General features: G+C 37.4%; 1 protein-coding gene across 2 annotated transcripts; it reads left to right on the forward strand.

The window, feature by feature from the left end:
* The first annotated feature begins 28,070 nt into the window (after positions 1-28,070).
* On the forward strand, positions 28,071-29,693 carry LOC5567334 (odorant receptor Or2). Of its 2 annotated transcripts, none has more exons than XM_001651705.2 (6): positions 28,071-28,417; positions 28,481-28,884; positions 28,974-29,073; positions 29,185-29,286; positions 29,355-29,465; positions 29,527-29,693. In XM_001651705.2, exons 1-6 carry the CDS (start codon positions 28,106-28,108, stop codon positions 29,626-29,628), a joined length of 1,131 nt encoding a protein of 376 aa, XP_001651755.1. In that variant the 5' UTR covers positions 28,071-28,105; the 3' UTR covers positions 29,629-29,693. The 2 variants fall into 2 exon arrangements, with proteins under 2 accessions (XP_001651755.1, XP_021698580.1); XM_021842888.1 differs by having other exon boundaries at positions 29,185-29,274.
* Positions 29,694-72,089: the final 42,396 nt, after the last annotated feature.

Genomic DNA, 72,089 nt, shown 5'->3' on the forward strand with positions numbered 1-72,089 from the left:
GAACTGGTACAAATTGCACTTTGATTTAAAATAAAAAGGAATTGGACTTTCTACTTATCTTTATAGTGCACGTTTTAACAATTTCCATATTCTGGATCAATAACAGGGCCGTCAGTTTTTTAGGATTAGCGTTGGGCAAACTTAACCTGAACATCGATATTGCTGAATAGATTCTAATTTGATATGTCGAATCGATTCACCGATTTGATCGATGTTTTTGATTCGACTCAATTTTCAAGCTCATATGAAAATTAACAAAAAAAGCTCCCAAAATAAGACCAAATGATATTGAAATTTGATTATTTAATATCTACGAACGAATAACGTTTGAAAATAAAAATTATACATTCAATGCTTCAGAACTAGGTTTAGGATTCATCAATTCATTAAAAAATTCTAATCAATTTCATACTTTTGAATCAAAACAAAAAATCTAATGAAGAAAATCGATTCACTCGATTTTGAATATAGGATATGAATATACGATTCAAAAAAACGATAATCGAAACGAAAAAATCGATGTTCGGAACATCGATTTCTAAATCGCCAGCGCTTGTGAGGATAGGAAGAGAATGAAAGTGTGTAGTGATTGTTGCTACTAGAGATCGAGAATACCTCTGCATATCTTCAAACAATTTAAACGAGAAGGAAAAGATATGGGAATCGCTTTTGCTGGCTAATACAGTCCATGGATGAAGGAGAACTCGATTGGCGGTACAAACTCTACACCGAACACGAATGATACTTGTTTGTCGCTCATTTCACACATGAATACGCAATGGGCAATGGGTCCTCAAGCCTTAAAAAACTTAATTTTGCCGGTTTTTTCAAGCTGTGTAGCCCAGGATCAAACATATAGTTGATAAAAATAGAAATAAAACAATTTACTTTGAAGAAAAACATTTGAAAAGGACAGAACGGCGTTCAAAAACTTGAACGGTTTTAAAATTTCTTTAGGAAGGTAAAAAGATGCAAAAGTATTTCATAAAACAAATGTTTAGTGCACTTAAGAAAGTTTCAAAATTCAAGCCATTCCAAAACTAACCTTTGTACCGAAACCAAATACATGGTTCCATCGTTGAAGTGCATGTTACAGTTTAATCAATTTTTTGGGCATTTTCCTCTTCTTTATTTAAAGTCGTTGGCCACGGAAACCTCGTTTCGAACGATTCTTTTCTACACGTGTGGATCCAGAGCAAACATATTCCCTCTGAAAGGGAACCTAGAATGTCTATTGGGAAAGTGCCAATAACAGACGAACTCTACCATCAATAGCAATCCGTGCATGCACATTACATTCCCACAGCCACCACTTTGTGCCACAATTGATGTGACTTTTACACTTCCTTTGCGCTCACACTCCATGTCCTGAATAATATGAGCAAAATGCACTTCAAATCGAGGCAGCTAGTAATCCGATTTCTAACTCGTAGCAATTTGCAGTGATTCCCAGCATGACACCCAATACTGTAAGTCAGTGGGATGTAAACGATGCGCATTTTTTTTTTCTCCATTCCGAGTTCCGATCCGATTGTTCGTTTATTTGACCCGGTTTGATTCGGATTGATGTCAGGACTGGGGAGATAAATTACCAAGTTCGGTACGCGGAATGTTTGTTCTGCCAGATCTTTGCTATTATTGCGCTCTTTGGCTTGATTTTTGTATTGTTGGAACAGTTATATTCTCAAGTCGCCAAAGGGGATGATGTTTTTCTTAGCAATTTGTTAGTCTTTCATGCTATGTTTCCTTTTGCATACCATCTGATTTTTTGTAGCCAATTACAATATTTTCTTATTCTTAGAAGTAATATGCAATCTCTAGAGTCTAGACCAACATTTGAATACACCGTAGGTATTGAGAACTATTTATTACGCTCATAGTTGAGTTCGATTAGCAAAAATAAGGTATAAAGTTAGAGCTCCCCGTTCATAAATTTTGTTACTTAGACCGTTTTCGAATGTTGGCCTATCACTGAGAAAAAAATGATTTCAATCTAGTGTTCTAGGAAAACATTCTTCTTAAACAACGCCCAGATTCATGGGCAGGAAAGGAGAGCAGAGATGTTCTCGAACTTAAACTCCGAAGACTCAATGTATGAATAATTATAAAATTGTTTGTGTTCATGCCATAGATGATGATTGATCAAATTGACTGCCACTTCTGAAAAGATCATTGTGGTCCTAAAGGAGTAAGCTTTCGAAAAAAATCAATATGTTTTAGGATTCAATTGACTGAGAAAACCAATAAACTGCAAAGGAACACAAGCAAACAATGCAAATTCCTATCGTCACTGTGCACTTGTTCGTCCCAAGATGGCAATCTTTCGCATAGCTTATCAAAAGTTATTTGCATTTCTGGATCAGTAGCCTTTTTCTGCTGCATTGAACAGCTCAAGTCAAACGCCATATGACTGCTCATTGTTGAATCCACACTCGAATACTATGGCTGACTGGTGTCGAGTAGCAGATTGCGTACAATCCAACGAACAATTTTCGAAACAAATGCTGGAATTTTGCAGCATTCGATCCTTGAGCCAGTCGGTCTCATCTCTATCTCACTAAGCTCTCATGTGTGGGAGCAGCAAATTGCCTCCTGTTGCTCTGGGATGTTGACAATTTGTCCTCACAGCAGTGTGACACAATTATGATCTGCCTATAGTGCGGAAGTAATCCGATTAAAACAGGAGCTTCTCGATATCTGACGCATAGACGGTGAAAAAAAGAAACTGAGGTTAGCAGTACTATATCTTTTTTTTTCAGCTGACCAATTTATATCATGGGAGTAACCAAGGAGGGATGAACGCAAATGGATGCCCATTGACAATACCATTTATATGAAATACTTTGTCATTAACAATATTATAAAACATTTAACATTTATAATAAGAAAGTGTGTAAAAGACCCAAGCAGCACATATTGTTACAAGTAGCTTACAGTAACGGCTACTTAATATATTCAATAGTTACAATATGATACATTTGCAACATGGAAAAATACTGCTATGTAACCGAAAAAGCGCAAAAAGTCGAGCCTTGTGTAACTTGTTTGTTCGTTACATAAGAAGTTTACAAGCGACTGCTATGCAATTTGTTGATTATGCATGGGTTTTCCTGTGACAAAATAAATGGAAAGGCGTTGAAGTTGTTACTTTCGGACAGTTTTTGAACCGAACAACCATTTCAGAATTGAATGTCAATTAAGTAATACGTATGATTTTCGAATGCGTAATTATTCACTAGCACATAATAGATTTAACATGCCGATTTGAATTTGTGGTGAAATCAATCATTTTACTTGCTCAAAATTGACGCGCTCATAAAATAGATAATAGTTTTATATTGAAACACATGACACCTGGATTGTTGAGATATTATTCCATTAGAACTGACACAAAAAAATAGAAATTGACGCTGTTACTCAAATTAGCAGTGTTTTTGATTTTATTTTAATTGTTTTGAAGATTGTGATTCCAAAATCACGTTGTTTCGTGTCCCGCAGTTGGATTTTCTAAGCTGCCTATCATAAATCGCCATTTAATTTCATCTTGCTGCAGATACACTTCCGAATAACTGTTTGAGGACAGCCAATATAAAATGATGAAAACTATTAAAAAGCTGTTAGAGGGGCTGCAAATTGTAAATTCAACAATTTTAATTAATCACTGGAAAAATATCTATGAAAACAATAACTAGTCATAAAATAGTAAAGTTCTTATATCAAAATTCACAATACGTATGAAAACTTTTGACATGTAGTGTTGACCACTGTCAGCAAGTTACTCGTTTGTTACACATTAGTTACCCAGAAATCTTAGGTTATTTTGAAACTGATGTGTAACTATACTGAAACTGCCAATAAATTACACTGCTGTCAATAGGGGAAGGGGTATTAAAATTAACACCTAAACGATATCGTCTTGCTTTTAATGGGAAAAACGATGAATTTGCGATAAATCATCAAATAATGTGCAAAAATCCCCTAAACCAATTGACTGGAACTTTACAAAAGTATGAATATTAAATGCTCCGTCCAAGAAAGCACATGGTTTGTGACGTGCTCAAATGGCTCAAATAGGTCGAAAAAAGGCAAATTCAAGCTTGTGCTATAATAAGGGCGCAAGTCGCATGATCGTTTTCTCTTTATCGATCCTCTCTTCTGTGAATAAAGGTGACAAAATTGGGTTTGTTAACAATTTTTCACTACAAGACGCTAGGAAGCAATGCAATCTTGCACCCTGAGGTTAAACAACGAATTGAATTTAGCAATTGATCAATTTGTGCCAATATTAAGGACTGAGGGTAATATGCCCATGATAAGGAAAATAGCGATTTAGATGTGAAAAATATGCTTTTTTTATTATAATCGGATATACAAATATCCCAGACAACCAGAAATCGCATGAAAGTTCACGTTACAACTCATTTATTCATACTAATTACATCCAACCCGCAAAACACTGTGGATAAACTCGTCAGATTGATAAGTTTCATCGCATAAAACACTCCTTTTCTGAGTTCATTTGTACATTTTGTTTCGTCTCATACACTCACACAAAGTAAGTCGGATCAATCCGTAGCAGCTGTAAAATTAACATTTGTTATCATAAGTTAAGTCGCATAAGATCACAGGTTAGTTCGGTAGAATATTTATACACTCGCATTGTATGTTATTACCTACTCATCACATAATATATGCACGCATATCGCCTCCTCTTTTGTACGTAGATGGCCTTTTCGCGACATCTTATAAGTGAAATTTTGCACATATAAAGCCTCCAGGAGATTTCGTTATACGTACATTTTGGTTGTCTGGGATGTTCTCTATCAAATAGTAGAAACAACATCGATCCATTTGAGTATTTCTAGGGTTAATAAATCAATTAAAAAAATGCGTGCTTATGGGTCATCCATAAACCACGTAGGCATTTATTGGGGGAGGGGAGAGATTCTGCCCAATGACTACGGTCCATACAAATTGTAAATTTTGTGTATGGACAAATGACTACTAGAGGGAAGGTGGGTCTAAAATTTGGAAAAAATAATCGCGTTGTTAATGGTAGCCCCTTGTGCATTTCTATGCTGTCACTTCAATAGGGCCTAACTAACATAAGTGATTTCTCTTCATCGATTCTGCATATATAATGCATACCTACAGGCGTTTGTTCTGATGTTATTGTTCAATAATGAACTAATTTACAATGACGTCACGCTGCTTCTTCCACCGGGAAGAACACCTTTTACTGCGGGCCGTGTTTACAAAAAATGAACAATTTCGTTGTGCATTCATCCACTTCATGTTCATCAGGTGAACATTCGTCGTCCGGATGTTAGTCCGGATGTCATTTTATGTAAACATTGCCCGCATTTAGAGCAGAAAAGAAAAAGAAAGTTGATGATAAAAGAAGACCGTGGATAAGTCCATAGGGCGGCGTCCATTTATTACGTAACGCTAAAATTGGAAATTTTTGACCCCCTCCCCCCCCCCCTCCGTAACGCTTTTTGTATGAAAAATTTTAAATTTTTGTATGAGCCGTAACGCTTGAGCCTACTCCCCCCCTCCCCCTAGAGCGTTACGTAATTTGTGGATGCCGCCTAGATACACGCTGATGCGAAAAATTTACATTTGTAAGGTTCTAATTTGCGCGTTACTTCAGCGTGGCATTACGTTTGGTAGAATTTGAATTCAACAGCTGTTTTAGTGTTATGAAATAGGGGGGTAGGGGTTTTGCCCCCACGAGTTGATTAAAGTTTAGGTCCTTCGAGAAGTTTTTCAAGGACAAATTTAACATATTTATTGCACCTAATACAAACTATGACAGTGCATAAGTGGACCCTGTGGGAGTTGAAATCCCAGAACAAATTTCAACAAAGAAGACAGCCCCTGACTGCTCTCGTCTAAAAGTAATTAGGCTTAACAAAACACAATCATTTACTGGATTGACTGTTTAACGAGAAACTTGCGACGATCGACGCGCCACAATAATTCGTGGGCGGAGGGTATTAGAACTAAGTCCAACCGCCATTTTTCTGTTCAAAACTGAAATTTACTCGTCGAAAATGTGTTCACTGTGTTTCGGTTGGAGAATAAATACAGTGAACACATGAATATATACATGATTTTGAACGAAAAAACTGCTCATGAAAATTATCGAGTTGATGACGAATCCTGCCCCCTTAAACGAATTCTCGTCATTCCGTGTCATCGGCTCAAAGATTGGCGTTCCCCAAAAAAGTAGTATAAAGAACATTACAAATGTAACTCGATGTTCTGTGATGTCCAGGCATTGCAGAATTCGCTCTCATTTGAGTATGAAGCACGATCAAAGCAAGCAAAGAAAAACATCCCATCTGTTGCGGTCCACGATCGTCATTGTATCGCAAGGTGTAACAAGTCTGATAAATGGAAGCAGCGAGCGAGACCCCCAAAGAGAGAGCGATGATAAAATCCATTTTTATCGCTAGTTTACCGTTGAGGATAGGTGTTTTTCTTTACTGGCTCGATAAACAATCCAAGAACTTCCAATAGTAATAGTGTCCCCCAGGCTTGGAGCATGTTTAGAGGGGTTTTATCATGCACAACTATCCCCCCAATCTGATCAAAGTTGTAGCAGTATACGATAAACAGTCTCTCATAATGTGCAGCGTGTTATGATAGTTACAGAGAGCGATACGTGAGAGATTCTCTCAATTTTCGCAGGATTCAATCCCTGGTGATGTCTTATCGCAGAATTTGTCCTTCATATATCAATTATAACGAGTTCTATCGCTCAACATCAAAAATAGAGATGTTAATTAACGCAGCGACACGAATTAAGACTAAGACAGCTAAATTTTCACATACTTTCATCGTCATTAAAATATTATGGAAATGTTTATTTTATGTTGGTGGTAAAACACACCAGCAAAACAAACATTTTTGAAGTTTTTTTATCACAGTCCTAAAAAAACATCTATGAATGATTATAATTCCTTTGAAAACAGTTCTAAAGGTTTCTGCTTCGACATTATTACAATATTCACCTCATTGAAAAACCTCAACATCTCCGTGCCTTAAATTACATCAGTTTTAATTTCTGAACGTGGTTCTGACTTCAATTTATCTCCGTATCAACAAAAACACTTGTATTTATGCTCTAAATCATCCGTGCGTAATAAAAATTATTGAAATTTGTCGTTCATGCGTAACAAGTTCGGTGTTCATTTTTTCACCCCTTCCCCTATGACAAATGGTAAACAAACTTCATGCTGTCACACACATGTGACTTGGAAACCTGTATGTAACCTAGCGTGTTATTTGTTTCTTTGCAACCACAGATTCAATTTCAATGTAACTTATTCATTTTGACAGCTCTAGGTTAAGCTACATGCAAGTTAAAATGCAACACCTATGTAATGTAAACAAAACGCAAGTTACAATGTAATAGTTTAGTAACCAAAATTAAAAATCATCAATAAGATATGCTACAAATTATCTGAAATGCAACGGCAATGTAATTTGTTTTATTTTTCTAAAATATTGCATTTGTTACTAGTGCTACTTGGTGAAGAAAAAGTTCAAATTGAAAATGAGAAAAAACGTACATTTTTTTCAAAAAATCTCAAAGAGTTTCAAACATTGTCAAAGGTTAATAAAAAGGTCTCCAAAGAGATGCTCACAGAATTTTCTTAAAGGTCTTCGAAACCGAACCCACAGAAGACTCTCCAGGAATCTTACAGGAAATTTTTACAGATGTCTTCACAGACGTTTAAATTGAGGACACTAGTATTTATTTGGGCAATCAGTATTAGCAAAATATATACCTAGACTTGAACATATTTAATTCAAATTTCGACGTTGCTATGGGGTTTGAAAACTCTTTATTTTTTACCATGAAACTGGAATCAACTACCTCAACCCCACCCATTATTATTTATTTACTTGGTGTAACATTACTTTGATAGAACCTCGTTAACCAATTTACTCGGTCCATGGATGTGTCAACTTCGATTTTGACCCACGCTCTCCAGATCTTGTTGCATCTGGTCAAGCCATCTCGCTCGTTGTGCTCCCCGTATCAGGTATCAGAAGGCCGGCTCCAAAGGCACGTTCCCCACCAGTTGGGAGATTTGTGCCATCGCCATATTTGAGCCTATTTCATCATCTACCCGATGGGAGAGGAAAGGGAAGGGAAAGATGGGAGGAAATAGGAGTGGGGTACCTTGAAGAGGGAAGATCGCATAAGCGAAATGAGAGCATGTAGCTCCATACCACAATGGGTTCGAACAGCGCCCTAAAAAGGGCACTGCAAAACGCATGAGCGTAAAGAGAGCCTATAGCTCATTACCACAGCGGGTTAAGAATAACAGGATGTCCTGAAGATTCAGGCTTCTGTATTCAGTTTCACTTAATAAGTGTTTACCAAGTAATTGGAATCGCATTTGCGCAAAAACTGGACAGTTACATATCAGGTGATACGAAGTTCCATAATCGGAGTCACAACTATCACACACAAATGAGTCAGCACGCTGAATATTTGCCATGTGATAGTTGAGCCGGCAGTGGCCTGTCAACGCTCTGATCAAGAGACTGCAATTCTGCTTTGACAGATTTGTTAAATACTTCGCCACCTTTGGAGATGGCTCAGTAATATACAATTTTGTTTGACGACATGACTCCAAACTATTCCAATATTGCTTGTGCTGAGTTGCCGCCCAAGAATTTATCTGAAGCTTCACCCAGCACTTCGAAATTGGAATAGCCGGCTCAGGGCCAATGAAGTCATGCGATGCTCCATCGCGAGCTAGCTCATCAGCCAATTCATTTCCAACGATGAAAGAATGGCCAGGTACCCATACAAGGTTTACAGAGTTGACTGAATTCAGTTCCTCAATTTGAGTTCGACATGCGATAACAAGCTTCGACCTTGAGTTGGCCGAAGCGAGAGCTTTTATAGCAGCTTGACTATCTGAACAGAAGTATATGACTTTACCCATTACGCGCTGTTGATGTGCTGATTGCACTCCACACATAAGAGCAAATATTTCCGCCTGAAAAACGGTGCAGTTTCTACCAAGTGAGTAAAACTGATTCAGCCTTAGCTCACGAGAATATACTCCTGCACCAGCTCTACCTTCAAGAAGGGAGCCATCAGTGTAACATACTATATTGTTTGATATACTTCTTTCCAAATAGCCAGACGTCCACTCTTCCCGTGAAGGGAATTGTGTGGCAAATGTCCTGTAAGGAAAGTGACAAGCAAATGTGAGATCACTTGGAGCAAGGACCATTTTGTCCCAATTCACCAAAAGTGGAAACAACGAAGTGTGTGTAGATCTACGATTCACTGGATTTTTCTCCAGTAGATCCAGTACCCATGAGTCTAGTCAGATCGGAATTCCACCATGGGGTCCCTCTTGTAGTCTTTACAGACCGCTGAGGACATGCTTCTTCAAAAGCTTCCATAATGTAGGATGTTGTAGTATCAACGGCATCATCCAGATCACTTGGATTTTCAATGGACGGAGAATATCCATGAAATTTGGTCGCAACCAATTCAATATAGAGTTCCCAGTTGGTTGATCGGGGATTCCTAAAACGCCAAGTCTGCGCAGTTACATTTGAATGTTCAAAGAAGATGTAGCGATGATCAGATAATGATTCCTCATCTGATACATGCCAATTCGTCAACTCGTGACTGATTCTATTCGAGCAGAGCGTTATGTCTAACACTTCTTCTCTATTAGAAACCATGAAGGTTGGGCGATTGCCTATGTTAAGTAATCCAAGGTCTGTACTACTTAAGTATTCCATCAGACTGGAGCCTCTCAAATTGATATCTGAGCTGCCCCAGATGATGTGATGAGCATTGGCATCACTGTCCACAATCAGCGGAAGGCCTTTTGTTACGCAGTGTACGACAACTCGTTTGAAGTCATCCGTTGGGGATGGTTCATCATGTGGTAAATATACCGAACAATAGACGTATTTCCTGTTGAGGTCACCAACAGAAACATCAATTGTGACAGCACATACATCTCTGGTAGTTAACTCAGAAATGAGTGTAGCAACGATTGCTTTATTAACGAGCACGCATGCGCGGGGCATGGAGCGCGAGTTTGCCATTTCAAGTTTGCTAAAAGTAGCAAAAACTGGGTCCACAAGGTTACCTAGATAGAAGTTCCCTCTATGAAAGTAGGGTTCTTGACTAGCGCCACTTGGGCTGCACCATTTTGCATGAGTCTGCAAAGATTGATCGTTGCTGTTCTTTTATGCTGAAGATTGATCTGAGCTAACCTAACCGTAGCCACTACCCAAACTAGGCAGGATTAAGCTTTTTGCAATCTCAGCACGAAAAAGACCAGCAACGAAAAAACCAGATCGGTATCTATTTAAAGTCGCCAAAGGCGAAAGAGCACAGAACACACTGTGTAAAACGCATAATGCAAATCCATATAGGTGATAATTTAAATTAAATGTCAACATATTCATAATCCCACCCTTATTAAGCCTCAGGATAGAGACTGAAGAAGGGCAGCCGATTATCTCGGAGAAACACAAGGTCACCTGCACCATTGCTCCGGGTAGCACAGGAAGGACTCAATACTGTGGAGGGCGCCCTGGTACCCCACAGGCTCCGTTAGCGGTTAGGTTTTATTTAGACCCCCCTAACCATTCATTCCTAGGCACGGTACGCATCACACCATAAATTAGGGGTCACCTGTGAGGTGGACTTTTACCACCGGAACAGGCAGTCCGTAGTGTTAATTCTTAGCCAGTTGAAACAACCGCTACCGACACTACGCGGCTATCTAGGCTGCTCGGGAAAAGGAGGTTAATATTGATGATAAACTCCTGACGTGCCCAAGCAGCCGGGTTATGATGTGTCAACTTCGATTTTGACCCACGCTCTCCAGATCTTGTTGCATCTGGTGAAGCCATGTCGCTCGTTGTGCTCCCTGTGCTTCTTGTACCAACCAGATTCGACGCAAACACCATCTTTGCAAGGTTGTTGTCCGGTAGTCCCAACACACCCTTCCGGCTTTCGCAACCTTCTGGATATTGGGTTCACCGTAGAGCCTAGCGTGCTCGAGGTTCATTCTCCGCCGCCAAACACCGTTCTCCTACACACCGCCAAAGATGGTCCTAAGCACCCTTCGTTCGAACACTCCAAGTGCTTGCAGATCCTCTTCCAGCATGGTCCATGCTTCATGTCCATAGAAGACCACCGGTCTTATAAGCGTTTTGTACATGGTACATTTGGTGCTGGGGTGAATCTTTCTCGACCGCAGCTTCTTCTGGAGCCCATAGTAGGCACGACTTCCGCTGATGATGCGTCTCCGTATTTCACGGCTAACGTTGTTATCAACCGTTAGCAAGGATCCGAGGTAGACGAACTCATCAACCACCTCAAAAATATCTCCGTCTAGTGTAACACTGCTTCCTAGGCGCGCTCTGTCGCACTCGGTTCCGTCTATGACCAATTCTCGCTGAAACCAGGCCGCCATCGGCACCCATAATTTTATGTCTTGATCGCTAGATTTCGATAAAACTTAAGGGTGGTCCTTTCGGGTTTCTCAAATTGGTGGACCCCTCGTACGCCAGTTGGCTAAACAGTTTGCGAAAAAGCCCATTTTTTGATAAATATAGGGTATTTCTTCACTTGATATGTCTCATATTTCGCTTGGAACACATAGCAAACTTAGTGGCATCGTATAGAGAAAGGATATAGCTTTCATTTAAAGTTAAAAAAAAATTGGCGGGCATTTTGAATTTGGCCGCCATCTTGAATGTTGTTACAAAAATCGTTTTTTCACGATTAGCGCACCGCTCGTTTTGAATTCTGAGATCACCATCAGAAAGCTGAGGAAAAATTACGTAAAATAGGCTGCAAAAAGTAGGTGAGCAATGGTATTTACCCTATGAATTGAACAATTTTCTAAATCATGTTCAACGATTTTGAGGTATATGGCGAGTGCAATCAATGAAAACATTATCTTTTGTGCAACAAAGAAACAAGTTTTCAATCGTTGGTATTTTATTCGAGTCGAGTGAAGAATAAAAGTATTATTTTGAGTGATAAAATCTGGCGGCCATCTTGAATTTTGACGCCATTTTGGTTTTAAGTAGTAGAATTAATTTTTCACCTAGATAGCACTCAACATGTCGAATTTAGAGGCTATTAAGAAAAACAAGGTTACGTTATCATTCTTAATTTTCCTGACATCACGTCCCTACCGAAACTGAGCCTGATGCTAAGCTTTATTAGTAATAAACTAGTGGTCCCGGCAAACTTCGTCTTGCCATCAAGTAGGCTGTTGAAAAACACTATGCAAGTCCCGTGTAGAAAATGTCAGATTAGTTTACTCCCGTTTTCCCCACTATCCCGAAGACTTTCTTAATTTTTTCTTCGCACAAACACGTCGGAGCCCCGAATTCAACAGTGAAAGAATCATGTAAGTCCAATCACCCGTTCTCAAGTTATTTCGTGACATACAAACATCATTCAATTTTTATTTATATAGATATAGGTTTTTGATTCGGAATTTGCTTTTATAATACCATTTTTGATAACATAATAATTTTTCGACATATCTTTGAATTCAGGAATAATGATTAAACTAATTCAACAAATGAAAACCGTTTTTGATTGAAATAAACAGACTTTTTTTTACCATGTGAATTGTTGTTTATTGCGAGGGGGGCGACACATCCAGATCACTGTTAAGATGCCCTTCTAGATAAAATCCGATTTTTTAGATCAGTGTATTATTCTAGATTTGACGTACTTCATGCGCTGACATCTTCTGCTGAACGATGGGCGTAGATTGATGAGATGCACGAAGATGTGATTGGGTGGAAGGAGAATCAATGATCATGGTGAGCGTAGTGCTACAGTTTTTGTGAACAGTTTTACCTCGGATTTACTGAAGCAAATCCGTCGATCACGATCACGGTACTGGGATTTCGGCTTCCCGAGTGGGTAGGTTAATGTGCATTGTTGTTATATACCATTTTATTCATAACCATTCTAATCTTTAGGGAGCAGTATACAGCAGTATTACAGCTTAATTTCATGTCCTGCCTTACAGTTTCGCCAATGTTATCCCGATGAAATCTACGGAATTCTTAGCTTAAGAAAAGTTAAAAAAGCAATGAGTTTTGTTAATATGCTTTTTGAAAAACCAATAAAATATTTGGAAGTCTCGACGAAGGCGTGTACAGAGAAACCACGGACATTTATTTTATTATTTCACAATAAAAAATCGTTTACATTATTCGTTTTCTCCGAGCTTCTTCCGCTGTTCCTCTCGATTCTATGCCGGCATCAGTTAAATTCCATCAAAATCAATAAACTGGTCAACGAATGCCAACTGTGTGGTCCGCTCATGTCCACCCATGATGCAACTCGATCACCAAAATAATCCAGATCATGTGACCCTCCAGCTACAAGCTTCTACTAGTCATTTCCTGTCGATTTTGCTCGCAACTCTCGGACATGGCGCCGAACATGACGGTTCTTATCGCGAAGGCATTCACCGATTGCCGGATCGGTTTTGCCGGGAAACTTGGCCAGCAAATCTCATGCTCTGCTCTTAACTTCCTGGATAGTCTCATTGCATCGACGATGTTCCCAGCTCGCGTGCTCCGTGCTCTATCCGTTTTCCTCCAGCAACAATCATTTAGAAAGTTAGACTTAGTGACAAAGTGGCTGCTAAATTCATTTTATCACATCACTTAAACTTCTACGTTTCGTTTTTCTTTGTTGCTAATTGCAGACTACTGAGTCAATCCGTTAAAACGCTCATATAAGATGCGGAAAGATGAGCTGGATTTATGAAGATGGAAAAAGATGTTTCATAAGATGCCATAGATGGAACAAGATAATATGCTGCAAGAAAATCAATGGTCATCGCAAAGATTGTTCAAAGATATCCAAGTAATCTAAAATATCTGGATGTGTCGCCCCCTCGGTTCATTGAATGAAGGTTGCGTGTTGTGGTCTTGTGGTAATATCTGTAGTTTTAACGTAAAACATTGCCAAAAGTACATTACTTAAGAATGAAAATCTTAAGTTTTTGAGCAAAAAAAAATCCTTGATTTTCTGAGCCATAAAGAATTGTTTTTACTACTGATTACCCCTCTAATACCTAAATTTTTATTTCCAATATAAATATTTATAGTCATCTAAAATTGTTCTATATACGTTTTGGGCAATGATTTATTTTCATTCGCCAATCTATGAAATTTGGTTTTGATTTTTAAAATTTTTTTTTTTTTGAAAATCCCTATCCTTTTACATTTTTTCTTGAAGCCTCTTCTAGTTACTGATTTTTTACAATAAAAAAAAAATCATGTTTTAACGGTACTTTTAAAAATATTAAATTTTTAATTCTTTTCAGAACTTTTTTTTATTTTCCGTGTAAATAACGGAAAAACAGGTTTGAAATTATTTTAATACCACCAAGCTTTTCTCCTGCGATAGGTTGATCGTAGAAAAATATAAAAGGTACGATTTTTATATTATACATTAAATGAACCCCAGGCATCTGTAGGTTATATAAGAGTACAAATTTTCAAACAATATTCAAAATTACAATAAATTTTCAAAAGTTTAAAAAAAACTTTTTTTACATGCGTGTTATGAGTCAAGGTTTGACTCAAAAATAAAATCATTTCGATTTCCAAGCTACGTACCCCGTATACCGTGTACCCCGTCTAAAAGCGGGGTTATGTATTAGAGGGTTAACATATATGTGAAAAATAGCGGAATTGAAAGATGAAAAGCAGGCTTTGTTCTAATGTGGACGTAATGCCGAAACGCAGATGTATAATTTTGAGGTTGGAAAATCTGGCAGCCATCTTGGTTTTTAGCAGTTGAATAATTTTTACCATCTCAGCGCTCATCATATTGAATTATGAGGCCTCCGTTAAAGAGCAATCAGATTCTTTCTTTCTTTCTTATCTTATCTCAGTTGTTCAACTGATTGTTCATTTCTATCAATGGTTTTTGACCAAATAAATGAAAGAAATGATGCTATTTTTCAACTCGAAGATATGCAGAAGAATCATTCAGGTAGCAAATAAGCGTTAATAAATCCTATTTGATAATTTGTTTTTAAGGGTAGTTAAGCTGAGGGGTTGGCTCTGTTCCAGTAGGGACGTAACGTCAGGAAACATAAACGGTAGCATTAAAATTCAACATGTTGAGTGCCAAAAAGGTGAAAACTCATTTTACTACTCAAAACCAAGATGGCGTCAAAATCCGAGATGGCCAACGGATTTTTTAACTCAAAATAATACTCCAATATTTTTCATCTGAATCTCACAGTACACCATCGATTGAAAACTTGTTTCTTTGTTGTTCAAAATATAATTATTTCATTGATTGCACTCGCCATATTGACGTATATGATTGAATCGTGGAATATGATTTAGAAAATCGTCCATTTCATAGGGTAAATACCATTGCTCACCTAGTTTTTGTAGCCCATCTTACGCATTTTTTTCTCAGCATTCTGATGGTGATCTCAGAATTTAAAACAAGCGGTGCGCTAATGGTGAAAAAACGATTTTTCAAACAAAATTCAAGATGGCGGCCAAATTTTTTTCAACTTCAAATGAAAACTACAGTCGCCTCTCCACTTCTCGATATCGAAGGGTCCATCGAGATAGGGAGAGATCGAGACAAAGAACACATTTTATAAAATACTAGATTGAAAAACACTCCGTTGTCAAGAAAGTAATACACAAACAAACGTCAGTTTGCGCTCCTAATTTGTTTTGAATCCCAAACCTGGTCATATCGACATACGGAGGGAAAATTGAGAACCAAAAATCAACAGAAACACATCGAGATGTGGAGATATCGAGATAAGGAGGATATCGAGATATGGAGTGTGAAAATGTATGCAGACTGAAGGGACTTGTGAAATCATCGACATAGGGAGAGATATCGAGATGTAGAACATCGAAATGTGGAGAGTCGACTTTATATCCTATCTCTTTACGATGCCACTAAGTTTGCTATGTGTTTCAAGGGAAATATGAGACATATCACGTGAAGAAATACCTAATATTATCGGAAAATGGGCTTTTTCGCAAACTGTTTAGCCAGCTGGCGTACGAGGGGTCCACCAATTTGAGAAAACCGAAAGGACCACCCTTTAGTTTTATCGAAATCTAGCGATCCAATGACATAAAATTGAAATTCTAACGATGGGTGCCGATGGTGGCCTGGTTTCAGCGAGAATTGCTCCTATCAGCATGTAGGGTGATGTGCTAGTATCCATCGTATTAAGCATTGGATCAGTGAGAACTGCAACTGCAATGCAGTATTGCATTGAATGATGCTGATACAAACCGATGCAAAACAATTCTTTCTCAAAACGGCTTTAGCATTGTACAATAAGATTTCGATAAATCTTGATCTCTTTTTGTAAATAATGCAAAGAAAATGCATCTTGCCGTATTCTCAATCCGTGGTATCGTTTTCATTTATGTCGCAATCAGTTTCCAGATCCGTCTCACAACGTACAGGTGAGTTCAGGTGAACCCAAACTTTTGCACGATGACTTGACTGACTGTTTCATTGATTTTGAATACTTTTCAGATTTTTCCGCCAAAATTTCGTGGGGTCTCTTCAAAGAATATAAGATTACGATTCTAATGACACTTTGATTTAAAATTTTGGTCGATCCAATGCTGAGAAAATTAGCTATGATTTTTCAGCGTGTTTTTTGAAAAATGTCACAACTTTAAGTAAAAATTTAGTATACAAAGTTCAAAGAATGTTTTTTGAAAAACACATACAGTTGTGTTCAGAATAATAGTAGTGATAGCCGATTTTCATACAAAATGCTCAACTTTGGCATGCTGTAACTTTGTTTCCATATGAGCAATCGGCATGAAATTTTGGCAGTGAACTACAAATATGCTCAATTTCATTATCACAAAATTTGAAAATTTTCAGACTACCGGCTAAAAAGTTAAGCACCAGGTAAAATCGCTCAAAATAATAGTAGTTTTAATAATTTAAACATCTGCTGTATTTTGAGTTTTTGAATTTTTCTTTACTCATCGTTTCAACCATTTCCACCCAAGCTTTAAATGTATAAACAATACAATTTTTTACAAAATTGTTGCTGAACAAAAATTTACAAAAGAAAAACTACTATTATTTTGAGCGATTTCACCTGGTGCTTAACTTTTTAGCCGGTAGTCTGAAAATTTTCAAATTTTGTGATAATGAAATTGAGCATATTTGTAGTTCACTGCCAAAATTTCATGCCGATTGCTCATATGGAAACAAAGTTACAGCATGCCAAAGTTGAGCATTTTGTATGAAAATCGGCTTTCACTACTATTATTCTGAACACAACTGTACGAAGTAAGAATAACTCTTTGCCTTTCGAATGCGGCTTAGAGAATTTCAATTGGACGTGTAGTCACAGAGATATGGACTGAACACTTTTGCATTTTTTTAAGGGGTGAACCCAAACTTATGCACGGGAGTGTATGAACACAATTCCTTTTGACCGTACAATTATGGCATTTGCTCACAGTGCAGCGAAAACAACACAATAAAAGGATTCGTATTTTTACGTCGAGCATCGCGCACACATTGATGCGCACAAGCCTTTTTTTTCTCAGTACGACAGATTGAACTTTGTTTACATTTTCAATTTTACGCGGTCGATGAGGAAATTTCATAAAATTTCGTGAATTATAGAACTTTTATGGCATGTGATTAAAATGAAATCCTTCAGTGAAGAAGTAAGAAGGTTTTCCATCGCGAAAATAAGTGCCTGGCGAAGGAAACCACACTGGGGGGCGGGGAGAAACTTGTATCATAAAGTGGTGTGCCTGGCGTCGATCGTTAAACATTTCTCTCAAATCGTGTTCGTCCATGCGATTTCGGTGAAAAAGTGCAACGTGGATGATTGAACCGAAGTTATTCAACGATATACAGTAGTTTTATTGCATTTTTGGTGTACAAGTGTACAAACCATAACAGCTTTCATAAAATTACACTTGGAAAATGAATCTAATAGCGCTGACGACGAAGTAGAACGAAACCCTATGACGAAAAGTTAACTTTGTTTAATAACACACGCTTCATAAAAATGTTATAGGAAAGATGTGTGATAACATATTTTGTTACCAACCAATTAAAATATTATTGTACAATGCTAAAGCCGTTTTGAGAAAGAATTGTTTTGCATCGGTTTGTATCAGCATCATTCAATGCAATACTGGGAAAATTGCAGTTCTCACTGATCAATGCTTAATACGATGGATACTAGCACATCACCTTACATTTTTTTTAATTATTTGAAGTTTAAGTTTATTCCAAAGCACTCATCTCTCAAAATTGAGTTATCACCTTGAACTCAGTGATCACACCTTTTGCTATTGCTTTGTCATTCGACGAACAAATTTGAGTTCTCATTTTTGTTATGTTGGCTGTTAATTCAGCCAAGATGATAACAAAATCAGTTATCAAATTATGATAACCTGGTAACAAGACTTGTTATCATTTTGCTATTCAACTTTGCTCGGGAAGCGGACTGGTTGATATTCATCCATCATTGCCTTATTTGGTAGTTTGGGGATGATTGCTGTCAATCTTCTTCCATACTATAATCCACACACAATTTATTCGATCCATATACAGTCGACTCTCCATAACTCGATATTCAAGGGACCATCGACTTATAGAATTATCGAGTTATAGAACATATGGACACAAAAAATCATAAAATCATAGTATCAAATTTCTGTATTTCCAATACTTTTAAGATCACTTCTGTAAGAAAGCAATATTATTTTGCTTATAGTATTTTGAAAAATCATATTTAAACGCTATTTTTAAAAAGGCTTGAGAAATCACTTACTTTTTACTGAAAATTTATATATTTATTTTTATGTGTTTTTTAACTTCCATTGTAAAATGCATGTGTTTATTCACATCCAAACCAGAAGCGGTCCAAATTTCCCTGTATAAACAGAATTTTTAGATAGATATCGAGTTATGGAAGGAAGTTTTCCTCACACGTGACATCGACTAGTGTAGATATCGAGTTATAGAAATATCGAGTTATGGAGAGCACGATGTATGGGAATTTGAAGGGACTGAAAAATATATCGAGTTATAGAATATATCGACTTATAAAACATCGAGTTGGGGAGAGTCGACTGTATTATCCACAGGTTCACAGTTTTACAAGAACAGGTTACTTAATTAAACAAATAATACGCATTTATTAACATTATTATGTACTAATTACAAATAGAGAACATATAAGCAGTGCCAGATTTGGGCTTCGGGGGGCCCGGGTCAGATCTCTTGAAGAGGGCCCTTGGTACAAAATTAACGAGAAACGCTAAGCATAGCAAAGTTCAGGAACTTCAAAACTCAATAAAATTGTAATTTAACTCGAATTTGACTTTACATAAATTACTTCGTAAATTTTGCCTAATATAAACCATCTGTATTAAATACATGAAAAGTCATGAAGAGCATAAGATTGAATTTTGATTTGACTTTTCAAATCGTTCTCAATCAAATCTAAAACTATTTTTTTCCAGTTGAAATCAAGACTATCACCCCTATTCTTGTTTGAGCTCGAATGCTTTTTCGATCGAAAACCATTTTGCATTCCCGTTTACGCCAACAAAATCTAGTGGGCGATGGATTCGAATGAATAGGATTCGATTGAAAGTTGGATCCGCCGTAAACAAGAATATGATTCGTCGAGACTTGGATAACAATTTAAAAGATTATCTTAAGAATTGATCAATGTTGCTGCTGATATTTCCATTAATTGAATTTGAACAACAGTCACAGCGACAAGCAAATCGATTAGCTGTTTTATTTCATTGTGCAGATTTGTATTGGTTTCCGGCTTTTATTGTTAGAAAAAGTGATCCTATCACGACTGGATTAAGCAATATGTATTTAAATTATCAATTTGATTTTCGTAACGGTTAAAAAACAAACAATTTTCTAACATTGTTTTAATTAGATATTTAACTAGTCTTTACGGACAAGGAGTAATTGCTTTCAGAAAAGCACATGAGTGAAGCTCGGTCAACAAAAAACTTCCTGAATTAGCTATATGAGGCTCATTTCTTAGTCACTTGCTCTATAGTTTTAATACTCTAGACATTGACAACAGTTTGAAAGAAAAATGCACGTTTAGACAGCTTACAGATGATGCTATACTCTGTCAAAAAGCCCTCTAGCGGAAATCTTGCAAAGGCAATAGGCACATTAACCTTGTGGATAGATTCAGTTGTTAACTAGTAATTTAGGGATCGGAATTTTGGTCAAAACTCTGATTAATTTTAAGCTGTTAGGTAAAATTACAATGTTTACACAATTGCTGTGGAATTGGTCAAAATCTTAGTGAAATCTAAGCTCTTAAGCAGAATTACAGTATTTGAACAAAACTATTGGATATTATTTTATGCAATATTTAAAAAATCTGTGACAGTTTGCTGTATATTAACCCGAGAGTTTTTAAGTTTTTGATGTAAGCTTGATTATTTTAATAAACCAATATAAGGATTTTATTTTAACTAAAGTCATAATATATGTATCTGTCGCCCACTAGCAAAAAAATAACATAATATCAAGTCATAATTAATGTATCTGTTAGAAATTTTTCGTATAGGATTCCATCTTTTAAAATTAAAATCATTAATGTTGAAATAATTCATAGAATTGTGTTTCACTTTTTTCACTTTTCGGGGGCCCCCTTGATCGGGGGGCCCGGGGCATTTGCCCCCTTGGCACCCCCCCCAAATCCGGGCCTGCATATAAGACAAACTTGACTGGCACGACTATGGCCAGTCCATCTGGACTCCATCGGGCTTTTCTACGCTCTGAGAAGTGTTCGCATTCAAAGTACGCTACAATCTAAAATCTCGGCTATTTTCTCGAAGAAGAAGTTGAGTACCCCTTTTTAACCCACCGTCGGTCGCCCTAGTGTACTGAGTACACGCACTTTGCGAAAAGTAGAAAAACACGTTGAAAATCCCTTCAAATTGATCCGGGTGTTGGTCCTATTCCAAGATCTACTCTTCTTCTTGCTTGTAGAGAAGAAATTTTTCGAAAAAATCAACGAAAAGTATTCGAAAACATCGTGTTTTGACGTTGGATAACGTCTTACGGCAACATATGGGGGTACAATTCAGAAAAACGAAAAATTGAGCATGTAACGAAAAATGGTCAGGTTTTGACCGCTAATAACTCAGTCATTTATCGATAGATTTTCAATATTTATCCATGAATCGATTGGAAATTTATCTACGCGTCGATTCAAATGGAGGACACTATTGATTATTAGCAACAAACTATTGAAATATCGTAAAACGTTGACCCCTTTCTTATCTAACCATTCACGTTCAAGCACATTTTTCGGTTCCGCTTCCCACTATAAAAGCGCACCGCACCCTGCTTCTTCCCTCATTCTTCTTTTTGCCGTCAGACTGTGAACACGGTCGGCGAGCAAATTTCGAGAGTCATTCGCGTCCTCAGTTCAGTTTTCAATAGGACGCGAATACAACACGCATTAGAACCGAAGAACCACGCATTTCGGAGCCGCAGCAACTGAAGCCGCTCATTTGAGTGCACCAGCCAGCAATCGTTTTCGGCCAGAAATCGTCGCTACCAGCCAGTGCTCCGCTGTCATTGCCATGCGGGAGGCTAGCGCGGTCATTCTGGTTCATTAGATCGAGCGGCACAGCCGTCACCGTCCGTGTAATATTCCCTAATTTGTACGAGATGGCTGAAGAAAATCGACCAAAGCCGCCAAAATATGTCCGTGTTACGCAAATTCAACAATTCAATCGGCCCTTTCCGGAGCCAACAAATGTGTTTTAAAGAGTTATTTGTATAATATTCACTAATGTGTTTACCACATACTTGCTATAATCTCTTAATTCATCTCATAGCATCATACAATAATTGATTTATTACGAATAATTGACAATACGACAATTTGGAGCTGTTTCCGAGGATGCTGCTGCAGTGCCGTCGGGTTGCAATAACAGCATAATGCTAATCTGTACATCCCTTACCCAGACATCAGTTTCATATAGCCTATTTCCCAGATAAGAAAACGAAGAATATGAAAGGAGGAGCATCATCTGCTATTCTAAGGGTATAAAGCATCCCTCCTTCGTTGAATCTGGTTTCATTCTGTTTTCGCTTTCGAGCTGGTAAGAGCTTCTCCAAACCTGCTTAGCTCCTCGCTACCAGAGGCAAGCTGTTGTACGAGATGGCTGAAGAAAATCGACCAAATCCGCTTGTTGAAGCGCACATCGTCATCCGCATCGCAAATCTCATCGGGCGAGGAGGATTGAAACCAGTGCGCCGTCAAAATGTGTCCGTGTTACGCAAATTCAACAATTCAATCGGCCCTTTTCAGAGCCAACAAATGTGTTTTAAAGAGTTATTTGTATAATATTCCCTAATGTGTTTACCACATACTTGCTATAATCTCTTAATTCATCTCATTCCATCATACAATAATTGATTTTTTACGAATAATTGACAATACGGCAATTTGAGGCTGTTTCCGAGGACGCAGCGTAGTTAACGTCATGCAATCGGGTCTTGTACACAGCCCCCTCTGATTTTTGTATAGAAATAAAAATAAATTAAAATATAAATTGTATGGCGCGTGAGAAATCTGAAACCCCCTCCCCCCATGAACCTTTATGTAATAAATGGATGGCCCCTAAGGATAATATTTCCATCTATTAAATGTAAGGACTAAAGAATGATTATCTCTGGGATTATTCATAAGGAACGGTCGCATTTCCCAAGTGATCCATTTCATTCATAATTTTCTTGTCAATTATCGCAGTCATGATCATTGATTAGTTGCGAGTTTGGTGATGCATTCCCTATTACGGACATCATTTTCATACTACAAACAGATCACCCAAAACTCTTTCTCTGTTTATTTGGAGAGCAAAAGTTACCGCCCATGCTTCTTCTTCCATCGACCGGTTCTATCGGTGTTGAAGTGTTAACCGAACCAACCAAATAATAACACTCAATATCCATAATAGATCGGAATTGACATGCAACAAATAGTTTGAAAATTGATTAGATTTTTAGATTTCTAGGTAAATCTTTCATAAGTTCGTGACGGTCCTAAATCAGGAAATAGAAGAAGCTAACGTTATCCAACGTCAACTTGGCGGTCGTATCTCGGAAACAACCTCTTACTTTTTTACCTAAATTTTTAGGCGTGTACTCAGTACACCAGTGCGACCACTCGTGTAACTTTTTTTTACCGGGCCCGTCACACGAGCGGTCGCATCGTGTACTGAGTACACGCGGAGCAATTTCGATTGTACATCCAAAGCTAGACAAGATAGAATATCGATGTCTTGGACAAATTTCTTCAGTCCAACGGCACCAATTGGTCAGTGGACATTAAACACTTTGAAAACATCCTCATCTTCCTGTGGCCATCAGATTATGCCCCGGGGACCCGATGTAGTGGACATTTCGCAATGCAACATCTCGTACACAAATATCTCAGGATCTAGATTTTTTAGCGAGATGGTGTCTTCGGCAAAGTTGTTCAGTAGGTCAAGGGCTAACATGTGATAGGCTGCTTGTTTCGAAATTCTGTCACCAGATGGTGCTAGTGAGCATTTAATTTTTCAAACACCGATATCTCAAGATCCTGATTACCTAGAAAGATGATGTCTTCGACAAAGTTGTTTAGTAGGTCAAGGACTAACATATGATAAGCTACCTAACAAGAAAAACTGCCACAAGATGGTGCTAGTGAGCATGCAATATTTTAATCACGGATATCTCAGGATCCCGATTTTTCAGAAAGATGCTGTTTTCGGCAAAGTTGTTCAGAAGTTCAAGGGCTACCATGTGATGATCTTCATGATTCGGAATTCTTTCAATAGATGGCGCTAGTGAGCATGATATTTTGCGAACACAGATATCTCAGGATCCAGGTTACCTATAAAGTTGACATCTTCGACAAAAGTGTTGAATAGGTCAAGGTCTAGCATGTAATAAGCCACCCAACTTGAAATTTTACCAACAGATGGCGTATTTTGATCGCGAATATCTCAGGATAACGATATTTTAGCAAGATGTTTTTTTCGGCAAAGATGTTTAGTATATTAAGGACTAAACATGTGATGTGCCGTTTGATTCGGATTTCTTCCACAAAACGACGCTGAAGATGCAATTTTTCGAACGTAGATATATTTGGATCCTGATCGCTTAGAAAAATGATCCTGAGATATTTTCATTACTAAGAAATATTGCCCCTTCGGCAAGATTGTTCTAAGATGAAGGCCTAAATGCAAGGAACCTCAAGTTTTAAAATTCTTTCAACTGGTGGCGCTATTCAGCATGCATATTTTGATTGCTAATATCTGAGAATCCCGATTACATCCAAATATGAACTTCTCGGCTCAAAAGTTCAGTAAGTCAAGTACAATCTTGTGATGGGCCACACTTGTTTGGTAATTCTTCCACTAGATGGTGCCACTGAGTATGCTAAATTTTCAACCCAAACATCTAGGATCGTGATTGCTTAATCATGAAAATGACTTCTTCAACTAAGTTGTTTATTCTGTCCAAGACGGAAGCATGTTTAACATGTAATAAACCGTTTGATTTGAAAACGGTGCTCTTCAGCAAGAAAATCCCATCAGAATATACTTCAGAATTTCAAAGAAAGTCAAATTTCCAGTCGATACTCAAAAGATCATCGACTCATGGAACAGATATTCTTTAGAAAGCTGATAAAAGGGAGCATTATAGTAATTATGATTTTTTTGTTTTAAGTATGGTTTCATGAGTCGATATCGAACTATGGAACATCGACTAATACAGGTTTGACTATATTTAAAAATATGACGATCAAAATCGTTGCAGCCTGCAGTTGGTCGCACATATACGAATCGGTCGTTAAAAAATGATCGATGGACAGAGTGTGACGCCTTTTTGTCTGTGCTGAAATCAAGAACTGTCAATGGTGGTTACAATTGAGCAATAGGCCTTTTCACGAGACGTCTCAAATTAGCTGATTCGGAAGGTCTTTTGACAGTTCTTGTATGCAAATGCCGAACGTTCTAAAAGGTAAAAAATAATACAAAACAACGATCAAATAATTATGAAGGCGTAATCGGTTTTCTAGAAAACATCTGTTCTGTGAATTCAACTGAATTTTCTTATAAAATTGTCAATAGCATACTGCAGTATTACGTAGTATTTTTCTGCTATCAAACAGTGTGTTTCAAGCACATTGATTGGTTAAAATAATGCGAATAATAGCCTTAAAACTGCTGCTAGACTTAGTACACGCGGCTATTCATTTTTACTTCCATTTGAAAAAAAAATGAAAAAGCCTATCAAATATCTAATAAGCGTATGCATGCTATAAAACGTTTGACTTATTCTGTGCGCGCTGTTTTCGAGTTGCCCGTGAGAGAGAGCGAGACAGCTCCAACACACAGCGCACAGTAAAAATTAAAAGAACAAAAGAATTTATGGCACGTACAGAGGCTCATGGGCGGCAGAAAGCTGTTACACAAAAACAAAGATGGATGTGTGTTAGTGCAAAGTGATATGAGAAACTCGGTCTCTCATGGCGACTCACGGGATGGCACGCACACTACAACATTGTTCGAATCACCTCGAATGTGATAGTCATTGCCTGTGTTGTTTACAAATCAATTCAAAGGGCTCTTTGTGCTAGCATAACCATATTATGATTATACTAGCACAAAGAGCACTTTGAATTTATTTGAAAACAACCAGTAAGTGAAATTATCGGTCACGGCGATAATCGTAAGCCTATCCCTCAAGCTGATTTTCCTAAGGGTGTAGGGCGGCTCTCAGCTGGGAGTCAAATTGAAAAGCCGCTAGCCTAAGTCCAGAAGCAGTTTTAGGGCTTAACGCGGAAAAGTAAAAATTATTATGACCATTTTTGCATGTGTATATCCGTGTGGCAGGTACGAAGATACTCTATGCCCTGGGAAGTCGAGAAAATTTCCAACCCGAAAAGATCCTCGACCGGTGGGATTCGAACCCACGACCCTCAGCTTAGTCTTGCTTAATAGCTGCGCGTTTACCGTTACGGCTATCTGGGCCCCTATTATCTTAAGATATTCGCGATCAAGATACAGCATGATCACTAGTGCCATATGGTGGTAGACCTTGACCTATTCAACACTTTTGTCGAAGACGTCAACTTTATAGGTAACCTGGATCCTGAGATATCTGTGTTCGCAAAATATCATGCTCACTAGCGCCATCTATTGAAAGAATTCCGAATCAAGGAGATCGTCACATGGTAGCTCTTGAACTACTGAACAACTTTGCCGAAAACACCATCTCTCTAAAAAAATCGGGATCCTGAGATATTCGTGATTAAAATATTGCATGCTCACTAGCACCATCTTGTGGCAGTTTTTCTTGTTAGGTAGCTTATCATATGTTAGTCCTTGACCTACTAAACAACTTTGTCGAAGACATCATCTTTCTAGGTAATCAGGATCTTGAGATATCGGTGTTTGAAAAATTAAATGCTCACTAGCACCATCTGGTGGCAGAATTTCGAAACAAGCAGCCTATCACATGTTAGCCCTTGACCTACTGAACAACTTTGCCCAAGACACCATCTCGCTAAAAAATCTAGATCCTGAGATATTTGTGTACGAGATGTTGCATTGCGAAATGTCCACTACATCGGTTCCCCCGGGGCACAATCCGATGGCCACAGGAAGATGAGGATGTTTCCAAAGTGTTCTCTGTCCACTGACCAATTGGTACCGTTGGACTGAAGAAATTTGTCGAAGACATCCATATTCTATCTTGCCTAGCTTTGGATGTACAATCAAAATTGCTCCGCGTGTACTCAGTACACGATGCGACCGCTGGTGTAACTTTTTTTTGAGCGACTGACGGAAGGTTAAGGGATTTTCGGGTGATACGGGGTCGGATGAATTTTTATAATTTTTGTATGTTTTTGCCTGGCTTATTCCCAAACAGGGAACTTATTTCTATAAACTTTGGGTCATCCAGTGGCGTAGCTAGACCGGTGCGGAGTTAGATTTAGGGACCCCTCAAATAGAGGTATGAGGGCGTAGCCAGAATTTCAACCAGGAAGTCGTTTTTGATGGAATCAAAAAATATATAAATAACAATTGCTTCAGAAGTTTATATATGGTTTTGTAAAAGAAATTTAAAGGTATTCTAAGATAACGTTCTGTATGTTGTACAGAATTCAGTAGCGTGTTTACGGTTATTCACAGTCGAACTCTTTGAACACTCGTAATAAAATCTAGAAACAATTCATATGAAAACATCTGGTGAAATCGCTTAACATATTCCGGAGATTTTAGTTTTGCGCAAATCACCGATGATCTAGGAGGAAATGAAGGTTAAATATATTCATAGAGGTATCTCCAGTGAAAATTCTCAAATAAAACTTGGAAAAATCATCCTGAGAAATAACTTGATTTCTTTTTTTTATAAACTTCTTTTAAAAGACATCGTAGAAGACATCCTAAAAAAATATTTAGAAGAATTTATGAAAAAAAAACTAGTAGAATCTCTAAGAAGTTTTTGGGGAAATTACTGATTTAATCACTTGAAGAATTCCTTGTAGCGATAGATGAATCCAAGGATCTGAAAAAGGACGAATTAAAAAAAAGTTATCCGAGGAATTGAAATGAATTTGGTAATTACCTTGACCTAGCATCGACAAAGTAGTGTGGAGCATAAACGATATTTTGACCTACCTTTGTATGTATATACGCGAAAAGCACTTTGGAATGTTTCATATCTGACTCAATAAAAAATTATTTTAAACGAAGCTAAATTGCTGTGAACCACCCATCAATTTAAGAACCTACCTTCATTGCAAAGGATAAAAAGTCGTGCCTGAGCACCTATTTCCGCTTGATTGCACGGTACAGTTGACCGGTCAAACTGACCATGCCCATCAATTAATCTGATAACTATAATTGCGATTACATACCATCGAATCAGTTCGGTGGCTTTTGTGCTTAAAAAGTCGTTTGACCGAAAGGATGGCGGCACTATTTGGTCATTCCCCGCGGCACAATGTTGATAGAAAATTGTCCAATCATCAACGTCAACGTCAAAGTGTGGCTCTTCTGGGCATATCTCCGGAAACCCAAGTGGTACAGTTATCTGTTGGGATGCGTTCCGGTGACGGTGCTGAACGTGTTCCAATTTATGAACCTTTTTCACGTGATTGCGTCTGGCAGCGGCGATATGAACAAGATTATCATCGACGGGTACTTTACGGTGCTCTACTTCAATTTGGTGCTTCGGACATCCTTCCTAATGGGGAACCGAGGCAAGTTCGAAACGTTTCTGGAGGGAATTGCTGATGAGTACGCCGTTCTGGAGGTATGCGAATGGCTTTTTAATCTCTCTAAAATCCTCACACACTTTGTCGTTCGATAAAAACAGAAGCAAAATGACATCCGCCCACTATTGGATCAGTTGACCCGTCGAGCAAGGATTCTGTCCAAATCGAATCTTTGGCTGGGAGCGTTTATCAGTGCCTGCTTCGTTACGTATCCTCTGTTTTCGCCGGACAGTGGCCTTCCCTACGGAGTTTATATTCCCGGGGTCGACGTCCACGCGTCGCCAATTTACGAAATTGTGTTCGTGCTACAGATTTATCTCACCTTTCCGGCATGCTGCATGTACATCCCATTCTCTAGCTTCTACTGCACCTGTGCCCTGTTCGGATTGGTACGAATCGCAGCACTGAAACGGTCCCTGGAGAAAATCCACGAGTACAATACTTCCCCCCGATCGTTATTTGCGAGGATAAAAGAGTGTCTTCAGTATCACAAGGACATAATCAAGTAGGCTTCGAAATCACAGTATGCCATTCAATGGTTGCTGTGATGTTAACAAATTTTCCATGATGTTGACTTCATGTGCCTTTCTGCAGATATGTGAGCGACCTTAACGAACTGGTGACCTATATATTTCTACTGGAGCTGCTTTCGTTCGGGATGATGCTGTGCGCCTTGCTCTTCCTGTTGAGCATCGTAAGTAGAAATCGAACGTGGCGACCATAATTTACTGTAGACTGACACATGCAATCTGCTCTTCCTATCATCGCCTGCTGCAATTGGATTCAACCCCGAATTGATGGGCAGAGCAATCAGTTGGCCCAGATGGTAATGATTGGTTCGTACATCTTCATGATTCTGTCGCAAATGTACGCCCTCTATTGGCACTCGAATGAGGTACGGGAACAGGTAGGTTCCATGTAATCAGCATGGATTCATCGTGCCCATCAATTTGATTGCTCTTATTATATCTGCAGAGCTTGGAGATTGGTGACTCTCTGTATTATAACAGTGCTTGGCTCGATTTTGACAACTCGGTGAAAAAGAAGATTATCTTGATGCTTGCACGGGCGCAACGGCCATTAGCGGTACATTACAACATATGGTTTGGAAATTTAGAACTGATCTCCATTATTGTTTTATTTACAGATAAAAATAGGAAACGTCTACCCAATGACACTGGAAATGTTTCAATCGTTGCTAAATGCGTCGTATTCGTATTTTACATTGCTCCGCAGGGTTTACAATTGAATGGTATTTGTAAGATTAGATGGTATATAATTTCCTTCAAATAGTAAAGAGAAGATAGAGACGAAGAAGTTCGTTTCGATAATTACCCAGAAATCCCTTTTCGGCATAAAGCAAATATTGAGCAAGTCGTTATACAAGTGCTTCAGAGTTGTCAGCTTTGAATATTGGATAAATAAGCATTCGAAAGGACACTCAATTTCAACACGCCCATTACTAGGTCTAGCAAACAGAAGCGAACATGTCAGCCTTGAGCGATAGCAAGGACAAAGTTTACCCACAATTCTCGACGTCACCAACAAACTCACATCCCCATCGAGAGGAAGGTCAGTTGTTTTGCCGGCAGCAACTTTCATCGGCACTACTGGTTGATATTTATCATTCTAACTTTACACTGCCGAAGTTATCAGATTTTGGTAGATGCTGCCCTCTGTCTCGTTGCTGTTTGACTATGTATGAAGTAGTGCTCTCTATCTAAATAACTTTTGCTGTCATCCGTGCTCCTTGGACCGAAAACTGTCGATGGCAGAGTAATTAATGACTAATTATTTAAAGTTTGTTTAGTAACTTTGTTGACCGAAGAGGAGTTTATTGAAAATACAGTCAACTCTCCCTTACTCGATATTCTGTATCTCGATATTTCCCCTAACTCGATGGAATGCGCAAACCCTTCAAACTAGCATACTTTGATCCCTCTGTAAGTCGATACCTCTCTAACTCGATGTTCCCTAACCCGATAAGATCTGTTTCAGTTTCCTATGCAAGTTTACCTCTGTAACTCGAAATTACCATGAAGATTTTCAATTTTTCTCAAAATGTTAATAATTTTAATAATTTTTATTTTTATGATGATATTAATAATAAAATGATGGCAACCCATTTCAAGGAGATAAATAAATACATTTTTGAAGAATATTCAAAAGGTGTCGCTTAGACAAAGGTTCTAAAAGGTTACTATTTTTCACATTAAATTTACCTTTTTGAATGGACTTTGTCGAAATTATTAAAAATTCAAAAATGAATAATATGTGTTTTGCGAATGGTTAAGGTACCGTAGGGTAAGTGGATACAGAAAAGTCAACTACATCTTTATTTTCAGCTGACGTGAATACCCAAGTAACAATTCAACAGCAATTTGTCTTTCGAGTGGATGCATTATTGTTTTATGACAGTTACGTGAATGCTAAAATAGCTAGAGGCGACATTTAACGTTGCTTAAAGATAACATTTTATATTTCGACTCTTGACTGTTTTCAAAACTTCTTAGAGACAAAATATAAGTCAAAATTTTGAAGCTACAAAACCAGCTTTATTGCAGCATAAAATACCTTATTTAAACTGCTTGCCGTGGCTGAATGACTCTTATTTGTTACGGCTATGATAAAACACTCATATAATACACCTTGTTGTCATAAAAGCTACTTTTAAAATACATGACTTTCACTTGGCTTCTGATAACTTACCATATTTATACCTCTCAAATCAGTATTTGGGCTCCTAAGATACGAAAATACCATTGGCATTACAAATTTATGTGAAATTTTGCGAAAAAGTTACACGTCTTCTCAGTGAGAATCGAACTCAAGACTCCCTGATCTCTAGTTAGGGCGCGTTACCCCTACGCCATGAGAGGACTCATGAACGCAGAAGTTAACCTGGGTTTTTTATGAGAAGTTTGTCAAACAAACATTCAGATACGTATGCATATCGAGACCGTTTGAAAAGCTGATTGATTCAAAATTCGATGTTATGAAAAAAATTCAAGGTGCCTCAACATTAGGCCGAATTTTATCACCTCCAGAGAGAAAGCGAATTTACGGAGAAGCAATTCCATAGTATTTAATGATCACAAATAAAAATGTCAGGAAAGATAAAGGGAGATCGTAGTTCCGTTGCTATGCTGTAAAACCACAAATTTTCGTTTACAATCTAAAAATGTTTCAATATCTGCAATGCTGATTTGCCTTCGACTAATAATCTAACTGTTTAGTCTGATAAACATATGTTAGGAACATGACGGACGAATAGTGATTGAATGCTATCACGCCAATTATGTGCGTGCATCCAAATGTAGCTTGGATAAACTTTCAAGCAAACTTTGAAAAATGTAGATTTTAACGTATCAGAATATTGCGAACGAAATTTTTATTGGAATCCGAACGTATTTCGAGAAACTTCAGTAAAATTCCACCAGGCACAACAGATTTGGTTTGAGTAGCGTTGTAAATTAATATGAAAATGTATGCCAACACACCAAATTACTATTTTTTGCTGAAATTTGTCGATCTGACATTTTCAGAGGACAGATTTCCTGATCTTTAGATCAGAAAGCTAAGTAATCAGCAGATTTCTACTGCAACTCAGCAATTTGATTTTCTGAACATATCAGCTTGAAAAATTTTAGCAAAATATTGCTGATTTCACCAAAAAAAAAATTTGATGTGCAGGGTGAATGAGAAAAGCTCAATTTTGCATATGTTGTTATGGTTTTTCTTTAATGTCAATCTAGCAATTTTTCTTAGTGTTTCTGTTAGAATTTTTTTACATCCGTGTTGCTTTCCAAAAAACACATTATCTTCAGGTTCACAAAACACAAATTGATTGTCCTGCTCTTTGACATTCACTGATGGACTTGTCCACATACTTTTTTTTTCAAATAGATTCCAATTGAGCCCAAAAAATAAACTGCACAAACATACCAATAGTGGAACATGCCGTCACTCTTGTTTATAGGCACTCTTTTTTTTATATGGAGTTAACATTCACTTCTGGAAATGTTGACATTTTTATATCGAGTTTCGATCACAAAACGTTTTATTTACACGTCGTTTATTTGATTGCTCTTGGAAATTTTTTTTTATCAATTCTTCAATAAATTTTACATGATCCTTTCAGGCATGTTAGGGGTTTCCAGTTACGGTAATTTTACATAATACTTTGAGGATGGTTCTTCAATGGATTTGGGATGTTCATCTGTTCACCACGGAAGTACTTTCTGTGATTATGTGGCGTTTCAACACATGACCAAAATCGATAAAAGTTAGTGTACAGTTGTCATTTTCGGTTATGATGTACTTGCGGGACGAGGAACGAGATTCTCCTTTTCTCGAACTGCTCGTTCGAGTATTACTCCAACAACATAATAAGTTATCCTTTTTTAGTCTAGTTTGAGACATCAGATACGAATAAAAATAATCCAAGACAAGGCAGATAACAGCCACTCGTTATTCTCATATATTCTGTAACCATCAGTCAGCTCAAAACGAATTTTATTATATTATTATTTTATTGCCTTTAAGGCAAACCTAGCAGGATCGCCAATGTGCATTTCTGAATCTTTGGAAAAGGGATCAACTAGGGCCAATGATTAACTTCAAGCAATAGTGTTGCTTACTCGTGTGCACACTGTCTAGTCTGAAACGGAGAGGGCTGTTTCTATGGTGCGATATTAGTCACAGCCTACTTATGTGACACTTGAATATCTGTTGGTCAAAGTTACCATGTGCGTTGACTATGCTCGGAAGGCATGATTAATAAGACAAGCCTTTATAATTCGGTGGTCTACACACAGTCAAACGATCTATGTAAATGCATGCTGCACAAAAACAACACGCCGAAACTGTCAAACTTGGTTGAATGCGGGTGAGTTCCCGACTAAGGGTACATAACAAAATTATATCAGCATATGTTATTATGTTATAAGTTTTTTTCGAACATAGGTTGTTACAAACTTGATGCAGGATGTTGTTAAAATAACTAAAATTATAACAAAAAGTGTATGAATATAAACATAAACATAACAAAATATGTTTTAATTCTATCAAAAACATATCAAACCAAGTTATAATGTTTGATACAAAGTATTAAAATTATAATTGTTGATCCCGCCACGGCTAAAGATCCGTCAAGCCCCAACGTCCTCATTGCTGTGAACGCGAGCGACCAAACATGTCCACACCCAAACCGCACAAAAGGGATTGCTGGCCGTGTACAAGGTCATGGGATGAAGTTACGATCAATGGGAAGAGCGATCGAACATAAACAAAACAGCAATCGTTAAAACCTCTGGTTCCCAAATCTTTATTCCGCTGAATTTACAAAGTTTACTTAAAATCTATCCCAATTATTATATCTAATGTTAAAATATTTAGCACCTAGATAGCATCTAAATCTAAACACTTTTGAAAAACAGGTGAAGCAATGCTACATGAACTATGAATTAAATTAAAACTTGTTCTTATCTATATTATGCTACCTTGCAGTGAAATCTTACATTCTAGTGGAATTAGGAATCAAACCAAACTAATATTCCTAATTAAACCTTATCATACGGTGAGAACATGCAATGAATGAGTCTTTACATATTAAATAAGCATATTAAATTAGTAGGTGTGTAGAAGAAAGAAGCAGGTTAACGGAAGTCTATTCACCTATCAATCTTAAGAGACCTGCGGTAGCGAGAAACAGGAAACACCCGTAGTGTCTCGATCTTAAACGTTAATTAGTTGGAGATAACGAAACACCAAAAGAAATTTGTAACCGTTTTCCTACCCTTACTGGAATAAAGTTAACAAACTCTGCCGGTTCGTTTATCTCCCAACAATAATACTGTTCGATATACGATAGTAGTGTATATTATTGAAATGCATAACTATCTATTTATTTTGTTATAAAGTTGCTAAAAATGAACAAAAAAGTATCTTAAAGGGAAATAAAACACATTATGTTATATTTCTGTTTTATTATGTTCTATGGATAACGGAGCCTAACAAAATTATATCATAATATGATATGCATATCATATTCTGATAAAATTTTATTATATTTTTGTTACAAGCCTCTAGTCGGGTTACCATAAAAAGCGAATCATCCTCAATCAGCGTTTATTAAGGAAATTTTACATCCACAAATGCCGATGGTTTATGATGACTAAACAGCATTTATCGATGACAATCTACAGTGTTGTTCTGAATAATAGCAGCGCATGCCATTTTTCATACAAACTGCTCAACTTTGCATGCTCTAGTTTTGTTTCCTTCCAACTAATCGAGCTGAAATTTTCTCTACAGAAAAAAAAAATGATAACTTTTGTAACCACAAAATTTCATATTTTTCTAAGCCCCTGTCTAAAAGTAGGATATTAGGTGAAATTGTTCAAAAAATAGCAGTTTCAAAAAATTTAATTTTTGCTTGGCATTGAGTTCTTAAATTTTATACCACATACTATTTGAAAAATCTTCACCTAATTGGCAAACTTACGCCCAAACCAAAAATGTTAAAAACATTTGTAGAAAAAAAAATTAAGATGAAAATTTACTATTTTTTCGAAAAATTTCACCTTGTTTCTCATAGGGTTTTGGTAAACCTAAAGTACCGGTAATACCGATCATTTTTTTATATCGAAATACCGGTACTGAAAAGCATTGAGTACCGGTATTTTCGGTACTGATGAAATATTCAATAACCTTTTGAATCCATAAATTTCTTCACAATAAATGATACCTAAGTTTGGTAAAATTCGTTGATGGCGAATTTTTCAGGTCGATCGAAGAACGTATTATATAAAGGCTGAATCCAATTATCATCTTTTCATCACTAAGTATGGTTCATATCCGTACATAAAAACGTTAGAAGCACGCTCATTGTTAGCATCTTGTTTCCGTTACAAACATGCTATGAAACTTTTCAAAAACTGAGGAAGAAGTGGTTGTACGGAAATGATTCATAATATCCTACAACCATCAGGATTTACGAATTATCGATTATCGAATACAAATGAAGCTGCTGATGGTCAATACCAAGCTCTCTAGACAACTAGGCAAACATATAAAGAAAGGCTTAAGGATATTGAAGCATTAAGAGGTGCTTCAATTATGACACAAAGATTGACAGAAGTCTGGATTAAATCATGTATTACGAGTCTGTTCAAAGCGAAAAAAATGTTTATTTTTCACGAAGCATGGGCAACATTTCAAGCAACGTCCGGATGAACTAAGAAAGCTCTCTCCGTGTCTGAATGTTTTGTAATACAAATACGAATACGTATTACAGTTAGAGTAAAGTGGGGCAAAAGTTCGAGTGGGGCAAGAGTTTCTTTTTAAGATTTCTAGCTCAATTCAAAACTAAACTTATGAATGTCATGATGGTTCGAATGTTATTCAAGTAAGAGACTTCCACTCCAAATATCATAAAAATCGATTGAAATTTGGTTGGTTGGTTGGTTTGACTTTATTAACGAGTTCTGGCTATTTGTTGTTTTTCGACGTGAATATTGTAATTTTTGGTCAAACTTTCGTTGCATGGAACCAATTGAGGATAAAATATTTTTCAATTTTTTACGTAAGGGCGTTTCTAGGCCTATCATAAGGATGCTTTGAGGTGCATTAGTTTTTGCATAAATGCTTGGAAACAATTTTTGGCCCATAGTGGGGCAAAAGTTCGACCCATGTATAAACTCACGGGAAAAATTGCAAATTGCCTTTAAATCCACATATTATCCTCAAATTTAGTAAAATTTGTCTGATCGTGCGAAAAATGTCACTAAAATTTTGCATTTAGTTTTGCGAAAAACTGCTATTCTTAAGTATATTTTGGGCATTTTTTTGATGAAAATTTAGTGTGTATTTTTCGACAAACTTAAGTTTACGGCTGGTATAAAGTATTCTTGTCATAAAAGTATCGATATTTTGTGTTTTAGCCTGCGAACTTTTGCCCCACATTAGATTCGAACTCTTGCCCCACCGGTGGGGCAAAAGTTCGTTTAAGACAATCAATTTTGAAACTGTTTCAACTAAAAATGGGTTAATATTATGACACAAGTTTGTTCAGCAAAATTATAACCAATACGTTGAAGGTACACTGTATGGTATTTGTTTTGTTTCAACTGCTATTGTTTTCCTGGATACTTTCATTATACCACTAAGGTCGAACTTTTGCCCCACCTTACTCTACATATCAATATGTGATCCGCCGCTTTGATTTGAATTTGTATTAAAAATAAGTTATGTTAAGCATAACCTGTATTTGTAGAAAATTTGCATTAAAACGTTTTAATGGCTTCCAATTACTGTTAAGACTTATGATATGCTAGACTTTGTCCGTGTGGACACCCTATGAAATGCCAATGAAGTTTCCAATCAAATTGGTTTAATACTCATAATTCTATCAATAATAATTTGTTTTCTAAGAGTACAGTAGCTGTTTCTGATTATTGTCATACTTTTACTGCAGAAATTTTTTAAATGATCATAAGAACATGATATAGGTCAAGTTTTCAATAGTGTACTTCAGGTATAACTTGTGTTGCATGTTACCCCACATCAGGGGTAGCATGAAAAATGTATATTTTTCGTCTCTCCTGATCCCATAAAACCAAATACTGATAAAATTAATACCGCATGGTATTCATCACGTGGCGATTAGGGTACTAGACGGTTTTTGTCTTATCTGAATCCTCAAATTTTTCATTCATAGCCTTGAAGTTCAAAACTGTTGCAAGTTACCCCGTTTGACGGTATATTCGGTCTCCAATAATAATGGAGCACATATATTCCTATATTTGCCTTTCGACCTAGATGACGCTAGATGAAAACACATCACATATGTCTACTTTTCATATGTCTTCCCGTGACACCTATAAAGATGAAGAGGTATACTCGGCCTTTTGTAACAATGGATGCCACACTAACATTCTTTTCCTTTCCCGATGACTGTAAGGGCGTGACCGGCGCCACAATCGATTCTGTGATGTTTGGGAATCTCGATATTTTACAGTGAAGATCGTAAGCTACTTCCATCCCAAAGCTTCTTGTGCAAATTAGATTGTTCTGGTCGATCACGGAGTATCAAGTACGAATTTAACGGTCATCAATGCTTACGTTAACCTTTGGAATTGTCAAGTTGATTTCAACAAAACCAGAACCTACTTGATTCCTAATCGATTTTTTATTCAATAACATTTATCATTTCAATAATAAATCTTCGAGCTGTTTAGTGGAATGACAAATACTTTCGATCCACTTAATCATCAATCAATCAGTCAATCAATCAAACAATCAGTAAGTTGATCGAAAGTATTTGTCATTTGATGACTCTCCATGGTATTTGTCAAAAATGTCGAATGTGACTGTTTTGCAGTTATGGGCAGTTATAAATAAGTAAAAAATCTAAATTAGTATTTTACCAATTGATTCCACTAGAGTATGTATCCTTTGACAGATACGCATATTTTGACCTCAACTATAAGGCCGTCTTCAGTGTCGTGTACTAGACTCGACTTTTACATTTCATTGCGTTGAAAATGACATAATGGGCGCAATTGATAATTATTTAGCATTAATTGTTATTTTTCATTAATTTATCGATCCCACGCAACAGAGAATGTTTTGTTTTGGCCTTTGACACTTTGAAACCCGGTACTCACGCTGTCACATCGCAGCAAACTAGATGTTGGTCACACGAACAGCAGCGACATTAGCCTTCTTAGGTTAATTCTTCTACTGTAATGCTGTACGATTTCGAAAATGAGTTCAACAGTTCACAGTTAAGCTTGGACAACATTTAGCACTAAGAGTTTGGATGTAGGCTCAACAACAGCGGATCGTTTAGTACCGACGTTTTTTTATAAACTGTGAATAATTCGATGCCATACTGACCTCAATAAAATTCATATAATTTAACATCATCATTAGACATCTATAAACTGGAACACATAGAATGTCTGCGATGCTTTGAAAAGAAATCTTATGTGGTACCGACCTGGTCTAATTTAACCTAGTGATCAGGAAGGGAAGTAAAGCCGTTTGTTCGGAGATCTTTAAAAATCTCGTTAATAAAGATAAAAAAGTTATTGTTTGTTAGTGGAAGTTTTACCTTTTTTTAGCTTCTAGAGATGCTAAATTTAAAAAGAAATGCTGTATTACCTGTACTATAGGTGTCGTATACTATAGGGGCCTTCCTTAGCTGAGTGGTTAGAGTCCGCGGCTACAAAGCAAAGCCATGCTGAAGGTGTCTGGGTTCGATTCCCGGTCGGTCCAGGATCGCTTCGTAATGGAAATTTCCTTGACTTTCCTGGACATAGACTGCCGTTAGACGCATAATTGTCCCATGTTACTTTTCGTCATCAAACAGTTTATTTTTACGTATAGTTTTAGAAAACACTTACCAAAAATTTACTTTGTTCGGAAACTCATTGAAAAGCAAGCCAAGTCAATTTGTCCCATTGTTGAATTTCCACGCATAACTGTCCCACTACTGCATTTCTACGCATAACTGTCACACTATACAATTCGCTGCGCTGATCTCGAACACAATAGTCAGTAGGCAGTTTTGAACACCTTTTTACGTTGGCTTTACATTCCATGTAGAACACAACCTTTATGTGTTTGTATTATCGGGATGCATTCATCATTCATGCGGGCCTGACGTCAGATTTGATTGAAATTTTCAATATCAACATTTTATTTCCCATCCATTTTTCAATGAATTTCAGTTGAATTTTCAGGGTCGATCACAAAATTTTTCTAGTTTTTAGAATCAGGGGCATCGGTTAAAAATTTACCGTAATTTCGGATTCATCACGGGGGGTACTGAAATAATCCCACTTGAAGAATCAGTAATCACTTTAATTTTGAGTCCATGGCTTGCGACAAATCAACTTCATGATTTAGCAAACCAAGTCTAAATAAAAATAGTTTGACCGTTTTTGGATGACTTGGCCACATGCTGGGTTGTTCCGAATACCGATTCATTGGCTGAAGTAGCCTTATTATATTGGCGAATCTGAAACCTGGCTTGCGACATATCAGTTTTCATGAATTTGCAAATCAAGTCTAAAGGTGGTTCAAATATATTTGAATGATTTGACCACATGTAGGATTGTTCCGAACTCCCGGTTCCCTGGGGGAAATGGCCTCTAAACCATCGGTTCTGAAACCTAGCTGGCAACATCAATTCCCAAATCAAGGCTAAATAACGGTAATTCAAAAGTTATTGAATAACTTGATAACATGCCAGGTTGTTTTGGATACCCTGTTCTCCAGGGGAGGTGGCCATTATATTGGCGGTTCTGAGACCTATCTTGCGACATATCAAACTTGATGAAGTCAAGACGAAGTCAAAGTCAAGTCAAAATAAGAATAGTTTAAGAGGTTTTGGGTAACCTGGCCACAAGCTGGGTTATTCCGGATAATTGGTTCTTCGGTACAAGTGGCAAATATGTTGGTGGTTCTAAAGCTTCATTTGCGATGTATCAAATATCATGATTTTGCAAACCAAGTCCAAAGAAATGTCAAATCGTGTAAAGATTTGTGTCGTGATTTTTGAGTTAAATATTTACTTCGCCGAATAACCTTGAATTAACAGATGAGTTCATATCAAGCCTGCAGCTGGAAGAGTCGATATATGAATTTATAACATCTTATAAACTCTCTAACTCACTCATCCACTCTTTCTTTCACTAACTCATACATTTTCTCATTATCACACATACAGCAAATTTTGCTTTCCATCCCAAACTGTAAAATCGTTTTTTTTTCACTTCCCTACACGAGGCTCCGTTTGGCACATGTCACTTGAGCCTTCATTAGGTGCCTTAACAAAGTCTTGAGGATATACGTCCTCTACCTTCGGTACAATCTATGCGTATGAACGGTCATCTACAGAAGTATGCTTAGCACATAATTGGTCACTACCATCAGTGGGACTGTTATGCGTAGAAATTCACCAAAAACCCCGTATTTCTAGGCATAACAGTCCCACTTTGAATTTTGTAGCTAAATTTACTTTATTCTCATAATAAAAACTCTTGACTCTAATGAACACGTTATTCTTTATACTGTTGAAAAGATTTTAATTCAATTTACCACACACCTGGACAATACGAGGCCTAAATGTGTTAAAATCTCAAAACGCGTTTTTCTCGATTGCATATTTTGGAACATGAGTCAATTATGCGTATAACGGCAGTATTACTCTTGCAGTTTTTTCAAACATTTTTGAAAAGTTTCTCGAAAAACTCCCTTGCAATTGCATAAGTTTATTCAAGTTTTCACAGCAGCCGATACCTTTTTAGATATTCTGTCCAATATTTTTCGAAAAATTCCTTCAGAAAACCCTGCGAAATACTATCCTGAAATTGGAATGATTATCTGAGCAAATTTTCTAGGAAATCTTCTAGAACATCTTCAAGAGTGCAGGCGTTATTTCAGAGATTATTGTTTATGCAGAGTGACTTCCACTAGTTTTATATAAGATTAGTTAGTTACTTCAGATTTTTTTAAAAATGCTTCTCGAATTTATTTTTCAGGAAAAAAAATTCTTGCTGTTTTCCTGGAGTCCTTAAAAAAACTTTCAAGACTTTCTTGAGAAAATCTCAGAGTATAACAGGAGGAATTTCTGCCAGAAACCTTATGTTCACGCCCAAACTGTTCGCTCCGAATACCATAAGATTTCCATCAACATCAACGAATCATAGCATGCTCTGTCTCAGTGAGGACGTTAATGCCAAGAAGAAAAAGAAGAAGAAGAGCATTAGATATTCATCACGCCGGGAACCTAGGATCGAAACCCATCTTCGAGATAGTGACTTGAACTAAAAATCTCGTTGATGAAGATAGAAAAAATATTTGTTGCTTGTTAGTGGAAGTTTTACCATTTTTTTAGTTCATAAAGATGCAAAATTTGGAGAAAAATGCTGTATTAACTGTACTGTAGGTGTCGTCATAAATGTTGAAATTTCTGGAATGATCTATGTTGTCTCTCCCCGAAACATAAAAAAAAAGTTTGGAAAATGGTAAAAAACTATACACTTCTACGCCCGGAAGCAGTGTATTCAAATAGGCAAACGTTGATTTAGTTTCTATGCTTCCATTTGAATTCACCTCATCTCTCTCTCCAACCATCAACCAAGCATGATGATAAAAAAGTTCGGACCGTGTTTGTGATGGTAATTGCTTTGTTCACTATCATTCAATTAAAATCCAAATCGTAATTGAGTTGCGGTTTACCAATTGAAAGTGTTTGGTATGCGTTTGTCAACTAAATCAATAGCGATCGATGGTTTGTTTTATAAACGAGCTAATATTCTCGTTTACCACAACGCAAATAAGGCAATATTGCCTTTTTTATTAACGGCTCGCATAATCATCGTGTTTGAGAAACTCCGTGGCTAGAAGGTTTCTTAATAATTCATTTTTGTTTTCAATAATAACACATCTAGTTCGATTAAATAAAATTTATCAGTAAGTATTTCTTGATGTTCAATAAAAAACATATAGTCTTGTTCACCGACAATCTACTTTCACTAAAAAGAGAACATATTTCGCATCTCTTATAAAACCATTACATCAATTTTACATTTGCCTTTTACTTCCGGTTTCTAAAACATCGATCGACTCAGCACGAGTACTTACAGTGGTTTTGTGCATCGGTATCTATCGAACGCAAGACTTTGCCTGTGGACGAACAAGAAAAGCGGAGAAAATTTATGTGCACATTAGGGATCGTAATCCGGCATTTCAGCAATAATTTGCCGAAGCTCTTTTGTCTTTCAAGTGCTGTTGCGTCGAATGGCTGGCAAAATTGCAGTGACAAAAATTGGCCTAATTTGGCCTTCATTTGATTGAAATTTAATAGTTTTTATGTAATGCATGGAGCGACACATTCTAGGTTTTCGGAGCTTCTTTTCTTTTAAATTTTACTGCATTGTAAACAAAATACCACTTTTCTTTTTCAAGAGACTGCTGTCATAAATTCTATGTGCTCATCTTTATGATGATGTGTATTGAAGCTAGCCTTTCTGGCACTTCTTGAGTACATAATAAAACGCCTCAACGGTTAACGCGTAGCTATTCAGAAATCAGGGTTGTGTGTTCGAAACTGGTCCTAGGTCGAAGATTTTTTTAGAGTTGGATATTGCCTCGGCTTTCACAGAGTATTTTGGATCTTTTTCCATACGATATACGAATGCAAAAAGGACAATTGGTAATGAAAGCTCTCAGTTAATAACAATAGATTAGCTCTCAAAACATTCAGCTGAAAAGTAGGCTATGTTTCAGTTGGGACACACCACAAGAAAGAGAAGACTGGAAACGTTACTTTAGTGTAACCGAAGAGGTAACAACAACCTTAGCATCCAACACCTTGGTTCACCGTCTACATGCGAACACTCTTCCGCAGACGTGAGAACAGAATGCAATGAAATTTGAATGCTTCGCGGAACCATCTTGAGTCTTGACATCGTCGCATTTTGCTCCACCTTCAATCATAAACACCAGAATGCCGTGGAAACACACTCACTTCATGTCAATAAATTTCTCATTTTGCACTCACAAAAGCATACGTATTCTGCACACAAAGGATCTTTTCATTTCGCGACCTGCGAAGTCAAATGTGAAAAGCCTTTCAGAAAAAACGAATTACCACCGTTTTATTCGTTGCATGTAAATAGGAGCCTACTTGACGGTAAGGAAACCGTTTTTATACGGGAAAATTCATGCTGCATTCAAGCATGTCATGCTTTCTGAGAGTTTTCCTTCTGTCATTTGATTTACGCAGGCTTCCGTGGAGCGGTTCAACAATATTTGTTACTTATTTTTGGTAAATGCAGGTTCTCAATCCAAATCCAAAAAAATAAATGAATAAGTAGGCCATGAAACGTATTTCAATAGTTTGAGCTCAACAGGACTCGTTAAACAACAAATATCTTAGCCTACTATGATCGAATACTCTTTGAATGCTACCAACTATCCGACTCGAAGAAAGCAATCGTCAAAACGATCAAGATAATTGGAAGCAGAAACGTTAATCATTATATCATGATGCCATCCTGCAACAAATTCCCAAACCCCAACTTGGCCAGCAAGGAAGTTGTTTGTTGATTCTATCCAGTTGCGCTGAGTTGCAAGGTGCTTCTGCGGAAATGCTGCTGAAGAGTACAGTTGCTTTGTGCAGGGTTTGTATAATGAACCGACAGCGGAGCATCAACCACCACATTGGCGCAAACGGCGTCACTTCCCGTCGTCATCATAGGGCGATGACATATTGCAGGAGTAGAGAAGGGATAAAAGGAGAGAAGAGAAAAGAGTCAAAGCTCTCTCAATGCAAACTATATGGAAAACGCGCTTACCTGGTATACTGAAGGCGAAGTGAGTTCAAAGAGATCTGTGGAAATCATTTGCTGCTTCGACGCGCAAGAACGCTAGTGAACGCTAGAGGAATATGATATGACTGCGCTCGTTCTTGGCGTAAATGGAGCACGGATCAGAACGTTTGCTAGTAAATTAAATCCACAAATAGGGAATTTTCTAATTAAATGAATTAACTTTTGTAACTTATAATAATTACAACTGATTTATTGATAAACTGTTACCGTGATGAATCAAAATCCGGACAGGACCAATATCCGGACACTCTGGTGAAATTCAATAATTTCAATGTTAAATATCCTTCCTAGTGTGAGAATATTATTCCTACTATTAATGTGAACTATTGCTGACCATTGTAACATGAATCGACATCAAGTTAGTCTTGTAAATCATTAACAAAGACAAAAACAAAAGTCGGTTCCGCTAGGACGCATTTGCTTTCAAAATTAACGATAACCAAAGAAATTCTACTCAATGCGCCATCGCGTTTCGGTGATTCATCACGCGTTTGTTACGTGCTTATCATATGTGATTTATGTTCTGTAGTGATTTGTTTATATTTTGTTCTCGGTAAAGTCAATAGTTTCGAAGAAGTTAATGAAATGCATGTAATTCTGTGCTAGAAAAAGACTGTCCGGATACTTATATGTGTGGTTTCGAATCTTGACACAGTGTGTCAGCATACAATTTTTCAAAGTTCAAAAAGAAATACAACATCATAATTGTTCGAAAACCTGGAAAACTCGTTGAATGTTATACCGTTGTGATTTTAAATAGTATTAACTGAAAATGTTTGTAAATTATGTGTAATTATTGGGGGAACGACAAGTAACCTACGTTTTATGATGTTTCTGTATAATCCAACAGAGGATTTTACAAATCCATGAATCTTTGTATCGTGATATCAAGGTATGTTTAATGGTTTTTATTTTTTTTAAGAACAACTGCGATTTTTTGAATGTCCAGATTTTGATTCATGTGTCCGGATTTATGGACACGACATGATGCAGAATTAACTCAATTTTCATTAAATTCATTGTAAATTTGGTGAAAATTATCAAGTTCTAACCTAAAAGCTATCATCCCAAAGTAATACATAATAAAATAACGATTAACCAATCGTATGCAAGCATTTGAATATGTGTATCATCTTAGGTGTCCGGGTTTTGATGCATCACAGTAATCAGTATTTTTGTTTTCTATATTATTTTATTGCTTTCTCCAGTTGATAACTACTTCAGAACATCTTTTATCATTAAATGTGGTGGAAGAATCCCTACTTGGTATTGTTGGCGAAAATGAAAAACTGTTTTCGATCGAAATGGCATTTGAATATAAACAAGAACAGGGGTGAATAATATTTTGCTTGTTCAGCACTAATCTCTCTTTTAAATATCTATATTTTTCAACATTTTTATTAGGGGAACCTGGTCCAATTCGGACCCTGTTCTAATTAGGACCATCAAGCATTTCTCAATACTGGCGCTACTGTAAAGATCGTGGGTACCGTTTTTCTGCTCACCGTTTGGCTTAGATCTAACACAATAAATTTGACGCCTTTCAGTTATTACGTTTGATTTTTATATTAGTTTATTGTTTTGAAGTGCTCAGGTCTGTCGGTTGGCGTTATTTCCAAGCTTCTATAAGCGACAATAATTATCCAATCTCTCTGTGTTATTTTATAATCAAATCACCCTAGTCTAAGCTTTCATCTGACCATATGGTTTTGATATGTCTATGCACCGTTTGTGCTCAACGAGTTTGAAAATCTCAAAATGTGTGTTGGTCCAATCCGGACCTTTTGATATGGTTCAATACGGACCTCTTGTTTTTCAACGGGTACTCAGTCTATTCTAAGAGCTCCACCCCGTGAAAATCTTCGCGACTCAATCGAAAATTACAGAAGTTGTAATATTGATTAATAGTGCCTTTCTGTTGCGGTCAAGAAAATGGCTTCGCAAAAAATCTAAGAAATGAGGTAGATTACCAAAAACTAAAGGAATCAATAAATCAGCAACTTGAAAAGCATCTTCATCAATACCACAGCCAAGCTTTATCCAAATAGTTTGGCAATACGCTATAAAAAACGTTTACAAGTAGTATATAAAAACAATACAGTCAACTCTCCCTTATCCGATTTACTGTGTTTTTGTTCACAAGCTCGAAGGAAAACGCAGTCCCTTCAATATAGAGTACTTCAATCCATAAATATAAGTAGGTACTTCTCAAACTTGAATTTCCGAGACATCGAGTCTGTTTGTTGTCTGTTTCAGTTTCCCATACAAGTTCACCTTTTCAACCCGATATTTCATAGCAAAGTTTCAATGTGTGGAAAATTTTACAATATTCAACTTCAATATTACTTTTTCTAAATGTATTTTGTCAAAATAAATAAAAAAAGCTCTAAAATTTGAAAATATGTGTACTTCATCTCGATAGCTCCCATACACGGATAGTCTGTTCAAAATCGAGTCAGGAATAGTTGACCGTACCCAATTTTGAACAAGTTTCCGACATATTTTTTAATAAAATTCATATTTCACTTGAGCTTGTTCTGACTCGAATTAGTTTGAAATTTCTCATACATTGAGTTCATTTTTTATGCTTGCGCTTGCAGAAAAAGTTCAATAAGCTTTGATACCAAACAAATCTGAGTAATATTTTGTTACTAACATTGCAAATAACGATGAAATATAGGGTGGTCCGAATTAGAACATGGGGGGTCCGAAATGGAACAGGGTTGGTCCAATTCGGACCTTTTGGAGAAGTTGGTTCAAACATGTCTAGCCATGTCCTGGTAGGAGCTATCACAAAACTCTCTGAGAGAAAAATGTGCGCGCTGAATTGCGCTTTCTCGAAAACATAAAACTTTTCATGCCATTCATCGTGCTGAAAAGATATGGCCAAAAAACTGTTACTAGGTCCGAATTGGACCATGTTCCCCTACAATCATGAATAATTATAATTCGTCAATCATATATTCCCTATTTCTATTTGTCTTGTTTCCTGTATACATTTTCCTCATAAATCGAGATAAAAAGATGTCGAGGAATATGATCAGTTGATCATGTAAGCTCAGGCTTTGATTTAAACTTTCATCAGTTTGAATATTCACTCTTGTATAATTTTCAGAGTACTCTTGGCTTTATGTGACTCCATTTTGCTGATTTGAAGAGCAGATTGTTCACTGTTAGATGATTTGACAGCAAATAAACAGAAATACAGAATGATAATACTGACATCTAAATTAGAAAAAAAAATCAGATGGATTTTCCATCGAAAATTGAAATTCAAGGTAAAAGCAATATTCTTCGTCCCAACCTCACCTATCTAAAATAATCTATCCAGCCCAATGTGAAACAAAACCAAAACAACGCCATTATGGGTTCCGGGCAATTCGATCGGATAAACCTTAAGTAACTGTTTGTAAAACGCCTCTAAAAACAGGGAATCTTCCTAGAGTTCTTGATTACGATTCAATATCAAGCACCAGTTCAATAAAATTTTGTGAAATATTGTGTGCAACACTATCGTCCAAAGAATTGCTGTTCCATTACTCGATATTAAATTTTCCATGAGTCGATGGTCCCTCCAATATCGACTCATGGAGGTTTCACTGTATCTAGATATTTTGTGCAACACTATGGCTTACGTAAAACAAACTTGCTCCTTGTGGATCACTTGTCAATGCGGTATATAAAAAATCGACAAGGCATGTTTGATAAAATCTCAAACTATATTACTTAGAACAGACAGAAAGCGAGGATGTGAAAGAGGAGCGTACGCGTTGAAGGTCTCTCCATGCATGTTGTATGAAAATCGCGCTTACCTGGCATACTGAAGCGATGCGAAGAGGGATGGAAAGTGTGGTCTAGCGTGAAAGCAGTTCGTGTGGTGCTTCGACGCGCGAAAACGCTTGAAGATAATTTGAACTATTATTGGCAGCACTAATATTGCGCGTGAATTTCGAACTGATGAAAACAGTTGGGAGTAAACTAAATTAACAAACACAAAAGAAAAGTTCTTTTTTATATTTGAAAAAAAAAAAATGTGTGCTTTGTACCACTGAACTGATCTTATATATTTAATTCCCCACAGCAAAATTATCACTCGGCCATTCCGTAGAAAAAAAAGGAAAACCACAATGTTCCATGACTTATAAATAAGAGAGTCGATTTGTTATCAATCATTAAAACCATAGCTTTTACTTCAATAAAACGGGAAATTGCTCTCAAATTTGATCGATTATTACCCGTTCGGAAAATCAATATTTACTTAAAAATTAACTGCAATTGGAACCATTCGTGATCTTGTTTATAATATCGATGATTCAAGTTTAGAAAAGATTCCCATAAACCATTTAAAGGACTCGTAGAAAAGGTATGCAATTAACATACTATTTCATTCCATAGATACAAACAGGATATTATATCTATAACTAGTGTATTGTTTAAACTTCCAGTCGTCGCGCGGTTCACCACCGTCAAAACCACTACACTGCTGTTGAGGACGAAAAGCGAGTTTTTTTTTTTCAAAAGTGTTGTACAAAATACAACAGCGCGACGACTGAAGTGTTAAGTGAATTTAAAGAAATTTTTCGTTCATAACAGCAGAAGTTTAATAATTTAATTTTGATTGGAAAAAGGCATTCAATTTCAAAATTGTCGAAAATTATAACTTTTTTTGAAAAAATATTCAGTAGGCTTGATAGATATCATTTTTTTAATTTCTTTATTTGTATCATTTCAAACATTACATTCATTTCTTCTGTGTGTTCTGTGTTATTAGACAACACTAGCATCCTAATTCTGTAAAACAAATTTAAGATTTTATTAACAACATATTACATTTCATTTGCTGTAGCAGTTCAGATTTTTAACAGGTGAGTTGATTTCACCTGCTTATAAGAGAAAAAACGCATTAATCGTGCCTGAAATTATCAATTATTTTATTTGACATTTGTTCCAATATTTCAACATTGGATATTTTATGTAACACATTAGTACTATACAAGGGAGGAAGCTTCAGAATCATTTTCAAAATGTTATTTTGAATTCTCTGAAGAGCTTTTTTAAAGACAATTTACACCGTCTTCAGCCATAGGCTGCACAGACTGAACATAACTAACATTAGACAACGGACACACGGAACAACCAGTGGACCAGTGAAGACTTTTTCGTTTGACGAAAAGTTTTCTCCGACTGGGGCGGGAATCGAACCCACACTCCATAGCACAATACGCCTAAACGACTGACGCCGCTAACCGCACGGCTACGAAGCCCACATTTCCTGGTTACAATCACAACAGCTAGTCCATATTGATACAGCATACAGCATGGTTGGTCTGAAAATTTGTTTGCATATCAAAAGCTTGTTCTCAAGACAAAGTTTTGATTTTCTATTAATAATGGGATAGAGACATTTTACATATTTGTTATATTTGACTTGATTGACCTCAATGTGATTTTTGAAAGTTAAATTCTTATCTTGCATGAGCCCTAGATAATTACCTTCATCTGACAAATTTATTGGAACCCCTCTCATCGTGTCAACATGTCTACTTGAAGGTTTCAAATAAAGAGCTTTTGGTTTACGTGGGAATATTATTAGTTGAGTTTTGGAAGCATAAGGAGAAATCTTCCATTTTTGCAAGTATGAAGAAAAAATATCCAAACTTTTTTGCAATCGACTACAGATGACACGCAGGCTTCGTCTTTTGGCGGAGAGGCCTGTGTCATCCGCAAACAAAGATTTTTGACATCCCTGACTCTGGTAAGTCAGATGTGAAAATATTGTATAATATTGGTCCCAAAATGCTGCCTTGGGGAACACCCGCTCTTACAGGAAGTCTTTCAGATCTGGAGTTCTGATAATTAACTTTAAATGTACGGTTTGACAGATAACTTTGAATTATTCTGACAATGTATGTTGGAAAATTATTTTTTTTTTAATTTTACGATCAAGCCTTCAGTGCCAAACACTGTCGAATGCTTTTTCTATATCTAGATATGCAAGACCAGTAGAATAGCCTTCAGATTTTTTGGAATGAATCACTTATTTTATACACGTAAAAGTTGATGAGTGGTCGAATGTCCATTGCGGAATCCGAACTGTTTATTGGCAAAAAATGAATGTTCGTTGATGCGGGCCATCATTCTGTTCAAAATGACTTTTTCAAAAAGTTTACTGATGGAGGAAAGCAAACTGATTGGACGATAGCTAGAAGCTTCTGCAGGATTTGTGTCTGGTTTCAAAATTGGTACAACCCTAGCATTTTTTCATTTGTCAGGAAAATATGCTAATTGAAAACATTTGTTAAAAATATACTTTCTGGAAGTTTCTTGATGAGGATGTAAAAAATTCCATCATCGCCAGGAGCTTTCATATTTTTGAATTTTTCAATAATAGTTCTCATTTCTTCCAAATCAGTATCCCAGGAATTTTCGAAAACGTTCTCTTGATTGAGAATATTTTCGAAGTCTTGAGTAACCTGATTTTCTATTGGACTAGTAAGTCCTTAATTAAAATTGTGCGCGCTTTCAAACTGCATAGAAGTTTTCTTCTTCCAATGCCGGTATTGGCTTCTGAGGTTTTTTTTTTTAATTTTAGATAATTTCCAAAAATGCTTAGAGCCAAGGTACAATTGAGAAATTTTATTTTCAAAATTTTTGTTTCTTAATTGAGAAAAACGTTTCTAGATTTCTTATTTATTCTGTTATATTTTTCTCCAATTTTTATGTTGTTCCGCCCACGCAGTTACGGATCACCCACAGTGACGGATCACTTTGGCGTTCAACATCGAATAACTTGCCCAAAACATAAACGTTTACGTAAAACATGTTTTTCCCATGTTATACTATTTGTCTTCTACCATTTGTAATGTTCAACCGCTAAATAACGGTGTATTTGACAAATGTTTAGTTGGTACCACATAGCTATCATTATATGGTCGTTTTCTGTAAGAAGTGCAGTCAGCATTCATAAGCTCCCACAGGTGGTAAAATTCAAATGTTATAGCATAAAACATGCTCGTTCGCTTCGATTCAGTATGAATTCATCATTGGAAAACATTTTTCTTGATTGTTGATTCTAAATACCAAATATTAGCACTTCTAACTAGTGATCCATAATATGGACCAGGAAATGATTGTTTACTACGGTTATGGATCACATCCAAAGAATGTAGATTTCTTCGCACGCCATCGAGAAGCAGTCTTCCTGCTTGATGAGAAATGATTTTAACAAACTTGATACATTCTACAGAGTCGCCTTTACAGGCCTCTGTTGATGCGAATGGGACATGGGAAAGGAGAAGAAACCGAATAGAGCAGCCGTGCGCGCTCTCTCTCCGGTCGCAGGCAGCATGCTGTTGCCGAAGCACAAAATCAATGAAAACACGGAGCGCATTGAAACTCTTTCGAAACCTCTTCCAGTATGCCATACCATTTTTACCTCTTCTCTTCTCTTTTCGCCAACACTTCACTTCACTTCTCTTCTCTTTCAATATGTCATCGCCCATAGCGTCATAGTCATAGCGAGGAAGGAAAGGTATCCGAAGCCGGTTTGTCATTTAAATTTTGATAAGAGCAAGTTCCTATCTCCGTCATCCGGTTGCAAGGCGGTGGGATGAATAATAAAGTTGGCATGTTTTGTATTTCTGATGCTAGGTACTACAAGTGGCTCCGGATGCCACTATTCGGATTGCAATTAAATAAGTAGTTCTGCTTTGGTGCGCTCTAATCCAATTAGAGTTTGTTGCCGGCGGAATGGTGTACGGAGTGCATAATTTATCCTCTTTTATTGAATTGGAAGTGGTGGAATATTTATTTAATCCGCGTTAGATATATTTTGATGAAAAACAATGTAAATCACATGTTCTGTGATTTTCATGAAGTTTTGTTTCTTTTGAAAGCTATACTTTTATCAATTTTGGTCTAATCAAGGTCTACTATCAACCCATTATGAAATAGCGCCTACTATGATTTCTATGAGTTATATCACCAATTAAGAATCAAAACAAACATTAACCTGTTAACACCCAAGGTATATCACAATTAAAATTCAGCTCGGTATTCAGTTTTAATAGTTGTTCTCCCATTCACTTTTTTACGGACGTTGGGAGAATATGGGTTAAACGCAGGGATTGAATTTTGAAAAATTTGAGAGTATCTCTCACTTATTTTTCTCTGTTACAATCATGATGCGCAGCACATCATGATAGTAAGTTTATCGTTCACTGCTACAGCTCTCACTATATTGGAGGGATAACAGTGCACAACAGCTCATCTAAAGGGGCTCGAAACTTAGAGGATATAATTGCTATCAAATGTTCGGGGATTGTTTATCTTACCCAGAAAAGTAAAACATCCACAAACATCGAGAAAACGCTTCCATCATAATTGTGATTGATTTCCAACTTGAATACCGACCAGCAAGCCTTCCAAATGCCAATGACAGTATCAAAGATATTTTCTTAGCCACCAATTAAAGAGAGAGCGAAAACCACACCACAAACCGAGACCGAAAAGTTTCTCTATTGGATTAAAAAGTTTCCTTCGATGCTAATGATGCAGATGCGATTCCATTTGGGATTGCTTCTAGCTAATGATTTTCCGGAGTGTCGAATTTATAATTGAGCAATTTGCTGTGGGATTCAATGACACGGAATCAATTTCAAACTTCCATTGGTTCATTGCTTCTCATTCTTGATTCGAAAGAATATCTTTCATAAGAATTTGATTCGAGAAAAGATCAAAATTTCAGCAGTATGAATCTGTGACGGACTTTTTTCGCTAATATCAAGTCTTTTTCACTAGAATTGATTGTGTCAACAAATGGTCGATAAGATTTAATTTGATCAGCTATTTTACTTTTCGATGTCCGTAATAACACTAATAGGCGAATGTTCAATAAAAGCCACACATAATCTTCCGCTCACTGCATAGCTTTCGACATCGTCCATATGTGATTGCAATGGCTTCCCTTGATTCCGTACAAACTTTCATAAAATTCGGCCATAAATCCACCAATTTATCCTCTCGCTGGGGCGGGGATGGCTCTGGCGCCGAGTTGTCTCGTCGCAAGTTATGTTTTTCGTGGTCATTTGTCTTTTCCTCCCCCGCACCGAGGCGAACATTTTGCGACTTTGCTTGGGAAATACGATTATGTTGCTGAATGAGTGTATAACAGGGAGCCAATCGTAGTAGGCGTTTGGACTGCGTGGCGACTTGTAGCCTCTTTTTTTATGTGACCTTGAAAAAAGAGATAAGAGCCTGAAAAATGTGGGTGAATCGATCATTTTTACGGAACGTATGATAAAAGCACTCATGGGAATAGTGCTCGCAAAATACCGTTGCACGTGCTACATTTACAATCGGCTTTGTTTTGTCCATGGAGTGATGGACAAGGGCTATTCTAATATGCCTTCTAGTAAGTAGTATAGCTAACACCCCTGACCATTCCTGATACACAGGGTATTAACATCACCACTCATCGTATCATCTGGAACAGCACATACCATCAGTGCACCAGATTCCGCTCATTTAAGGGAAGTTATGTGTTCAAATGTTTATTATAAAATAGCTATTGTGTCAATACTTTTTATGTCACAATGCAGCTTCAAGTATCAGTAATCAGCGGCAAAATAAAAAGAAATTGAAAAACTTTCAGAAAAAATCATTTAATTACATTTATAACTACATCCAAGTGATCCTATTTCCGCTCAAAGTAAACCGATTTCTTGACGAACTTACTCAATTTTCAATCAACCATCAATTTTTACACTAGTGAGCGGAAATAGGGGCATGAGCGGATACTGGTGCACTGATGGTACATTTATTTCAGAGGCTCCATTCTGATGAAATACTTAAGTAGGGTAAAAGCACCGGTTTTAGCCAGCCTAAGAGAATATGTCAATAAAAACTGAATGGGTAGCCGTATTCATACAACATATATTTCAAATGCAAGCTTTCAATCCATATTATATGTGTAATATATCAAAACTGAGCGAAAACCATTTTTTCGCTTTGAAAATCCCGTTGGTCAATATAGGCCAACGGAACCAGTTTTGGCCAGAGATTTAACTTCGGTTCCTAAATTGGCCAATTGCATTGATTTCTCATAAGAGTGGCCAAATTAGGAGTGCCCTGCCCAATTTCGGTGTATGGGAGTTAAAATTATAAGGAAAATAAATTGTTTTTCTTATGTTTTGAATCAATTTGGACGAGTAAATGAATGTGGCTCTATCATATGAATGTGATCTACTGCGCACAAAAGGTTTCATGCTGATTGGCTATGTAAAACGGTGTAAAATCTACTATGGCTACAACTGGCGTATGGCCAAAACCGGTGCTTCTACCCTAGTACATATTTTAGATTACTTGATATAGACAATCGCCTAACCTTCATGGAGTAGTGTTTGATCATGTTCTGTGGGGTGAGCGGCGGAATCCAAATCATCCGTGACGTATTCGAAAAAATATCTGTACACTAAAACCTCAATTTACGAAGTCTTTTTTTACGCTACCTCAATTTAAGTCACTTTTTTACGCAGTAAACTCAATTTTCGTCACTTTTTTACGCAGTGCGTAAATTGAGTTTTGATAATTCTGTGGGAAATGATTGACCTCCGGTTGGGAAAAACCGTTGGAAACCCATACAATATGGGTATTTTTGGAACGGGCACGACGAGGGGATGAGGAAAATCGATGTCCGACGCCACACAATGGGGCAGAATCGAAAAAACGCGGAAACAACCTGTAATTCTTCGGAATGAAGAGATAGACGTTTAGTGTCTTCAGCGAAAATGGTCCTTTCAATGAGACCGATTTTTTGAGATAAAGTAATATATTTTTGTATTATTCGCATAAATGACTCATATGTCATTTCGGCCAAATGGCATTTTAGGTGTATGGTTTCTTCGGCAAAGTTGTTCATTGTTTTATGCTAAAAAATATTGCTGAAGACGTCAAATTTTCAAGGCCTACTATTTTTTAAATATAGACAATTTTTGAGAAAATGATGCTCAAAACCGTAATATTTGAGTTTTGCAAGTATTTTTCCAATTAAAATCCCATATATCGCCTATGACTATGTCATTTATTGGCATAAAGCAGGTCTGGTGAAAATTGGATTTTAAAAATAAAAATTTGTTTGATTTTTTAAAGAATATTTCCAAAAAACAGGGATATTGCATATAGGCCATTCTTGCGATCGGGCAAGTTCGGGCAGGTGTTTTCATCGCCATCCACTTACGAAAAGTCAGAGCATTATTGTCTATTGATTTCTAGGATATGATATTTAATATATTTTTTCTATGCGATCTGGCAGTATGCTAAGCTTATAAAAAGGTTAAAAATTATTCTACATCACAATGAAGCAGTTTTCCAATGAAAACAAAAGTTCAAAATAATAATTAACATTCTTGCGGTTCACTGGTAGCTACATTTACTCAAATATATGTTATATACATTGTCTTTACATTGCTCTATTCGCAAAAATGACCTATGCGCCAGACTCATTATATCAAACCATTTCGGTCGAATGACAATTTAGGTATGTAGAATGATTTCTTCGGCAAATTTGATCATTATTTTATGCTGACATTAATTGCTAAAGATGTTAAATTTCCAAAGGTCACTATTTTTGAAAAACTGATGAAATTGTTTTGAGTACTATATTCGGTTTCTCCGTACTACGCTCAGTACCGAAGTTCGGCAAACTTGTGTTACACTTGCAGTCGTTTGTTTGTTACACTCTCAATATTTTATATGTTTGTATATTGCCTAACCTGCCATCAATTTTTAGGCAAATGCAAGCGAAATGATCGCCTCTTTTCGTCTTTGATTAGAGTGAATGCATCTGTGTATTGCGATAAGTTTTCGTTTTGGAATCATTGGCTGAAATCCAATATGCTACGCATACTTCATGCACGCGATATGAATAACTGTCCAACATAGGAAAGGTTTAATATAGTTAACCGCAATAATATTCATCATTATTTGGAGCTTTTTTTATTTGAAAAACTTCTACTTCAAGCATGTTTATAGCTTAGTCAACTTCCAATAGCATTGAAAAAATATATTAAACATTATGCCCTTGACTAAAATGAACATTAAAGCCCTGGCCGTTCATAAGTGGATAGCGATAAAAACACCGGACCGAACTTGACTGATTGCAAGAATAGCCTATACACATTGACACTGTTTTTTATTGAAACTTTCGTAAAATAATCAAACAAACAAACAGCTTTGTTTCATGCCAAGAAATGACATAGGCCTGGCGATATATGGTATTAAAACTGAAAAATAACGAGTAAAACATATAACAATAAATATTTGAACAAAATTTCTTAAAATTTTGTCTGTTTGTCACAAGTAGTAGGCTCCGGAAATTTGACATCTTTAGCAATTATTTTCAGGATAAAATAACGATCAACTTTTCAGAAGAAATCATATAGCAACCTATATATCGAATCGAACGATATGGTTTGACATAATGAATTTGGCGCTTAGGGCATTTTTGCGAATAGAAAATACATAATCAATGTATATAACAAATATTTAAGTAAATTTAACCACCAGTAAACCGCAAAGATGTTAATTATTATTATGAACTTTTGTTTTCATTGGAAAACTGCTATAGTAATTTTGAAACTTTTTATAAACTTAGCATACTTCTAGATCGCTTAGAAAAAATATATCGAATATCATATCCTAGAAAATAATAGACAATAATGCTCTGACCTTTCGTAAGTGGATGGCGACGAAAACACCTGCCCGAAATTGCCCGATCGCAAGAATGGCCTATTTGCAATATCTTTGTTTTTTGGAAATATTCTTAAAAAAAGTAAACAAATTTTTTTTTTATCATCAAATTTGTACCATACCTGCTTTATGCCAATAAATGTCATAGTCATAGGCGATATATGGCATTTTATGTGAAAAACTACAAGCAAAACTCAAATATTACGGTTTTTAGCACCATTTTTTCAAAAATTGTCTATATTTAAAAAATAGTAGGCCTTGGAAATTTGACGTCTTCAGCAATAATTTTCAGCATAAAACAATGAACAACTTTGCCGAAGAAACCATACACCTAAAATGCCATTTGACCGAAATGGTATATGAGCCATTTATGCGAATAATACAAAAATATGTGACTTTAAATCAAAACATCGGTCTCATTGAAAGGACCATTTTCGCTGAAGACACCAAACGTCTATCTCTTCATTCCGAAGAATTACAGGTTGTTTCCGCGTTTTTTTCGATTTTGCCCCAGTGTGCGCCATTTTGGAATCCAAGATGGCGACCTCTGGTTGGGGAAAACCTTTGGAAACCAATACAATATGGGTATTTTCGGAATGGGCTCGATGAGGGGATGACGAAAATCGATGTCTGACGCCAATTTGGAATTGAATCAACAAGGCTACCAAAACGAATGACGGGCTACTTAGATTTAAGAGTTTAGATTTTATGCTATAAATAAGTATCATCAATGTACAATTACTTAAGTTTGTAAATACTCAGGCCCATATATCGTGGTCCTCGGAAGTACAAAAACAATACAACACTTGGTTTGCAAATATGGACAGTAAGAGGCCTTTGCAATATTGAAGAACTATGTATTGATGATTGGTTACGCTTGTTTATCCTAATGCCCATATTCGATAGAGACCTTAGAAAACTAAGGACATCCGCACAAATTCATACAGAACACCGTTTACCCACAGGAATGGTAAGGGGCCTTTGGAGTATTAGAAAATTATCTTCTCATCACTTATTATGATCGTAGATCCAAAGGCTTTTATTCAATGCAGTCCTTGGAGCACCAAAAACATCCGTTTAAATCAATAATGGTTAAGAGACTGTGCCATATTTAAAAACTACCTATAGACCTGGGAGGGAGAAACCAATACAAAATTTCTCTACGTCACAGTGAGCCGAGATTATGCTGTCACGAACTGTCACTGTGAGCCCAGATCTTAAACAATGGACACACATGATAAAAGCGCGTAATTAGCCTAAGCATATTTTTTGCATTTCATCAAAAGTAGCAAAAATCGAGTTAGAATCAATTCATGCACATTTAAAAGTAACGTCACGAGAGCACCGTTAATTCTTATTGAATGTAACGTATTGGAATGAGGTTTTTTTTACTGTTTTCATTGAAACTGAAAATTAAACGCATAGAAAACTGTGGCCTTTCCCAGACAACCAGAAGTCGCATAACAATTTACGAACAAAGTCGTTTATTTGCACAAATTTAATCACACCCGCACTACATGGTGGATTATATCGTTTGATCGATGAGTTTCCTCGCATAAAACGCCATTTTCGGAGTTCATATGAACATTTCGTTTCGTCCCGTATACTAGTACAAAGTAAGTCGGAAACAGCTGCTACGGTGTCAAATCAATATTGTTATGATAAAATAAGTCGCATAAGAGTTCAGAGTAGCTCGCAAGAAAATTTACATACTCGCATAGCATGTTATTTTTCATCATACAAAATATGCACGTATAGCGCCTCCACTTTTGTACGTATAAGGCCTTTTCGCATCATCTTATACGTGAAACTTTGCGCATATAAGCGTCGCATAACGCAAAAGGTGATTTCATTATACGTACATTCTGGTTGTCTGGGTTTTTCAATGTTTGTCCAGAAAGATCGAAGGCACACAACAATTAAAAACTAGCGATTTTCACTACGCCTGCCTTGATTGTCGTTGGCAAACTGGAGTTATCTTGCAATTTGGAAAACAATTGTATCCAATTTCGTGTGTAGTATCGGTGCCTCCCTCCCAGCTATAGACCATTGATCACGTTAGTAGATACAAAGGCCTATATTCAATTAAGTCCTTGGATTTCGGTACGAATTATAACAATACTCATTTTACTGCTACATATAGATAAGGGCCTGTGCCATATCAAAAAAGCATCTATTGATAATTGGTTACGCTTGTAGATCCTATGGCCTATATTCAATATAGATCTTGGAGGACTTAGGACATCGGCACATATTATTACATTACACCGTTTACTCACATGAATGGTTAGGGGCCTGTGGAGTAATTGAAAACTTACCTCTAATCTCTTATTACGGTCGTGGATCCCAAGTCCTATATTCAATAGAGTCCTTGGAGGACCTAGGACATCGGCACAAATTATTAAAATACTTATTTTATTACTATGAATAGATAAGGGCCTGTGCCATATCAAAAAAAAAACATCAAAGGGTCACTAAATATGCCAGTACATTGCAGGTATATATTCCAGGAAGTTTTTGGATGAACTAGAAAACCTGTTGTACTCACTTAATTACCAATACTTGGATCTGACAATACAAATGCTTCTTAAAATATAACAATCTTCTAGGGTTCAGTATTGTGAGACATTCTTCTACATAGAAATGATAAATTGATCTCCGTTAACGCATGTAGCATATGCCCAAACTCAAAAGAGTTCTTGAAGACCTTAACTGCACACATTCTAGCCTGATTTAGAACCCAATGTATTAATAATATGTTAATGGTGCTAAAAGAGCATATTTTTTTCTAAATAATCTATATTCATTTCATACAAGTAGACTCCAAACGGCAAAACCTCGTTTTACGAACTGAGCTCTCTCGTTTTACGCACTGAATCAATTTACGCACCAACTCAATTTACGCACCCCCGATCTAGTTCGTAAATTGAGGTAATAGTGTATTTATGTTCACGAATTTATTTCAAATTATATCTTTATCGTTTACGAAAACGATTCACTAAAAAACCTAACCATATCCAAACTCCCAGTGTTTTTTTTTTGTAGAAGTGCAGAGGACTCCGTGGCTTCCTAACAGAGAGTACATAACACGTCAACATTTCCCTCCCATCTCCTAATTGATCTGCATTCGGCACAGCTGACGCCGTTATTGTTTGTCATAATAATGAGATCACCATTACTTACACATTGAGAATGCTAAAAATCAATATTGATTCTGAATAGCGTACGTAGGTTCCCTGTGTAAGTACAATTCATGCTCAGGCCATCGCCTAACATTCATGGTATCTACTAGAGCTGAAGTGATAGACATAACGCTCTGCTCGAACAGAATCAGTCACGAGTTGACAAGCTGGCGTGTAGCAGATGAGGAATTATAACTGATCTTCGCTATATCTTCTTTGGGTGATTTCGTAGACTTCGCGACCAAAATTCATGGATACTACCGTCCAAGTACTTCTGTACCATTGATGCTAAAATGTTCAATAGTTTGGCACAAAAAACTGACTATTTTATGTTTTTCTAGGATCACGTTGTGAAAATGATAAAAGAAATCGAATAATATCCATTAAATTGAATCATTTAACTATTTAAAACAATTACTTTGCTTAAAAATTTTGCTCTTTTGCATCTATAGTGGTGCATCAGTAACCATAGTGAAGGGTCGCATAAGAAATTAATGGTTTGCGCCCCTAAAGGAACCATTCTTATAACATACCTCCACTAAAGGAACAGTGTTTCTATTATTGGTACAAGACATTTTTCAGGGAAATTTCAAATAAAACATGAGTTTTATACATTTAAATGATAGAAGGGTTTGAAATCTAACGACTGATATGTTAAAATCACATAATTCATGATTTTATCGCCATGTTTTAGCAGTTTTCCCTTAGGTGCACCACTAATGGTACATTTGCCCTATTATGATTTTTTTAAGAAGCTTAATTTATGCGTTCTGTGAACACGGCAAGGATCAATGAAGAATAAGTTAGAGCAGACGCCAATCCACTGGATTACAGTTAGAGTAGTTAAAATCAGCTTGCAAGGCCAAGAAATAGGACCTTCGACATGCTTGAAGCTAGAAGAACCTGATGGAGAAACCTTGCTTTCGGTTTGAGTGGAGTTAGTCGATTTAACAATTTTTTTTGTGAAATACTAGGATTTCCGAAAAATATGAAACCGATGATAAATCCAATCAGGATATGGAAAGTTGTGAAAAGGTTAAGGGTCACCTGCGGCGTGAATATCTTTACCGCTTTTTCCAATTCATATGGTAATTGCAAAATATTGATTAGGCGAACGCTCTAAGTTGATGAGAGGCGTAAAGTCGTATTTGTTTTCTTGGAACAACACCTGAAGGATTTAATATTGGATTCTTTATAAGGATTGCTTTTTCTTCTTCTTGGCATTATGCCATCACAGGGTCAGAGTCTGCTGCTCAGTGTAGTGTGCAATGAACGCTTCCTTTGAAAAAAGGCCTCGATGAAATTTCTGAAGAAATTTTCGGGACACTCATCTAAGAATGATTGATCATATTACTGACAAAGTTGTGGAATAAATCCTTAGAGCATACCTAATATGAATTTCTTAATGAGTGCCTCGATCCATCTTTGGCTAAGTAATCCTCAAAAAATAATTTAAAATATCCTTAGAAAGTCTTTGATAAGATACTAGAGGATGACTTGGAGTGATTCTTGAAAAAATCTTTGCAAGATTATCCATAGATCAAATAAAAAAATCACTGACATGATTTTTCAATAAATATCTAGGAGGTATATTTAGGGTAACTTTATAAAGATACTAACAGAAGCCTTTTCTTGCATCATTTGAAGATGTTCATTCATTTATTTAGTTAACATCTACACAGATAACACTGAATCAATAATTTCACGCCACAATACTCGGTTCGTGGCCGCATCTCTCCATCCTCGGTTCTGCCCTACGCTCGCCAAATCGATACGCACTTGATCCGCCAACCTAGCTCGCTGCGCGCCACGCCTTCTTGTACCAACCGGATCCGGAGTGAATACCATCTTTGTAGGGTTGCTGTCCGGCATTCTTGCAACATGCTCAGCTCATCGTATCCTTCCAGCTTTGGCCACCTTCTGGATACTGGGTTCGCCGTAGAGTTGGGCGAGCTCGTGGTTCATCCTTCGCCGCCACACCGTTCTCTTGCACACCGCCGAAGATCGTCCTAAGCACCCGACGTTCGAAGACTCCAAGTGCTTGCAGGTCCTCCTCGAGCATCGTCCACGTCTCATGCCCGTAGAGGACTACCGGCCTTATGAGCGTTTTGTACATGGTACATTTGGTGCGGGCGTGAATCTTTTTGACCGCAGCTTCTTCTGGAGGCCATAGTAGGCCCGACTTCCACTGCTGTTGCGCCTCCGTATTTCACGGCTAACGTTATTGTCAGCCGTCAGCAAGGATCCAAGATAGACGAATTCGTCGACAACCTCAAAAGTATCCCCGTCTATGGTAACACTGCTACCTAGGCAAGCCCTGTCGCGCTCGGCCCCACCAGCTAACATGTACTATGTCTTGGCCGCATTCACCACCAGTCCAACTTTTGCTGCCTCGCGTTTCAGGCGGGTGTACAGGTCTGCCACCTTTTCAAATGTTCGGCCGACGATATCCATATCATCCGCGAAGCAAACAAATTGACTGGATCTCGTAAAAATCATACCCCGGCTCTCCGCATAACACCTTCTAGGCACGAAAGACCATCACCTTGTCGTAGTCCCCGGTGGGATCCAAACGAACTGGAGTGTTCGCCTGAAACCTTCACACAATTTTGCACACCTTCCATCGTCGCTCTTATCAGTCTCGTGAGCTTCTCGGGAAAGCTGTTCTCGTCCATGATTTTCCATAGCTCTACGCGGTCGATACTGTCGTATGCCGCCTTAAAATCGATGAAAAGGTGATGCGTTGGGACCTGGTATTCACGACATTTTTGGAGGATTTGCCGTACAGTAAAGATCTGGTCCGTTGTCGATCGGCCGTCAACAAAGCCGGCTTGATAACTTCCCACGAACTCGATTACTACAAGTGTCAGACGACGGAAGATGATCTGGGATAATACTTTGTAGGCCGCATTTAGAATGGTGATCGCTCGAAAGTTCTCACAATCTAACTTGTTGCGTTTCTTGTAGATGGGGCAGATTACCCCTTCCATCCACTCCTCCGATAGCTGTTCTGTTTCCCAGATTGTGCCTATCAGCCGGTGTAGACAAATGGCCAGCCTTTCCGGACCCATTTTTATGAGTTCAACTCCGATACCATCCTTGCCAGCGGCCTTGTTGTTCTTGAGCTGTTGAGTGGCATCCTTAACCTCCCTCAAAGTGGGGGCTGGTTGGTTTCCATCTTCCGCAGTACCGACGAAGGCATTTCCTCCGTTGTCCCGTCCTTCATTGCCTGTGCTCTCAGCACCATTCAGGTGCTCGTCTAAGTGCTGCTTCCACCTTTCGATCACCTCACGCTCGTCCGTCAGAATGCTCCCATCCTTATCCCTGCACATCTCGGCTCGCGGCACGAAGCCGTTGCGGGATGCGTTGAGCTTCTGATAGAACCTACGCGTTTCCTGAGACCGGCACAGCTGTTCCATCTCCTCACACTCCGTCTCCTCCAGGCGGCGATTTTTCTCCCGAAAGAGGCGGGTCTGCTGTTGCCGTTTCCCTCTATAGCGTTCCACGTTCTGCCGGGTCCCTTGCTGCAGCATGACCGCCCGCGCTGCATTCTTCTCCTCCAAAACCTCCTGGCACTCTTCGTCGAACCAATCGTTCCATCGACTCCGTCCCACGTACCCGACGTTGCTCTCAGCTGCATCGTTGATGGCTGCTTCTACTGTTCTCCAGCAGTCCTCAAGAGGGGCTTCGTCCAGCTCACCCTCTTCCGGTAATGCAGCCTCGAGTTGCTGGGCGTATGCCGCTGTGACATCCGGTTGCTTGAGCCGCTCTAGGTCATACCGGGGCGGCCGTCGGTACCGTACGTTGTTAACGACGGAGAGTTTTGGGCGCAGTTTGACCATCACCAGATAGTGGTCAGAGTCGATGTTAGCGCCACGATAGGTCCTGACGTCGATAATGTCGGAGAAGTGCCGACCATCAATCAGAACGTGGTCGATTTGCGATTCTGTCTGCTGTGGTGATCTCCAGGTGTATCGGTATGGAAGGCTGTGCTGGAAATAGGTGCTACGAATGGCCATATTCTTGGAGGCGGCAAAATCAATTAGTCGTAGGCCGTTTTCATTCGTCAGCCGGTGGGCGCTGAATTTTCCAATAGTCGGTCTGAACTCCTCCTCCTGGCCAACCTGAGCGTTTAAATCTCCTATGATGATTTTGACGTCATGGCTTGGGCAGCTGTCGTACTCGCGTTCGAGCTGCGCGTAAAAAGCGTCTTTATCATCATCAGTGCTTCCGGAGTGAGGGCTGTGCACGTTTTTATGCTGAAGTTGAAGAACCGGCCTTTGATCCTCAACTTACACATTCTCTCATTGATCGGCCACCACCCGATCACGTGCCTCTGCATATCACCTGTGAAACTTCCAGTCTTTACAGCTTGACAACTTGAATAACAATAATGTTCTTCCAAGTCATGGTTTACTATGGATGATAAATCACCACATCTCTTTTTCTTCCAAGGGATTTACTAGTTACGATGACAATATAAAAACCTCAATTTTGGTTTAATTTGAACTCGGAATCTTCGAGGGACGGCTGCCAAAGACTAACTAGCTGTTTCCATGAACCCAATAAACCTATTCTTTAGCATACACGCCGCTCTAGATCTGCGCCTTACTAAGGCAAACATGTGTTGTTACAATCTGTTTGTATTTACTACCCTTGCACGAGTTATATTCGCGTTGGACATAAGTGGTCGTACCCTACTGCCTTTGAATATATGTTTGAGGTTATGGCTTTCAGTCTTTAATAAAACTCAAAAACGGATTTTTGCTTACATCCGACGTTTCGGACACATGTATTGTGCCTTTTTCAAGGATTAGCTGTGTTCCGTTTTATCGTTTGCCCACAGCGTAGGCAACATTTGTCCAACAGCATAAAACGAATTCTCCGTTCGGGTACTATACGGGAGTAGAAATCCGAAAACGATCCGGGTCGCAGAACTGAAAATGCAGTGTGTTTTGTTTTCAAGCAAAGATGAAGATTTTGTCACATTCCTTGATTCAAGCTTCAATTGCGGGTGTATTTTGTTTTCCTTGTCCCTTTCAAAATGTCAGATAGGAACAATCCCGATGTATAAAAGTTAAACCTATGGCCTTTTTGTCGGCAAAATGATAGTCAAACATGATCAAGTTTGAACCTTTAAACCTGGACTCAGTTTTTTATAAAAGTTTACATCCCAAGTAACAATTTAGTTTTACGAATTACTTCCAGGGTGCTATAAATAAACGCCCATAAAACCACGGTCAAGGCACTGTTGCCTACATCGCATCCTCCAAAGCCTCTCGTAGATTAGAACGTGACTAGTTGGCCCACTCTGAAAGAGGCTATGAAGTGCATATTTATGTCACACAAATAAAGCAAAATAGCATTAGTGGTAGCTATTTTGAGGCCACCTGTTCTAGGTTAATGTCGCTTCATCTTGAAATTGATTTTATCATAACGTCGATCTTCACGGATTTATTCCAACGTAAACAAAACAAAATAAGATTAAAAATACGTCTGTGATAATTTATGTCGTAGTGCTTGTTAAAATGCTAACATTTTCAGTGTCGAGTGAGATTTACAGTGAAATGTGATGAAAAAGAAGTGAAATTTCGGGTGCCCCCTCTGAAAGCGGTATATTTGCTAAAACAAACCGCCAGGTGCAGAATAAAACATATTCAACATTTGTTGGTTTGATTGCGCAGTAATTGTGCATTGAACTATATTTAGACAGTTTAATCACCAAACCATAGCATCTTATGAGCGAATTCATGGAGATAATATGTGTTGACAAAAGTGAAATTGTGGCAACCGGAGTGAAATTAATATGGCGGGACCATAATTGATTGATTCATCGACAAATACTGTTTTGTGATTATAATTACACGAATAAGGGCACACTGTTATGGTTCAGCATTTGTGGATGTAAAATTGCCTTAATAAATGCTGATCGAAGATGATTCAGCTTTTTTTCACATTTCATGGTAACTAAGCAGCATTTAACAAAGCTTGACAGTTTTCGAGTGCTGTTTTGAAGAAAATACGCAAAAATAATGAAAACGGGCATTAGTTTGGCGTTTTTATATTAAGAATAAGTGTTTTTGATTAATAACGCAATGTCAATGATAGTGTGGTGGGTTATAAATTCACAATGCTAAAGGTGTTATCGCATATTAGGAGCCCCAATAACGTTTTAAGAGGTATGATAAGGTAAGTTATTCAGATTCAAGTGCAAGTTAATCAGTTTAAAAGCAGCTTTTATGACAACAAGGTGTATTATATCAATATTTTATCATAGCCGTAACAAATAAATGTCATTCAGCCACTTCAAGCAGTTTAAATGAGGTATCATATGCTGCAATAAAGCTGATTTTGTAGCCACAACATTTTGACTTTACATTTTGTCTCCAAAAGGTTTTAAATATAACTTAGAGCTGACTTACAAAATATCATCTTCTAGCAACGTTAAATGTCGCCTCTAGCTGTTATAGCATTCACGTAACTGTTATAAAACATTGATAAATCCACACGAATGCCAAATTTCTGTGGAATTGTTACTTGGGCCTTCTTTGTAAGAAATTGCAATAATATTTCATCAAAGAATTTTAAGCAGATGCCTTCTATATGATTCCACAAACTGCTGGAAATGTGAAGGGTTTAAGTAGGTTCAACAATAGCCCAAAAAGTCAAATGACCCAGTCAAAGATGACGTTAACCCACGAGTAGCCTTTCGGGGCTTTCGGAAGTAAGACTTGCAAGCAGTTGCATTCGCACAAGCCGATGAAAGGGAAAATCAAATTTCCACGCTAATTGAAATGCATTTAAGGCTCCCGGGCAGGGCAACCCACTGCGTTCCAAATAGAGCCGGATCGTTTTCACCGCGAAGCGACTGATGTTGGCTGCCGGAAGAGGAAACCTGAACCAGCTTGCCACGTGCAGTCGCTGCTGTCGCCTTCGGAGTACACGTTTTTAGGTGTGAGCAACCCTTCGGGGGAGCATTGCGTGGGTGCGTACTTGGCATTCGACGAGATGAAAGCGATGCGGCGTATTACAATTAGGTGATTTATAGCATCTTGTTTGCGATGATAATGGCAATTTGATTGAAACGGACGATGCCGTCAATTTTCAATTACGTTTCGTGGATATGCAAATCATCAAGATGATATCAATCACCAATTGATTGTGAGTGGAAGAGTTATGCGGTTCATGAAGTGAAACTGTTGAAATGGATGTGTGTGACCGAGCTTCCTTGAGGATTTCCACCCATGAAAACAACAAAACTGAAAATAGTATTTTACGCAACAAGTTGCAGAAGTGTTGAGTTTGGTACAGTTTAGTCGAGTCTAGTACACAACACTTAATACGGCCTTACAGTTGAGGTCTAAAAACGCGTATCTGCCAATGAAACAAACACTAGTGGAATTAAATGGAATAGTACTAAATTGTAGGGGCCCAGATAGCCGTAGCGGTAAACGCGCAGCTGTTCAGCATGACCAAGCTGAGGGTCGTGGGTTCGAATCCCACCGGTCGAGGATCTTTTCGGGTTGGAAATTTTCTCGACTTCCCAGGGCATAGAGTATCTTCGTACCTGCCACACGATATACACATGCAAAAATGGTCATTGGCATAGTAAGCTCTCAGTTAATAACTGTGGAAGTGCTCATAAGAACACTAAGCTGAGAAGCAGGCTCTGTCCCAGTGGGGACGTAACGCCAGAAAGAAGAAGAAGAAGTACTAAATTCGGTTTTTCATCTACTTATAGGTATTCCACTAACAGCTCGAAGATTCATTATAACCTATAATCTTTTGATACACCTTGCTGTACAAGAAAGGCAAATCCATCTGAAAGAGATTCAAGTTTTCAGCTGCTTTTTATTATCCCTACAAAGCTTCTTTCTCTGCTAACCACAAATGCTCCGTGTTTCGGTGAAGCTCTCTGCATTCAACACATTCCAAAACAACCTGCTCTATCCGTCTCGTTTGAACATTTCCAACTTTCGATGCAACGTCTCGTTACCTCGTTACTTCGCTGGGGTTTTCCACGAAAAATGAAAGTAACGCAACCACGCTCTCGCCACCCAAAACAGCCATGGAAGCAACATTGAACCCAATCTGACGCCACATTCGAAAGTTAACGGGGTTGTTTGGAAATTCCTGGAGAAGATGCGTAGCTAAAGACAGGGGAAGATGGTGCAAAATGCAGTTGAAGAGATGTTCGAACAATTCTATCGTGGATTTTGTCATCGTTTTTCATATTCGCTCAGAAAAGTATTGAATTTGTGTTTTATTCATATCATATGTCGTATACATCATTTGTAACCAGTGCACTATGGTCCAGGAATCAGTTTTATGCGGAAAGATGCATTTTGATCTTTAGAATGAAACATTAGACAAAAACGGTCTTCTACAAAGTTGTTTGTATTAGTGAGGCCCTTTGTTTGGTGTTATTGAAAATTAGGGTGGACCACATTTTCATTGGAATTGAGTAACTAACTTTCTTATTTGTAGATATTATATTATACATGCTTCAGCAAAGTTGTAGACCATTCAATTTCAAGCAACTTTGCCAAAAAAGTTTTTTTGTATCTCTTAAATTGACCGATTTAGAGCTTTTTTCCTACGGTGACGTAGGGTGGTCCGAACAAAACTGGTTGTCTGGCTCTAGAGTTTTCAATTCAAATTTCTCATCAAAGTAGTCTACACTGTAACACCAAAGTACCCTTTAAAGGGTAAAAAAGTACCCTCTTTGAGAGAAACTAGTTTAACTCATAAAAAGAGTAAAGGCCCTGTACCCATTAAAGAGTAAACGGCTTGTACGTCAGATCAACGAGTGAATTTTACCCACTATCCGAAAAACATGTTTTGAGGAACAGAGTAAAATTTACTCTTTATTATATATGGGAATTGATTTTGATTTGTATGGTATTTTCTTAGAAAAACTAACAATGGAAACCTATTAGTATAAAAACATGAATTTATTCAATTAAATATTAAAATAAACAACTTTTTTTTTGGTCTAATGCAAGGGATTATTAGCATTTGGGGTTGCTGTCCTGGAAAATGGTACTGCTTCTCCGGCAGGACATTCTTATGCGGGATATACTCGGCATTAAAATCATCCTGTAAAATTTAGTTTTTCGTTAATTAGCGCACACGGCAGGAAAAAGAATTAATTTTTAGTGCACCTACCTTGACCTTCTAGTGTTTCTGAACACTTTTTTCTTTGTTGTGGAAACAAACTACTGCTGCATAGTCGATGGGGAATTCCACTATTATTGAACCGCAAGGATTTTTTCACCCATTATAGAGTAAAAGAACGCAACATATAAAAGGGCAAAAAATACCCATTATCTGGAAAAATAAAATACCCCTTATATTGACGTTTCCATATATCAGAAAATAATGGGTACTTTTCCCACATTAAAGAGTAATGTCGAGTTTACAGTGTATGAAACACTTTTAGAGCTTTGAAAAATGCGTAATTTGGTGAGTGAAGAAACTCGCTATCTCCTTCCGTTTGGGAGTTATTGTTGTTTTTCTCTCAAAAACATGCCTACTTTGGTTGTGAATATCTCTGATTGGGGCAAACATAAAAAATTTCTTTTGACGGCATTCAAAAGACAAAATAAAATTGTATATTATATCAAAAAATTACAGATGTGTTATTTTTATACCTCTAATAAAATGTCCTGAAAAACAAAGGATTTTAAGCAGAAAAGCTTTAATAACTTTTGAGAGTTCTGTTTGATCTTTCGACCTTGACGCTTGCTTTTGCCGGAGCGAGCGACGAGGGCAGGATCAAACATGTCGCGCGTCGATCTCGTAAGTGAAAAAGTTCGGTTGGAGTAAGTTAAAAAGTGCTGCGATCGGTTCGTTCTTTTTGATCTTTCGACGACCTTGACGCTTGCTCCTGGGCAGTGCGTCAAGAAAGCCCGAGCTGTCGTCCGTGTTTTTTTTCGGGTCGCGCGCCTATTTTTTTTTTTTTTTTTCTCTGAGTGCTAGCCGAGCAAACGAGTGAAGCTGAAAGTGGATTGTGGCTGCTCAGTCAAGGATAACGGATCAATTGGTGAGCTCGTTTCATGCTACTATTTCTAATCTATAAAATATGTATGACTGTACATTTAATCGTTACAATGGTGGGATGCAAATATGATGTTTCAACAAACTATGGATGGTTCGTCACTGTGAGTGTCGACACAAACTCTGATTCATGATTTATTTATGTTTAAATTTTTTTTTTTTTTTCAGAACATCTCTTATATACCTTTATTTTTGTAATTAAAAAAACTTTGAATGGTTCGACACTACAAGTGTAGACGTTCGAAAGGTTCACTTTATTCAACAAACTTTGGATGGTTCGCCACTGTAAGTGTCGGCATAAGAATAAAAGTGTTCTATGATGTCCCAACCAATTGAGTCTTTTGTTTCTTTTCAAATGAGTAAAATATAATAACACATGCTTTCGTACTGACAGCTGTAGGAATGTTACATTTAGGTATTTGTTCAACAAACTTTGAATGGTTCGTCACCTCAAGTGTCGGCATAATTTTCCTCTACATAGAAATTATATGAACAATTATATTTACGTATAAGCATGTATATATCTAACAAATCATTGTTTATCATGGTCTAATCGCTTATCAAAGTGAATCCTTTGACCCAACGATCCTCCCCATTAACAAACATCCCTCCCAGTAACCTTTGTGGAGATGCAGAGGCAAACACGGTCTCCAAATAGCAAAGGTTACACACTAACATTCCTTCCCTCAATCCCACCTGACTGCAAGGACGTGGCCGGCGCCGTTATTGACCTTGTATAAATAGAGGCACTGAATTATGCACACTGAAGAAGATTATGGCCAATCCCAGCTGAACTTCTAGTTGATTCTTTGTGCATTTTCACTGACTTCGGTCAATCACGGAATAGCAACCATTGATATGTGTAGTCAGTCTAAGCCAGTGTCGTAAAAATTCAGCCGAATGATACCCGATCAGTGCGAAAACGAATAAAAACAAACTCCGCTAGCAAGAAGCCAATCTGACTTCGAGTGCGAATGCGACGAGAAAGAGAGTGGGTGCAACACACGCACACATTCAGTTTCACCCACTGTTGGTGTCATTTCAAAATTCAGTTTCACCTAGAGGCACTGAAATTGAAAATTGAATATAAAAAATTACAAATGAATTTTATATTACTGGTGTAAGAAAACGGCAATGTGATGCCTCCAGTTGATGAATCATGATTGTCTTTTAATAAAAAAATACAACTTTTGCAATTTGCGGATGTTTTGTGGGGTATTTTGACGGAAATGATTTTTTTCACTAGTGAAATTGAATTTGAATGTCAGTAGTGGATGAGAATTAGTGTAGCAAAAGTAATTGAAAAACTGAATGCACGTTCTACCAGATTCGTGCATGTATTGTCAAACAAACATTCACACAAAGAAGAATTCAACGATGACGGAGCCTACTGAGGATCGGCGTTGTTGACTGTATATTGAAATATGCAGACACTGGTCTAAGCTAAGCTAAGCTAAGCTAAAAGCTTTAATAACTTTTGAACTAAAATAGATATCATCAATATTTTTTCTTGAAAATTTGCGTTTTGTTAAGTTCTAAAAGTCGTTCATAGACGACTTTGTCGAGAAACTAATATTAAAAAAACTAGAGTTGAAAAACTTATTTTTGATGGACCACCCTGCGATGATTAGGAAAAAATGCTCTAGATTGGTCAAATTTTGAGCTACAGAAAAACTTTTTAAGGCAAAGTTGATCAAAACTTCAAGTTCTGCCGCTTTGTCTAAGAGTATGTACCAGTATTTTTGCAAATAAAAAAGTTGATAATATGATTTGTGTGATATTGTGGACCACCCTAGTTTTAAATGACCCAGTATGAAAGCTTACATTTTTAGAAACAATTTTGTAGAAGATAATTTTTGTCTAAAATTTTATTTTCATGCTCAAAATGCAACATTATAAAGAAATACATACTATGAAAATCTTCAAAATAGTTTTAGAGCCCTATCTTTCTTATTTCAGATTTCTCGTCAAAGCCGTCTATGAACGACTTTAAGAACTTAACAAAAAGCAAATTTTCATGAAAAAATATTGATGATATCTATTTTAGTTCAAAAGTTATTAAAGCTTTTCTGCTTAAAATCCTTTGTTTTTCAGGACATTTTATTAGAGGTACAAAAATAACACATCTGTAATTTTTTGATATAATATACAATTTTATTTTGTCTTTTGAATGCCGTCAAAAGATATTTTTTATGTTTGCCCCAATCAGAGATATTCACAACCAAAGTAGGCATGTTTTTGAGAGAAAAACAACAATAACTCCCAAACGGAAGGAGATAGCGAGTTTCTTCACTCACCAAATTACGCATTTTTCA

This window comes from Aedes aegypti, chromosome 2 (assembly GCF_002204515.2).
Source record: "Aedes aegypti strain LVP_AGWG chromosome 2, AaegL5.0 Primary Assembly, whole genome shotgun sequence".
Classification (NCBI taxonomy): domain Eukaryota; kingdom Metazoa; phylum Arthropoda; class Insecta; order Diptera; family Culicidae; genus Aedes; species Aedes aegypti.

Bases quoted from the DNA above. Each gene is read 5' to 3' on its own strand.
- LOC5567334 (XM_001651705.2), top strand. From the start codon at position 28,106: ATGTTGATAGAAAATTGTCCAATCATCAACGTCAACGTCAAAGTGTGG. The intron at 28,418-28,480 runs GTATGCGAATGG...CGATAAAAACAG, and splicing joins ATGAGTACGCCGTTCTGGAG to AAGCAAAATGACATCCGCCC. The intron at 29,466-29,526 runs GTACATTACAAC...TTTTATTTACAG, and splicing joins GGGCGCAACGGCCATTAGCG to ATAAAAATAGGAAACGTCTA.